Source organism: Lagenorhynchus albirostris, chromosome 11 (assembly GCF_949774975.1).
Source record: "Lagenorhynchus albirostris chromosome 11, mLagAlb1.1, whole genome shotgun sequence".
Lineage (NCBI taxonomy): Eukaryota > Metazoa > Chordata > Mammalia > Artiodactyla > Delphinidae > Lagenorhynchus > Lagenorhynchus albirostris.
The window spans coordinates 48560584-48632672 of record NC_083105.1 but is presented as its reverse complement, the minus strand read 5'-3'; the positions used below and the strand labels follow the sequence as shown (position 1 = coordinate 48632672).

Below are 72089 nucleotides of genomic sequence, written 5' to 3'. Positions count from 1 at the left end.
GAAAAAAATTTTTAAATAGAAAGCAGATTAAACTCCTACCAAAAAATCTCAGCAAATGACTACTCCAAGAGTAATTCACAGACAATCTGGATGGGACAGTAAAATTTTAAAACCACTTTTTGGAGAAAAACACCTGTAAGTGATTTTTTTTTAAGCCAAAGCTTTAAGGACCTCATCTTCTTTAATTGATCAGTTATTTCAAATGACCATTGTTAATGCTAATCTTGACCTTCCTTTGACTGTCACCATCATAGCAGCCTGAGAAATCAGAAAGAAAGACCTAGTCATTTTTTCAGTATGCATACTACTTGACATCATAATTAAATGGATTCTCATCACAAAATTAGCAATGCTCTAAACTATACCCGTATTATGCCCATCTTTTGGAGGATTCACGAATCCCCACTGAATCTCCATAGCAAATTGAGCAGAGAGTTAAAGCATTATCTGGATCGTTTAGTCAAAAAAACACATCCAGCCAACAGGAGCCACAATAACACCAAGTCTTCTCAAGATGACTGTGGGCTAGAGATGAGAGCCCATCATAGATACCATTACAAGTTAACATTAAACATCAGTCATTTCAACCACAAGCATTATTAAAAGGTCATACTTACAAAATATTCCTTTAGGTTTTGTATTTCTTTAAAAAATGGGGCCTGGCAGTAAGAGCCAGAAGAACCCAAAATCACGCATAGCTGAAAAGCTAAGAAATAACTGGTATATTTCATTGTTTCGGAGAGAGTTAGGTGAAGTAGTTGTAGCTCCTGTATTAAGTTGATCAGGTCCCAAGGACGTAGCTGATCTCTCTTTTCTAACAGCTGATCTGCAGATGATCAGAAGAATGTACTGTGTCTCCTTTTGCTACTGGTATTTATACCTAGTTGAAGTCTCATCAGGATTACGTATTTTCACAAGTTTTTTAAGATGAGATGGTGACAGATAGAGATGCTAGTTAGTTGGTATTAATAACTATGGTTTTGTGGCATTTTGGTGTTGTACTTAAGAGTTTCCTTTCAACTCCTTGGGTCTTTTGACGAGGAGACAGACCCATCATGCCCACCTGTGCCATTCTTGTGGGATATTTTGAAAGCACTTTCACTTCACACCATCCAGGGATTGGAAATTTTTGTGCACCTCCTCCTTTTGCTCTTGTAAAATGTTGATTCCTCATCCAGAGATTACATTGATCATTCGTTTGTGGTCGGAAGCAAGTAAAAAAGGAAATTCTAGGGGCTCTCAAACCTTTACAAAGGGGGTGCCTCTTAAAATTTTTCTTGCAAATGACCAGAAATCAAGGAAAAGAATGTGGTTAGAAAACCAGTGTGGTAGGAAGCCCTTCATCAAAGATGGTTAATATAATATCTACCACAAATTTATGTTGCTCTGACCAACAATGCCCAACAGAAATATAATGCAAGCCAATTTTCTAATAGCCCCATTACTAAAGGTAAAAAGAAACAGGGAAAAATAATTTTTAAATATATTGTACTTAAACCAATATATCCAAAATACCATTTCAATATGTATTAATACAGAAAAATATTAATAAAATATTATACATTCTTTTTGTTATACTAAATCCTAGAAATCTGGTGTGCATTTTATACCTATGGTGCATCTCAATTTGGACTCACCATATTCAAATGCTCAATAGCCATGTGTGGCAAGAGGCTACCATATTGAACAGCAAAGCTCTAGATGATAAATTGTTCCAAATAGTCACTAATGATAGATTTTTTTTAACTTTTTTTTTCCCTTTCAGATACAAATAGGATTGTTTTTTCTCCTCTCTTAGTAATTTACTTATGAAATATAGCACTTAGGGATGGCACAGAAGACCCTCCACTATTTGATTCCAGCCCACCTTGCCTTTCAACCTGTACTGTATACACAGCAGTATTGCAGTTATGAATGCAGACTTGAATCCTGTCTCCACTGCTATCTAGCTATATGATTTTGAGTAAGCTTCTTAACTCTTCTGTAGCTAGGTTTCCTTATCTTCAAAGTGAACCTAATATTAGTATCTTCTCCGGGCTTCAGTTGAAAATTGTCAGATGATAATTTATAAAGTGCTAAGAATTTTGCCTATCATGTAGTAAGCACTCAAAGTGATCTATTCCTATTCAGGCACGTTGGATGACTAGTCATTCCTTAAAAAAAACACACCCTGAGCCTTTGCTCATGCTGTTCCTTGATTTCCCACATCTGTGCCTCTCAGAGTGGCACCCAGCCATCCGAGTCCAACCTAAAAGTCATTATCTGCATGAGTTCTCTCAAAATGATCCTTCTGAAAAGTAATCTCACATCTTGTCTACAAAGGTCTAGGAAAGTGGTTCACACTTTTCTTAGAGTCTTGATCCCTCAATCTCATATTAGAGTTAGTTATGTATCTTCTCCTAATCTAGGGACTGAGTTCCCTAGAATCAGAAATTGTTTCTGTTCCGTAACAGAGTTTTCTTCCCTAAAAACATTGTAGCGTGGAGATTTGTCCATAGACAGCACTGAATAAAAGTGAACTTGAATGCTTAATTCAGGGCCTACTCTTCCCTCAAGCTAATTTTCTTCAAGTTCTAATCCCAATGCTATCAGAACTAACCTGTAGGAAACTCGTTTTTAATTAAAGAGGGTTCATGATTAATGTTGGAAACCTGATGCTATGTCTCTTTAGCCAACCCCTGCTTACTGGGGCAATTCCATGTATTATTTTATGTGAAAAAGGCCTGAAAACTGTTTGAGGGGTTATCTTCCCAAAGAATAAACAAAATCAAAAAGTGTTTGTGGGACCAAAGCCTCACATCAAGCAAGTGAGGAGTGTCAAATTACACTGCTGCCCACAAAGCTCTATTGTGTCGCTCCTCAAGGAAAAAGACGGCCCAGATAAAGTGCTTACAGGGTGACACTGTGACAAGAAACCCTTTCCAAAGCCTTGAGACAAGTGCAGGCACTCAATATTATCCAGGAAACCTATGACCAAGCTCCAAGCTACTGTAAGGAATGTTACCAACGTTCTGGAAAGAAGTAAAAATTTGTTCTGCTCATCCCTCGATCTATCCACTGGAATATGGTGTTGGGGGTGAGGAGTTAAGAATAGCGAGGTCCATAATTGGGAATTACACTTTGTCTGGGGGTTTGTAAATTGCAAATCCCTATTCAAAATCATACGTATATATATATATATATATATATATATATATATATATATATATATATATACATACATACACACACACACACACACACACACACACACACACACACACACATTAGGGATATGTTTACAACATGGCCAGATGTATAGAATTAGTAAATACATGGCTAAAATTCAAGCTCTAATAGCTCTTGATGGCATGACCAAGCACAGCACAGAATTAGGGAATTACAGAGACTATCTATGGCCTGTTCTCTCATTTTTTTTAGATTTGTAAATCAAGGCCCAGGAAAAAAACAAGTTGCTGTGCTTAAATTCATTCAACTGGACAATGTAGAGCTCAGTCTAGAGCCAAGACCTTTTCCTTAATCTACCTGTCCCCAATCAACAGGCATCAAAACTACTGTATGTACCAATAACTGTGTTAAATATGTGAATTCAAGTAATTACATCCTATCAGGCTTTGATTCTGGGACTTTTTTTTTTCTGTAGAATTTGTGAGATAATAGTCACTCTTTAATTCCTTAAAAAATAGTAAGACTGCAAATAAAAGTTTTGAAATTATTGGTTAGACATCCCAGCAGGCCCAACTTCGTGGACATAAGACCTGTACAGTCTATCAGGACCCCACACTTAGAGGAGCCCACATTTGGTTTCATGCTTTGTTGTTACCTTTTTGAAATTCCTAATAATTTTTAAACAAGCGGCTCCCATTTTCATTTTGCACCAGTTCCTGCAAATTCTGTAACTGGTCTTGCATCCCAGGCTGGAAGTGAATCACATCCTATGAGATTTTCATCTTTCAACATACGATTTTGGGGTTCAGAATGTTGTCACTACAATAGTATATTCTTTGATCCTTTCCTGTCTTGTCAAGTTTACAAAAAAAGATGTTTCTCTCTCTTTTCTGCCTGTAAAACACCTTCTGTTGCACATGCAAACTAGAGGTTTCACACTTTGTTGGTTCAGCCAACACTGAGACTGCAGAATCATTCACCACCAAGATATCCTTTAAAAGTTTTTCAAACCCACCAGGAGCCAAAGTGTGAGCAAATTACTAAAACGAAGGGACTGAAAACTTTCTTTTTTCCCTTCAGCCAGACTTCTTTCTGAAAACTGGTGATGGTTATGCATTAAGCGTCAGCAAGACTTTCGATCGTATCTCATGCTATCCTCAGCCCTCGCTGAGTAGGCAGTCGTAAGACAAAACTTACACCTTTGTTGCCCTTTTTCCTCTGTGGTCAGCAGTCCTATCCCTAGCGCTCACAACCAAATTATCACATCCAGACTTTGGGGTAGGTTTCTTCCACCGAGTATGAGTCAATATTGGATCTGTGCCCCACGCTGCCTTGACCCTGGGAACTCCTGACAGCACGCAAGCTGAGCCTACGGAATAAAATGATATACAGAGTGGAAATCCACGTGGAGTCAGATTTTCCCCGAAATTTGACTCAAAACTCCCATATGTTAGAGGAGAGTTTTCTGAATCCCCCTTTTTCTTTCATGCCATCTGGACAACTTTGAGACTCGAGTCAAAGAATATAGAAGACATTATACTTATGTAGTATATCAGCCTACAATATTTTCAAGTTTATGTCAAACGGGATTGTATACTGTTCATCTAGGGATTCATGTCATGCTTTGAAGGTCATATTTTTAATGCACAAGGAATTTTAAAGCATCTACGAAGTGCTAAGTACTGTGATTGACACAGGGTTATTAAAGAAGGATGGGACAGTTTTGTTGGGAAAATATTTGTTTATATCCTAATATCAATTAGTAAGTCTTTGTTGAGCACCTACTCCATGCCTATAGCCCTAGAGGTTACAAAGAAGTTAACAGTGAGGCAATCTGGCAGGAGCATATGTCTCCACATTGGTAGCTAGGATTGATTCCACTGTTCTGATTACTGGGTAGGTATCCATATTCTCCCTTTTTCTCCACGTATGTACATCCTTCCCAGGGTGTTCATATAAGTGAAGAGGACTGATTATTGCACAGAGAGTAAAACACATACCTGACATATATATTGCATTCCCTCCTCCTATACCCATGGCAGGTATCACTAGTTAGCCATGGTGTTCCTTCCTACTAAGTTTAGATGTAGACTCTGAATCCTTTTCAACACTGAAATCTACCAATTCATTATGTGTTTCATTATCCATTTGTCCCCTTGGGGCAAAGGTTTACTTGTTGCTGTGCCTCATAGCGAGATGAGTTCTTACAAATTACAAAGAAGTAAAAATTACGATCTCTTCCTCCAATAACATTAGTATTAGAGAAGAAAAATGACAATTCATGAAGTAATATAGGGGAAAGACCTCTGGCCTGAGAGGGAGGAGTCCCAAATTCTGGTCCTAGAATCTACCACTGGTATGTGGGATTTTGAGCAAAGCCTTTACCCATGCTTTACATCTCAACATCTTAAAAAGAAGAGTTGGATCCAATGAACTGTTTCCTGCCATTTCTAACATTCTATGTTTCTACGACTGTGGTTTATGAGGCATATATTACTGAGAACTAATGTTATATGAGATAGAGAGACCAACAGGTTTAGTAATTCAAAGAGAAATACAGTTGTCCCTTGGTATCACAGGGGACTGATTCCAGAACCTTAGTGGATACTAAAATCCACAGATGCTCAAGTCCATTTCATAAAGTTGCATAGTTCAGTGGGCCCTCCGTATGTGCGGGTTCCACATCTGTGCATTCAATCAACTTCCACGAATAATATAGAGGGTCAATTGTAATTGTCTGAAAGATAGAAAAGTTGAGGAATTTCATGAATGGATTGAATTTTAATTTCAGTTGAATTTGAGCTTTTAATTTTAATTGAGCCTTGAAAGATGTATGGAATCTGTAAGGTCAAATGTAAGGTTCACCATTTGTACTTAACTCCGGGGCCACATGCTTCTTTTTGCAATGATGTCAAAAAGCGAGTTGCCCTCTGGGTGGCCCCTGAAATGGCACTAAGCTTTGAAAACGTGTGCATCCAAAGGAGAATTAACCGTTCTATCTCCCATCGTAAAAGTTCCATACAAGAGACTGGCAGATTTAGATTTTCCCCAGGTTAACTGGAGGAAGAATTCTGAAACCATAAACATCCAATGAATAATAAGTTTTTTTTCTAAGCCAGGGTTTCACAAGTCATTATTACGGTGTCCTTAATCCCTGAACCAATTCATTAACTACTCGAACCAAATTCCCATCTGTTAGTTCTTCAAATGGAAATTGTTTTTAAAGGTTATAAAATTATGTAGGAGCTTTTAAATAAAAAATCAGACTATCCAGAAGGGCACAAGAAAAGAAAAATTAATCTATGACTTCACTATCTATGGGTAAATACTCTTAGCATTTTGACCCAAATTCTTTCATATTTTTTCTAATACTGTATCTAGCTCAAAATTATTCCTTAATAAACTTCTGTGTTTATTAAATATGAAGAAAAGTAGCCTACTGATTATGTCCAAAGACTCTGGAATCAGGCTTCTTGGATTCAGTTATGACTTTGCTCTACACTGTTGAGTTGAAGTGAGATACTTAACTTCTCTGTGCTTCAGTTTTCTCATACATAAAAAGGTGATATAAACAGTAGCTGTCTCAAATGACTACATGAGTATAAATTAGGTTAATATGTGCAATGATGCAATGCCTGACATATAATAAGAGCTCAAATGTGTGGTCAACATAACTAGTGCCTTCCAATATACAGATCTCAACTTCCTGGCACATGGAATAAAACACTTCACAGCCTCTTGCAGTTAAATGGGATCTTGGGACATTTTCTGGCCAGTCTAGTTGGAGTCTAAGTAATGTGTGTCACTTCTGGGCCAAGACTAAGTAAAGCCCCTGGGAAACCTTCCAGTTCTCTCCTCCCTTGCTGGAGCGACGGTCGAGGTCATAGGTTTTGAGAGCATGAAACATGCGAGATGGAATACATATGTTACCTCCACTTTCTTTCAGAACCTGTAAGGAGATAAAAAGGTTATAATGCCTCAAAGAGAAAGAGAATAAGACAACAGTAGGTGGTAAATGTCAATAAAGTTATGAAAGATGGAAAGAGAATGAGCAAGTGATAACTGACCTCAACTTTAGATTTCTCTGTGACAAGTACCACAACAAGCTGAAAGGAACTCAACAATCTGAAAATCAGTTCACATGGTAGATTTGAAGAAGATTCAAGAATTGGGCTATCAATCACCTTTGAAAGAAGAAGCTCAAGGTAAGATTGAAAATAGAACAACCTTGAAAATACATACACATAAGATGTAGTTAGATCCCTTCTAGCTAATTCAGCCAGGCCACTACCCATGCCACACTTTGTTTGAAGATTGAAAGTTTGTTTTTCAGCAAGGTTCTAGATATCTAACACAGCCAAGGAAGAAGTGAAGTATCTTGATAAGATTAGGATTTAATTAAAAGTCATCATACTGAACAGTGAGACCACTAGGCTTCCAAAATGCTTACTCTATTAGACTTACATCCCCCAGGCAGGTGACGAGAAGATTCTCCTCTTGAAAAACTGCCCAGCCCAAAGGAAAAGATATACTGACATTTGATGTATCCTTCAAAAAAGCACACTAGTTTCAAGTATTACCCTATGAGAACGCATGTAAGTCAAGAAGCTCCATCTGGGGCTTCCCTGGTGGCACAGTGGTTGAGAATCTGCCTGCTAATGCAGGGGACACAGGTTCGAGCCCCGGTCTGGGAGGATCCCACATGCCGCGGAGCAGCTAGGCCCGTGAGCCACAACTACTGAGCCTGCGCGTCTGGAGCCTGTGCTCCGCAACAAGAGAGGCCGCGATAGTGAGAGGCCCGCGCACTGCGATGAAGAGTGGCCCCCACTTGCCACAACTAGAGAAAGCCCTCGCAAGGAAACGAAGATGCAACACAGCAAAAATAAATAATTAAATTACTCAACTCCTACCCCCAACATCTTCTTTAAAAAAATTTTTAAAAAAGCTCCATCTATGCATATAAGACACCTTCCAATAATTAGGACTTCATTATTACATATGAAAACATGAATGACCACAAAATACTTTAGAAAACACTTTAGGATAAAAGATAAAATTCAAAGAAACAAATAGGGAAACATTTTTGGAGGAAACAAAGCAGAAGAAAAAAACTGCAAAAAAGTATTTTTTAAGTAAGAGAAGATTCATGAAACAATTAGAGAAAAAAGAATCTCTTAGAACTTAAAACTATAGCAACAGAAGTTTAAAAAGCAATAGAAGGGTTGAAATGTCAATTTGAGGAAATCTCCAAGAATAAACAAAATGACCAAGAGCTGGAAAATGTAAAGAAAATTACAAAAACTTCTAAAGAAATGATTCAGGAAGTCCAACACATATATAAGAAAAGCTCCAGAAAAAGAAAAGAAACAATTAAAGGAAGACAATTATCAAGGAACTTTAAGAAAATTTCTCATAGCTGCAAAACATCAGTTTCCAAAATGAAAAACCCAATGAATTCCTAGCAAAATGAGTTTAAAACGACAGACCACAAGGTACATCATTAAATTTCAGAGACTAGTAAACAGAGAAGATTCTCAAAGTTCAAGAGAGAAAAGCAGGTCACATACAAAGGGTAAGGAAACAGAATGTTGTCAAACTTCTCAATAGCAATTCTGGAAGCTAGAGACTGATGGAACAGTATGTTCAAATATTTGAATAAATCAGAATCAAATCATGTCCAGACTTGAATTTTATGCTCAGCCAAGCTATCAATCAACTGTTAGGATAAGGACACTTTTCATTCATGCAAGATCTCGTAACTTTATTTCCCATGTACGTTTTCTCATGAAGGATCTTGAGAAAGCTGAGAAAGTATTTAACCAAAATAAAAAACTAAATCAAGGAAGAAGACCTGGGATCCAGGAAACAGAGGCTCCAACACAGGAAAGAAACTATGGGATTTTCAAGCACGTTATGAAGATAGATGTGCAGCAGACCTACAGGGCAACCAGCACTTTTTGGAACTAAAGGACTGAGGAGTTCCTGAGGGATGCTTCCAAGAAAAAAAAATGTAACTAAATGTGTTTCACTATACTATAAAAAATTTTCATCCCTATCAGAGTTTGGAGTGAGGAGATGGTGAATTAGTGATGGGTATGTGGAAAACTAAGAAAACCAACCAAACAACACCAATTATTAACTCCAAGAAAAACAAATGTTTTGCAAGAACAAAATTTACCTAATCATAATAATATAAACTTTACTCTGAAAAATGTAATATAGCTATAATGGGAAGATAGGAGAGAGGGGAGACTGAGTGTATGTATATAGGGTAAAGTAAGTCAATCATAATTTTCTGTAGTAGGAAGTATATAGATGCTATCTAAAGTGGGGGAAATGCACTGTAAGAAATTTTTAGTGATACAGAGCTAAGTAGAAATTGAGCTAAGAATGGAAGCTAAATGAATTGAATTGAAAGTGATTATCTTGGAAGTGTGTTTCAGAAATAGAAATGCATGGATCAGAGAGCTGCTGACTTTTTGTCATAAGCTTTATAGTATTTACAAATTTATAGTTCCCAAGACACCTTGTAGCCCAAGGCCCCTGCCATAAATCACATTGGTAGTAGAGACTATCTGACACGGCCCAAGGCCCCAGTAAACAATGATACTCTTATCAGGAAGGACAGTCCAAAGGCTTTGGTGCTACCTCCCTGCTGCTGAGAGCAAAGACCACATCTCTCTGCAAACAATATTATTTGATTTTTTTTGTTTTATACAGTTTGTTCTGCTGTAACATGTGTTTTCTTTTTATATTATTTCCTCATACCCAAATGACAAATAGGGAAATGATGTTGATAAAATGTGGAATTCATTTTGGTTCATACTGGAGTTTTCCCAGCATGTTAATCAAGTACAATCAAGTACAAGTTTTCTCACCATTAGGAGAAAGCCTTAGCAATATTTGAAGACCTTAAGGAAAAAGTCAAAAGTTAGAGAAGTGTTTTACTTTAATGCAAATAGTGCTAAACTTTACACTACTTGGGAAGAGGCAAGTGCAGGTGAAGAAGCTGAAAAGATTTTCCCTCCTGTTAAAAAACAATGGGTTAATAAAAATGGTTGCACCCCAGATAGCATTTCAAATTGGGATGAAAATGTTCTCTATCGAAGGCAAATGTCCCACGTCTCAAAGGAGGAAGCTGCAGCCCAAGTTGTAAGGTTACAAAGGATTGATTCACTGTGATGATAGATGGAAACTTCCCCAGAGATTTAACAATGCTTGTATTTTAATTAGAATTTTTATTTGCTTTGTTGATACTCTGATTATAAAGTTCAGTAAGTATTGAATGGACTGTCCCAAACCTTATTGTCCCCAAAGGCCCTGTTATTTTTCGTTTGAGATTTTTTAGAACGTGAGGTTTTTCAAGAAAATATAAAGTGTTAAAGCAGCAATACATTTACATGTCTTATTTTGATAAAAGTAAAATCATCTTAAAAACTATTCTTTAAATGATAGATGTAGTCATTATTGCTACTTTGTTGTGGTTATTAAGGGTGAGCCTCACGTATATGTTATAATTTCCCAATTTAGCTGAGGTCATTATAAGCAGAACAGTATGTAAATTGAAGGCTTCTAGCCTCAATGTGAAGACTGCAAAGTCCAAGAAAATCTCAACAAATCTGTATTTAGCCTCAGGGAAATGGACCTTAGAGATAAAACTTTGTACAGCCAAATATTTCTGTGAGTAAAAATAATGGTACCTAATAGTAAGTAAGAGCTACCCACAGTAAGCGCTTTATGTACATCAACTCCTTTAATTATGACAACCATTTAAGAAAGATAAATTTATTTTCATTCTATAGAAGAGAAAAGTGAAGCTTTTCTAGTCCAAAGTCACAGAGTTAATAAGTGACAAAGCCAGTTGTGGCTGAATCCACTGCTGGGGCTCTTAACCATCCTGCTCCGATGAAGCTAGAAATTGATCATGGAATGTCTACTAATCTCTAATTTGGTCCTGAAAGCTTGAGGCATTCAATATTATATCCTTTTGGGCTTCCCTGCTGGTGCAGTGGTTGAGAGTCCACCTGCCGATGCAGGGGACACGGGTTCGTGCCCCGGTCCAGGAAGATCCCACATGCCGCGGAGCGGCTGGGCCCGTGAGCCATGGCCACTGAGCCTGTGCATTCGGAGCCTGTGCTCTGCAACGGGAGAGGCCACAACAGTGAGAAGCCCGCATACCGCCAAAAAAAAAATTTATATCATTTAGGGTTGTTTGTTCATATGTATTAAAAAACAACTCTGACTAATATGTTAAAAGATAACACTTATTGAAGGTATAAGGAGGAGTTCATGGATGGATGACAAAGCTGAAGAACCATGTTCAAAACAGGTAAGCTGTACCTGGCAATCCCAGGTCTCAGCCCCAGAAACTACTCAATACTTTTGCATGGCACCGTGAAGGAATGAATCTGGAAACTCTAATGCTTCTGTTCCCATCTTGGCCTTCCTGCTCCGGAATCAAACCCAGAGGGAGTGAGTCAAATTGATTGATCTTGTGTCAGCTGACTGTCCTTTGGTAGTCAATCCTTAGTCATGAGGAAACAAAAGAAATATGGTAGAAGGATCTTCCAGGTACTCCTTTGCATTTCATGGTGGGAGTGCAAGAAACCCAGATTTACCAGCCTGACTACACATATTGAGGATGATGAGATTCTCCAAAAGAAAGCAAAATCGCCATTAGGAAGAGAGAAGATATTTGATTGTCAAAAGGGGAAAAATGACCTCTACGGGGATTTTCAGAGGACCTCATGGAATGGCAAAACCTTCAGTGGAATTTATGAACTATCTTTCTTTTTGACATTCTAGGACAATCCTTGAAACTTTTGGCACTTGAATAAGCAACAGCAAAGAAGCTCATCATTGCAGTGGCTGCTCAGATACTGAATCAGCTTATGTACATTCCACCTGGGAAGGCTTCTGGAGCTAAGACTGACTTGACAAACACCACACCTGTTTCTTCTTCCTGGTGCAGAGCTCACCTACATTTCCAAGCTTTCCTTTCAGTTGTGTGTGGACATATGACTGAATTCTAGCCCACAGAATATGAGTAAAAGTGATGTTTTCCACCCTCCATGTTCAGTCCTCCATTATCCTTCTCTGTTTACCAGCCCGATACAAATGCACACAGTGATCTCACAGTCCAAATACTGAAGACGGCAGAGGCACAGAGTGAAAGGATCCCAGTCCTGCAAGAAGAAAGATACCTGCTGCTCTGATACATACATTTTGGTATTTACATGAGTAAGAAATAAACTTCTCTTAGGTTTTAGCCATCATACATTTGGTAGGCATTCGCATTACATCAACTAATATAGCTTCTGAAGCCCTGTATCTTGACTACAGCTTTTACCTAAATAAAGGAATGTGTATTTCATCCTTTAAAATAAACATTTTAGTGTGTTTTAAAGGCTTTAAAGCAAACACTTACTGCCTGTTCAGACTTGTTTGGCTCTTAAAAACCATTCTCTTCATATTTATAGTAATGCTGAAAGATATTTGCTAATATACTTTCCTCTTAGGAATATCTCCTAGGACTTTTTCAATTTGAGAAGCCTATCAAGCCATTCTGTTCATTTGTTACTCAACACACTTTCTAATTTTGTTTTTTCACATTCTGATAGTTTTTCTTTTTTTCCTGTTTTTGTTTGATTGCTTGCTTGTTTTAACAGAATTTTCCTAGTTCCACAAAGGACTTGAGGTGACTGACATTTAAAGGTTCTGCCAATTCTTATCATTTTGAAAGGCAATGGGTACCACACTGCCAAGTCAGAAAGCTAAAGTTCTCATCTTTTTTCTTCAAGTAGTCTTGCTTCTTTCCAATTATAGCAGATTTATTACTCCAGACAACGCTGAGCATATGTCAATGTCTTTAATTAAGATTCAACATCCTCAAACTTGATGATGTATGATATACCCTTTTTGAAAATTAGAAACATCATTTGCTACTTAGAATCATTGATCATGACTTATATTCTGGTCACACTTCTGATTTCATTGGGAAATTTATTAAACCCACACCAAAAAAAAGCACGCCCTGCATCCTCTCAGATCATCTTCTTTCAAAGAAGAAAAAATAAGTCAATCTCAAGAGGGGAAATCTAAATGACATATTACAAAGCGTTCAGCCTATGCTTCCATTAGGAAAGAGAAAAGACTCAAGACGGAAATATTTCTTGTCACTCCAGATGTAATTTGAAGAAGTACTTTTCTAGTCTGCTTTCTCAGCAGGACTAGCTCCACTCTCTTCTATTGGCCTGTGGTCGGGGGTTTCCCCCAAGCTGCCTTCCATCTCCTGGCAATAAGCAGTGACTTGGCTAGTTAAGTTTCCTTTTCAGTCACCTGATAGGATTTCCCAGGACAGAGGTGTCAAGCCAATTTAACTTGACTTCCCTTCTCCTTCCTGTGGGTCACGCTGGGAAAGAAGGAAATTGCTCTTATCTCCCCACCTGGCTTGATGCCATACTTCCTTCTCTGGCACAGCATCTTCGTGCCCTCAGATATTTCAGCCTCTGCAAGAGGACAAAGGCTTTTGGTGACAGTGTTGTTCGGCAGTGTTCTCTGTAGCAGAGTCATGAGGCTGACTTCCTCTTATTTGAAGAACTATCAGAAAACCACCTACAGAGCTCCCAGGGCTGCAACAGTTGGTTTTGCATCTTCCCCCTGCTGAGGTAACCACGCCCACTATTACAGCTGCAACAGCTGAAGCCGAGGAGTAGAAACTGGGCAAAAGTGTCTAAATCCATATGAAGTGGAATGCTCTAAATAACCTCACTGGAAGTTTTGCTCACAAAAGAAAAAATCCAAGTTATCCTCACATGCCTGCCTCACCCATTAGATTTTAAGGTCCTAGAGGGAGTACACTGTATCTGAGTCTCCTTTATCTCTCTCAAAGTGCCAACTTTGCATGGGTGTCCAGTAATGTCCTATCACTCTTGACCACCAGCCTGGAGGACGAAGCCGTCAAGGCCACTTGACCAGGGCTGCAAGCTCAAAGAGACCTCAATTTTTTAGCTACAGTTTAGTGCCAAATCCATACAGGGAATAGGGTGATACCTCATTATACCTGCTGATTTTAGCTTGACTCTCTACCTGCCCTCTATTTTCCTAAGAGCTGTGTTACCGCCAATCACAGAAGCTGCTGCCAATGGTCTTTCACTATTACGTATTGTTAACAAACCACTCTCATGAACGATGACTGACTAATGTGGGATTTAAAAAAGTGTTCGTGTCATAACGACTCCTCTTTATATGGTGACCCTCTCTTCCTTGAGAATACAGTCATCTCAAATGTCCTTAGTTTTCTATGTTATTCATATATACTATATATACAAACAATTTAATTGTATACAGTACTTGCTTGATGGCATAGGATTAATAAAAATTATTTTTTTTAATTATTTCTTCAACATACTATCACGGTTAATAGCACAGACCAAGAAGCCAGACTGAGTTTGATTTCTGTCTCCGGCTGTGTGAACCTAGGAGAGTTTCGTAAACTCTGACTTTAGCTGCTAATCATGGCAACTACTTCACAGGGGTTTCGTGAGAATCAAACAAATGAACCTTGTGGAAACAACGCTTGGCCTATTGTAAGCCCTAAACATGTTCACTATTTTTATTTCATTTTCATCTTTTTTTATTTGTAAACTGATTTACAAAACTTATATTTATGCATTTCCTCATTTTTAATTTATTTGTCCACGTCAATGGAAACTTTTATGTAGAGAAACTGCCTTATGTTGGGTTACAACAGAAGCAGAGTCTAAGCCAAGGATCATTTGGGTGATGATGCCCGGAAGCACAGGCAGGAAGCAATGAGATGACTCAAGGGAGAGAGAAGGTCCATAGAGGGAGGTTAACAGACAGGAACCACCGTATGCAACTGGGACTCCACCCACAAAAGACCTCTGCGCGAGGGTATAGATCATACCTAAAAGACATCCTACACAAGGGGCGAGGAAGCTGGGCTATTTATCCTCTGACTCTCTTCATCATTGTCTGAGGGCTGCTCCCAGGGACACTAACCTCCTAGCACTTCCGGCCTTCCCCACACGCAGACAGAGAGAAACCCTCAGGCCAAGGAACAGAAAGTTGTTACCCTTTAACGTTTAACGCAGTGGGTAAGGACAGGAAAGGAGGCTGCTGAAAAGATGAGGGCAAGACACCGGCAGCATTTACTGTGGTCAATTCTGTTACCACTCTGTTAATTATTCCCTAATAATTTTTCCCATTTTTATTATACTCTTTATTTTTCAGTCATAATAACAGTACACTGACAAGTTGCATTTGTCAGGACTCTCTGGGCAGCAAGTGATGGAAATCCCAGCTACACTATTTTAATCAAAGAGGAGTGTTTATTGGAAGCAATCTGAGAAATCGCGGGTAACAGAGGGAGAACCTCAGGGACATCTGGAACCAGGGACCCCCGTTGACAAGGACTCGTCTCCCTGGCTCTCATCTCTGCTTCTCTTGGTGAGACAATTTCAATCTCACCTACCACAGAGCAGCATCCTCCACTTGGAAGGAAACTTAGCTGTCAAAACATTCCTCCAAAGCTTCATATTTCAGAGATTTTTGCCCCCAGAGATAGACTAACATTTTTTTCAATTCCAGTTTGAAACATTGTACTAATTCATTAAATACTTGTTGATGTGCTCGACATCCTTTTAAGCACTGGGGATACAGCAATAATTTTAAAAAGAGACAAAACCCCTGTCCCCATGGATCTTACATTCTGGAGGAAGAAACTGACAATACGGAAACAAACAGTTATGTAATATAATGTCAGGAAGGGACTATTGTATGAAAAAGTAAGTAGGAGAAGGGGCTGATACCTTTTTTTTTATTGTGGTAAAATAAACATAACATAAAACCTACTACCTTAACCAGTTTTAAGTGTACAGTTCAGTAGTATGAAGTACATCCATATGGTTGTGCAAACATCACCACCATCCACCTACAGAACCCTTTTCATCTTACAAAACTGAAATTCTGTACCCATTAAACAATGTCTCTCCATGACCCCCTCCCTCTAGCCCCTGGCAACCTCCATTCTACTTTCCTTTTTTTTTTGAAACTTCCCCTTTCCATATCCCAGCTTCAGTTAACCAACACTCTACTGTTACTATGAGTTTGACCTTTTTTTTTTAAATTTCACACGTAAGTGAGATCATGCAATATTTGTCTTACATCTGGCTTATTTCACTTGTGACATAATGTCCTCCAAGGTCATCTATGTTGTCACAGATGGCAGGATTTCCTTTTTTTAAAAGCTGAATAATATTTCATTATATGTAGATAATTACATATCTATCTACATATATCACGTTCTTCATCCATTCATCCACTGACGAACATTTAGATTGTTTCCATGTCTTGGCTATTGTGACTAATGCTGCAGTGAACAAGGGACAGTGCTACTTTAAACAGATGGGTCAAAGAAAGCTTTTCTGAAGAAAGAACATTTGAGCAGAGACCTGACTGAAGGGAAGGAGGGGGTCAGGGTCATGGCTGGGAGGAGAGTGACCAGGCAGAGAAAATAACAAAATAGAAACATCAAACATGGGAGCATCGTGAGCTGGGGCTGGGTTAGAGCAAGAAAGCTGGTGTGGCTGGACCTGAGGAGCAGGTACTGGGGTTAGAGAAATAGCCAGGGACCAGCTCATTCAGCCATAGGAAAACAAAAAGTGGATTTTATTCTAGTAAACAAATGGGTAGTCTCCATTGGGTTTTGAGCAAGACAGTGAAACGATCTGACATATGTTTGGGGTTTTTTTTAACATCTTTATTGGAGTATAATTGCTTTACAATGGTGTGTTAGTTTCTGCTGTATAACAAAGTGAATCAGCTCTACATATACATATATCCCCATATCTCCTCCCTCTTGCGTCTCCCTCCCACCCTCCCTATCCCACCCCTCTAGGTGGTCACAAAGCACTGAGCTGATCTCCTTGTGCTATGCGGCTGCTTCCCACTAGCTATCTGTTTTACATTTGGTAGTGTATATATGTCCATGTCACTCTCACTTCGTCCCAGCTTACCCTTCCCCCTCCCTGTGTCCTCAAGTCCATTCTCTATGTCTACGTCTTTATTCCTGTCCTGCCCCTAGGTTTGTCAGAAGCTTTTTTTTTTTTTAGATTCCATATATATGTGTTAGCATATGGTATTTGTTTTCCTCTTGCTGACTTACTTCACTCTGTATGACAGACTCTAGGTCCATCCACCTCACTACAAATAACTCAATTTCGTTTCTTTTTATGGCTGAGTAATATTCCATTGTATATATGTGCCACATCTTCTTTATCCATTCATCTGTCGATGGATGCTTAGGTTACTTCCATGGATCATTTAACTTTTGCCACAACTCACTCCTATCCATTGATTTGGAAACCATATTCAAACTAATCCTCTTTACTGAGAATTGGCCCACTGATGCAGCAGCAAGGTGCCATTAACTATCATTTCCACCAACAGCTGAGGTTGTGGTTTCGCATTCAGCACTTTTTTCCTTGTGTGGAGTATAGAGTAAAAGATGTCACTAGTGTAGTAATGTGAGTAATCAACCAAACCTGTGGTCACCACTACCATGAAAATTTTCTTTCTCAGTAGGAAAGTGTCATTGGTCATCCCCAAGATATTACACCTGAACAGAAAAAAAAGTGAATAATATTGGCTTCTTACATTTTTGTCTAGGAAATAAAACTTAGTTCTTCACTTGTGGTTAAAGGTAAATAACTGTGGTGACCCCATTTTTTCATTAAGAGATGAGTTACGCAGGAAGCAGCAACATGAGATGTATCATCAGTGAATTTGACACTTACGTGATTCACTTTGTTTTACTAATACAAATAGCAAATATAAAAATTATTTCTATATACTTATTAACCTTTCTCCCTTGAATCACCTCACAACAACACATACCATATTAATGTTTTGCTTTCTTAAATGTTTCTCTTTTTTCTTTGAAAAGAAGTCCAACAGATTTTTTCCTGCTCCATCAATGGTACATCGATTCTTCTAGTTTCCTACTCAGTTGGTGTCTCAAAGAACAATGAGAACTAACATCGTTGTTTCTAGAACCAGGGTTTGTTCTAGGGCTATGATAGGAGAACCTAACAATAATAAGTTGGGTGGCCTTCAAATAAGGAGCCTCATGATACGTGGTTTTTAGACAGAAATGACAACTCCAGTTTGGAAAACCCGCACACTGGGCACCTCTGGACCTTTCCAAAGCTTCCTTGAATCCACCACTCTCCATCTCTGCTACCTCCTCCCTGGTCTAAGTTGCCACCGTCTGTCACACGTGCCACTGCAAGTGCCCTTTAACTGCTTCCCAAGCTCCCACTCCTACAATGAGGGATGAGAATCCATGAGTAAGTTTGCTTTCCCTGTGGTTGGTCAAAACCCATGTCATAGAGTTTGTTAAATATTTTTATTACCATCCCTGCCCACAACTTTTTTTGGCCACGTACTAGCCAGAGTGATCTTTACCATATAAATCATGGCTTGCCACTCCCCTGATTATAATGATTTTATCTGGCTGACAACATCTGAAACCACTGATCTATCTTAACATCAAGAAAAGAGAAACAATCAGGCATTATGTACTGTCTGAAGTGATGCAATAGGCAATGCATAGCACCACTGTGAAGTATTCTTGCCAAAAAATCAAAACTGAATCTGACCATGCCTCTGCATCTAATAACCAATTTACAGGAAATTCTATGGATGAGAGGGGCATGTTAAGTCTCACTGTGGGGATACCAACAGCAAAATGCAAAGTTGGAAAATCTTATAGGACAAGTAATCTGGTTTCTCCAACCAATAAATATTAAGACTGAGAGAGAGAGGGAAAGAGAAGCATGTGGGTACTGTTATAGATCTAAGAAATATATCTACCCATTTGTTTTGTATTCTGATTCAACCAAACCAACTATAAAAAAAGATATTTGTGAGATGTTTAATTTTATATTAATAAATTATGTCAACTCACGTGTCATGACAATATTTCAATGGTGATGGGTTTTTTTAGTCTTTATTTCTTAGGCATTCTGAAGTATTTATGGATAAAACTTGGAATTTTCTTTAAAATAATCTGGGCTGGAGGAATAGGAGGTACAGGTGAATCAAGATTGCCAGATGTTAAGAATTTTTTACGCTGAATGCTGAGTATATTAGGGTCTGTCTGTTTTATTTATTTTTTTAAATAATAGCCTCTCTACCTTTTTGTAAGTTTCAAGATTTTATAGTAAAAAGATGAAGATATTAATAGAAAGATGTCCTTTTACTCTCAGAATAAAATTCAAACTCCTTGCCCTGTCCTCCTAGTCCTACATCATCTAGTTCCTGCATGCTTCTCCTACCCTATCTTGTCCCATTCTCACTGCTTATTGTGCTAGGGCTACACTGACTCCTTTTCTGTTTCTTGAATACTCCAAGGTCTTTACCACTTGAGAGTCTTTGCACTTGCTGTTTCCTCTGCCTCAGATGCTCTTTCTCCAGCAACTCACATAGCTGTCTCAACTTTGATCTTTCAAGTCTCAGCTTAAATATCAATGTCATTTCATCTCAGAAATCTGCCCTGAGCACCCTAGCTAAAATAACCCTCTACCTACTCACCCACCCACCCCAGCTAATTGTTTTTTTATCCTATTACCCCAGTAATTTCCTTCATAGCACTTGCCACATTCTGAAATTATCAGTTTTGCTGTCATTGTTGTTGTATGGCTCTTTGCTTTCTGCTTCCCCGTTAGATTGTAAGAACCTTAAAGGCAGGGGTGTAGCCTCTTTTCATGGCTGTTCCCCGGCATGAGAACAGCACCTAGCATGCAATAAGCACTCAATAAATATATGTTGAATAAACAAATAGTGTATTAAAAATGAACAAACAACCAGGACAAAGAACTGATATCAGAGAGCTTGAATTAGCTAATCAATCGAGTCCTGTTTGAAACTAAACACCTAGACAGTCAGAAGTGGAGTATGACTCAGATTTCCTGGATTGAAATGAGGCAGGAACACTGCCTCAGAGTATTCAAAACTGTTCCTCTCATTTGGCTCAGAGATGACTGTTGTCTAATGAAATCCAGAATTTCCAGAGTAGGGGGGTCATCACGAGGCTAGTAGATGGTATCTAAATACATAAATAGTTGCCCGGTCGCTTCAGCAGTTCACAAGGTGCTTCAGGAGGCAGAGCATGACGGAACTTGCATCACTTGTCTCTCCCCAACCTCACCTCTCTTAAATGTGCGTGAAATTTCAGGTCTCCAAGAGATCAAGACTCATGGACACCTGAACTCCTCAAAGCAAACTGGTACATCAGGAGAGGACGGAGCAAGAGAAAGCATCATTACATGAACACAGCAATAACTCCTGTTCTTTTTATCCCTACAAATACTACTGGGTGATATTTAGGGTTAAGGTGACCCACATCAAAAGCTTCTTATTGATTTATTCCAAAAAAACTGGTCTCAGTTCTAAATTTGAGAATGTCTTCTTACCTGGGGCCCGGGTTCCTCACTTGAGAATGATGACAGGGTCACAGTCCTGATAAGACAATAGTTTTCTGGCTCCCTGCTCTAAGAATGCCTTTCCCAAGATCACAGGCTGGCTGGACAGCTCCGGCACACTTATGTCAGGCAGGACAACCTTGGCAAGGTTCACAGATGGTGCAAGCACAGTAAATCGGAGTCAAAACTATCACCCAAGTCACCAAAGGTTTACACATCGCAGGTCAGTCCCATCAGATAATATGGAAGTGAGTGGACATAAACTCTAGTTGAGTGGATATAAACTCAATGAGGCCCTTAAAGTAGATTAGATTATTGCTTCAATTCTTCACTTTATCTTTATATTAGAACTACTCATCCATGCCTCTTTGCCATATCACAACCACTAGATTAGACAGAGTTTATTTTCCCACCCCAGTGACATTGGCATTGGCCATCTAACTGAATTTGGCCAACGGAATCTTAAGAGACGTTACGAAAACAGAAGCTTCCAATATGCTTGCATGATTTGGCTTGGCCTCTTGCACTTCTGCCATCTGCATGAGAAGGACGTGCCCTAGGCTGCAGAATGAAAGATGTGTAGAGTATACCTGAATCTAGACCAACAGCTTGAAGGCTGCACCAGAACAGCCCCAGCTGACCCAGATACCCAGGAACAAGGCACTGTCTTAAGACACTGAGATTTGGGGGTTATCTGTTATACGGCATTATCACAGAACATATTCATCCTCACACAGAACTTCAAAAATCAAAGCTCAGTGAAATGATTCCTTCTGTCCTCTTCATTAATGAACTGGTCTTTGCTGTTTTCTCAATTGAGGAAGGTTTCAGTCACATCAGCAGCCCATGGTCTGATGACCCAGTGAAAATTCCCCAATTATACAAAGTAATGCAGGCTATAAAACTCTGTCAAAAGAGAACTATGTCCTTTTCCTTTGGGAGTTACTACTGTTTTCACATGAGGAAAAGATCTGGAAAATTAACCTACACTATCCCTAATTCACCTGATCAAGAATATTTTTGATGGCCTCACAGCAAATTCTCACTGATATTCCAATAACTTCAAAGCAATGTTGCATTCAAGCTGTTTTTAACCTTCTAGTAAGTTGATGCTTTGTATCCATGTCAAATTTGACTCAAAATGTAAAACCCTCATGCCATCTCTGTTCTGTAGTGGCCTCCTCCAGCCCACTGCTCCTGCAGCCCTTGCAAATGGAGACAAGCCACTGACCCTACTCCAAGTTCACAGTTTACTTCTCAGCAGCAGCTTCCAAGCTATTACTTCCTATTGTTGATTATGTTACTGGCCCTAATTCTTCACCCTACCTTTCATCGACACCCTTTGTCATGGGACTTTACAATTCCTCCCACTAAAGGGGCAGAAATATGTCCTTGCCACTTGTCTCTGAATTTGACTTGTGTTGGCCAATCCAATAAGGAGGACATGCCAATTTGGCAGTTCTGAGCTTAGATCTTAAGAGACCTTACATTTTTACACCCACCACCTTAGATCCTCAAAGGAGGAGAGCACAACTGGAAGCAGAGCCAAGCCAAGATAAGCAATGCCATCCAGATAAGTCAAACCTTGGCAAATGGACCCCAATGGCATGCAGAGTCGAGAGCCAAAACACTGCTTGTGTCTGACGCTGAGATTTGGTGGATGTCTGTTACACAGAATTTTGTGATCATAAAAACTGGTAGACATCCCTACTTGCATTTTTCAAAAAGAAAATTCTCATGTCATTTACCTACACCACTTTTTATACCTACTTATTGATAAGATCTATTTAAGCATTAAAGATATTAAACCTTTGCCATAATTTTTAAAAGAATCTTTTTCCAACATGGTTTTTATCTTTTAAACGTGCTAAAAGTTGTTTTTCACATATGATTTTTTAAAATTTGATATAAAAAGACACATTGGTCTATTCTTAATGGTGTTGCCTATTATTTTGGTATTTGCAAAATTGGTCATCAACCTAAGATCAATTAAATACCTCTATTTTGACTGGAACATATTTATTTACATATTCAATTCCTTCGTATAAATTTGGAACGTTTTCTACGGTTATGCCTTTGTGCGTTGCTGTTATTACAATTAAGGGGAGAGAAATTCTTCTTTGGGAATACCTATATTTCTTAGGTTTTGTATTTGAGGACACAGTGGTGGAATTCATGGGTCACATTCTACTCAGCTAAGATATTGATAGAGTACAAGGTTAAGTGCTGGAAATTTTGACTTAGAAGCCCTGAGAACAAATAAAAATACCTAGTTACTTGTGAAATTATGCAGATTTCCCTTTTCATCCTTTATATTTCTGTTTTGGCCTTTCTAGTAACACAACTTCTTGAAGAACCGAGGCCTTATCTAGAAGGTTAACAGTCTGGTCTACTCTTTCTCAGCATCTCGGCAGCATCCTGGCTCCTGCCACCATTTAAGAAAAAAAAATCCCTGAAAAGCTGCTCCAGTAGAGGCCACCAATGTCATGGGAGAAGGAGAAACATGGGTCATCAAGAGCATCTCAGAGGGAAGAAAATACCTTTGTCAAGCATGTGCTCAAATCACCAAATCTAGAAAAATCAAGACCAGCCCCACAATCCCAGTGACTCCGTGGGAGGCAAATTGCATTCTTTCAGCCATTATTTGGACTTTAACATCCTCTGAGTTTCAGGAAGTCAGAAGATGCCTACTCCAGAAGGAGACCAAGGGGTAACAGAGGAGCCCCCATCCCAGGAAATCCTCCCATATTTTGGGTTCATTAATTAAGCACCCAAATGTTGAGAACCTACCATGTCCCAGGCACCGTGCCCAGGCTGATGATACAACCATGAGCAAAGTTCCTGCTGTCAAGGACCTTACAGTCTGGGGAGAGAGAGTTGAGATAGTCATCCAATGTACTACTGAATGTAATTCAGTCGATATTTAACTAGTATTTACAGAATACCTCCTAGTGCTAGGTCTGACTCAGCGTGTTGGGGATGTAGTATGAACGAGTCAGGCAAAAGTTCCTGCATTTTGGAGATTAATTCTAATGTGGGTAGGGAAATGTTAGATGATTAGTTAGATGGGTGATTGATTGATTGAGAATAAAATTCTAGGAAGGAAAGAGAACAGCTGTTTGAGAGCATATAACAAACAAATCTGATTAAACTGGGAGTTGTTGCAAAGGCTGTATGGTGCCTACGAGCGCGGACCCTGGAGCTGGAATGCCAAGATGCTAATACGAAATGCTGGTCGGCCGCCGTGTGAACTGGTGTACTTCACCTAAACCACTTATAATAATGGTATTATTATGTGGATTATATAGGTTAATATTTGTAAGGTGTTCAAAATAGTGTCCAGCCCATAATATGCACCATGGAAGGCCTTTTTTTTTTAATGTTCAAAGTGGGGGAAAAAACATGTTCCCCAGGGAGGGAACAGAATGTGCAGGCTCGCAGGGCCGATGCTTGCACACACCCATAGCATCCTGCCACCTGTTTTCAAGCCACCATCCATTCTGAGTGGTTGGGTATCCATTCTGATCAGATGAAGCCCATGTTCCACGTTTCAACTCTGACCCTTGCAAAGGTTTCCAACAAGAGGAAATGAAAAGACTAGGGGTCTAGATTTCAAAGAGGAAGGACAATTAGGGTAAGGGTGTTGCAAGATGAGGTTGAATGAGGACACATAGTACCCTGGAAGCCAGGGCCGGACTGAAGGTGAGGAGAGTTAGGTGACTAGAGCGTAAAGTGTAAGGAGGCTCTCACTGTCAGTGTCAGGTAAGTTCCATTTGCACAATGCTGACAGCGAGCGCCTGCTTAACGTGTGCACACCAGGTGCCCCACTGGCCTCACCCTAGTGCCAGCCCTGCCGGAGATCAGTTCATGGAGCTTGCTCTCTATGATAGGGACAATGAAAAGCCATGTTTTGAAGGGTGACGGAGGTGGATGTCATGATAGTATTTGTGCTTTGCGAAGTTCTCCCTGGCTATCCAGACAAGGAAGATGCTAGCCGAGAAGATCCAGTGTGGACAGCTGATGGTGCTTATATAGGAAGCAAGTGCCTGGTTGGGAAGCCTGATCATTCACTGCTCCAGAGGATTCTGGGAAAACTTGCCCAAGTATGCTTCAGTGGCCCACAGCCAGCTCTCACAGCCCACTCAGACTTTAAAAGCTCTCTCCTTGGACTTATGTAGCCCAGGATCCATGAGTACACAGCACCCCAGTACCTAAGCCTGGGCAGCTAGAGAACCTCTGAAACCTGGTCCCAGCACCCGGACATTGATGGGACACCATAACTATCAGAAAAAGAGGGCGATGATGTGGAAATAGGAAGAACAAAGGAACCTCTAGGAACAACTTAGAATCCCAACAATTGTACCATGTCTGTGTGGGTGGAAATCTAAACTCTAGAGTTAGGAGGATTCTGGTTACAAATAACAAAAAATTCTATTCAATTTGGTCTAAAACAATGATTAATTATTCCACCTGACTAAAACATAGGGAAGATTTGGGGCACAGTTTAATTTAAAATACAGCTCCACTTCTTGGTGATTCTCTAAACTTTGGCATCCTTGTACTGGCTTCATTCTTAGGCTAAATTTCTTACTGGTAATGAGAGGCCCACAATAGTAACTGGTGTTACAATCTTTCTCATTCATATCAGGAAGAGATAGTACTCCTTCTTTCAATTATTGATCCAAATTTATAAACCTCAAAATGACTGGGCTCCCTCTGAATAAATCTCCACGGTCAGGTTAATTCCATTGGCCCTGTGTTGACTGAACCATTCATTGTGGCAAAGACATTGAACAATTCTATCCTCATCTTTCCCCACTCCTTATCCTTTTTACCTTGCTTTATTTTTACTCTATAGGTCGATCATTTAGCTTATTTAGCTTATTATATACTTGTGTTTGTTTATATGTTGCCTATTTGCCATTAGAATAATGCAAGTCCCATGGGGGTAGACACTTTGCTTTGTTCCCTGTGCCCAGAACTGTGCCTGATATAAATAACTATTTGTTGGATGAATGGATGGATGGATGGATGGATGGGTGATCTGTAGTAGTGTGAGTGGTAAATGGCTATTGAGGAAGCAGAGGCATAGACTGCTCTTGCAGGAATGTTAGCTCTAAATGGAAGAAGAACAATAAGGCTGGGGCTAGAGACTGAAGGTGAACTTGAGGCAAGGTTTCTTTCTGTAAGAAGAGAGTTTTCTACACATTTATATGCTGAGGAAAAAGACCCAGAGAGGGGAGAGTTTGAAGTATGTACTGCACACTCCTAATGTAATGTAACCGGAGGAACAAATTGGCTTCCATCTCTTATTTCAAGAAGCAAGGCAAGGCAATTTTAATCCTTATCGTATTTTCCTTGAGTGACATCTAGAGTTAGGTCAGAAATACTAAATCTTTTCTAGCTCTGCTTCATCTAAAGATTATCATTTGTGGGCTTCCCTGGTGGCACAGTGGTTGAGAGTCCGCCTGCCGATGCAGGGGACACGGGTTCGTGCCCCGGTCCGGGAAGATCCCACATGCCGCAGAGCGGCTGGGCCCGTGAGCCACGGCCACTGAGCCTGCACTCCTCAACGGGAGAGGCCACGGCAGCAAGAGGCCCACGTACCGCAAAAAAAAAAAAAAAAAAAAAGATTATCACTTGTGTGGACCAGTGTTTCCAAAACTATTTTCTGTGAAAGAAAGACACAGATGTTGCTAAGTGAAAAAGCTAACATGTTCTTGGTCAAACAACTTCTGAAAACAGGTTAAACAAAGTTAAAGATTTATTTTAAAGCAGAACTTCTCCAAGCCTTTAATATTCCAATGTGTAATATAATTCCCGAGGTAGAAAATATAGTTTACATCACTTTCCCAAACTTGTTAAATAAGAAAACACTTTTGTAAGTTAAAAAAAACTACTACTATATTGAGGAAATGCTAATATTCCATGGAACAGAGTGAGAAATTCTGGTTTTAGTCACATATTTGTTTTTTCCTTAGGAGCAAGGTACACCCTAGTTTGTGTTTAATGCTTTCTGTCAGGTCCAAAGGATCTGTATTATTATGGTGGCCACATATTCTTGATTTGATGTCAACTTCAATTACTTGGTCCATTGTCCCTCTAAGTACTTTAGAAATGTTTTTGAATTTGTTACCCAATTTTTGATTCAGAAAACACATTCACTACATGTATTAAAAAAAATAGTTTGGTCAGTCAAGAGAACATGGTTTTCAACAGTTAAGAAATTGTTTCTGCTGTTTATTAAAAGTCATCATATAACTGAGATGAGAGAAAGTAAGGCACAAAAGGCAGCTCAGAGAAGTGTAAAACTTTGTAGGTGATGGTTTTCGTCTGTTTCCCAATAACTACATGATATTACTGAAAATATTTAACATCCCCAAGCCCCAGTTTCTATAGCCACAGAAAACACAAAATCAGTAAGACCTTTGCTCACCTAAAACTAATACAGCATTGTAAATCAACTATAATTAAAAAATAAAAATTAAAACAAAATTAATAACAAAAATAATACTACCTTTGCTACTTCTCAGTCACCGTGAGGATCCTTCAGATCTGTGCAAAAATGCTGCCTCATCAGTGAGCCTTTTCCTGACCATAACCTCTAAAGAGTGAACCATCCCCTGCCCTGACCCCTGGCCCTAAACCCCGTCCCAGCTTGATTGCTCTTTTTAATGCTTGTCATCATCTGACATTATTTTTTTCTGGTAAGAATATTTAACATGAGATCTACCCACAACAAATGTTTAGTGTACAATATAGTATTGTTAACCTTAGGCACACTGTTGTACAGATCTCTAGAATTAATTCACCTTGTGTAACTGAAACTTTACACCCATGGAATAGCAACTCCTTACTCCCCCTCCCCACTCAACCCCCGGAAACCACCACTCTACTTTCCACTTCTAAGAGCTGGGCTATTATTAGACATTTCAGATAAGTGGAATCACGCAGTATTTGTTCTTCTGTGACTGGCTTGTTTCATTCAGCGTGGTGTCCTCCGGATCATCCATGAGGTTGCATATGACAGTATTTCCTTCTTTCTCATGGATGAATAATGTTCCATTGTATATGTATACCACATTTCCTTTATACATTCGTCTATCAATGGACACATATTGTTTCCATATCTTGGCTATGATTAATAATGCTGCAGTGAACATAAGAGTGCCACCCGTTTGAGATCCTGATTTAAGTTCTTTGGAATACATACCCAGAAATGGGATGACTGCATCATATGGTAGTTCTATTTTTAATTTTTTGAGGAATTTCCATACTGTTTTCCAAAGTGACTACACCATTTTGCACTCCCACCAAAAGGGTACAAACCTTCCAATTTCTCCACATCCTCACCAGCACTTGTTATCTCTTGTTTCGTTTTGTTTTGTTTTGTTGATAATAGCCATCCTAACAGGTACAAGGTGATAGCTCACTGTGATTTTGATTTGCATTTCCTGATGATCGGCAATGTCGAGCACCTTTTCAAGTATCTATTGCCCATTTGTATGTCTTCTTTGGAGAAACATCTATTCAAGTTCTTTGCCCATTTTTTAATGAAATTATTTGGGTTTTTTTGCTATTGAGTTGTGTGAGTTCTTTATATATTTTGGAAATTAACCTCTTATCAGATATATGCCTTGCACATGTTTTCTCCCATTCGATAGGTTGCCTTTATAGTTACTTCTTTATGTGTTTATTGTTCATATCCCCCCAACTAGAATGATATTTTCATCTATGTAACCTTTAAAACAGACCCTGACACATAACAAGTAAAACAAATCAATCTTTGTTGGCTAAATAAAATTTTTAAGTGATCAAATTTATGGAAACACTTGGAAAGTGATATTAGATTCAATCAGCAGAATTGGAAATACAGTTGACCTTTGACCAACACAGGTTCGAATTGCATGAGTCTGCTTACATGTGGTTTTTTTTCAGTAGTAAATACTGAAGTACTACAGGATCCCACACTTGGTTGAATCTGCAGATGTGAAACTGCATATACCAAGGAACTGTGGTTACGGAGATACAGCAAATTTGGAGGGCCAACTACAATATAATAGGGGGATTTTCCATTCTGCGGGAGGGTCAGCACCCTTAACCCCACCCCCACCCCTATGTTGTTCAAGGGTCAACTGCAATATCAATGAAATCAGGTACATATGAAAGTTCAGTATATATTTATAGCCAATCATTGATAACACTGGGAAACTAACTGATAGGAAATAGTCATTGTGGGCTACTGTGGTCACAGAAGAATCCCTAGACCCGAGGGGATCATGAAAAAAATATAGAATTGGGTGGGAAATGGAAGAATAAAGAGGGCATTGCAGCTGGACAAAGCAACATATACAAGATCATGAAAGCAGAATAAGCTTGCCTTACAGGGGGGGCTTTTTAAAAAATGGACTTGTCTTCAAGGGAAGAATACATTTCAAGGACTAGTGAGAGATGGATTTGTAAACTCATTCAGTCACTTAGTCAACAGATGCCTATTGAGTACCTACTACATGCTGGATTTGAGTGAGGACTGGTGATAGTTGGGGGCCTGATGATGGACTCTTTGAACATCAGACTAACAATTTGGAAGATGCTTGTGCTATCCCATGGGGTTATTGTTATTTTCAAGGTTAACAAAATAGTGTACTCAGGGTGCTCTGTAAGCCATTACATTCTATGATGATATACGTCTCTATTGTTACCCAGCTGGAGATTGAACTAGTGAAAACCTCATGTTAGACCATACATTTAACCAGGTGGCCATAGACAGTATATTTCTGAAGATCATATGGTATTTCAGAATTTAGAAAGCATGGTTGTGGGGAAAGTAGAAAAGCCATAAAACAGATTAAGCACCATCAATCAACAGACCTGTTTCACGCTTTAAGAACAGAAACTGCTAGAATTAAGTGATAAACTCAGTCTTTCCCAGAATGGATCCAGACCTTTAAAAAAAACTGTTCTGAAACTAATAAAACATTCTTCTGTTACCTCATTTAAAATTGTTGGGTGGAAAATTACAAGTGACTAAAGGAAACTGATCGCTGTCTATAAGATCCAACATCTACTAGAAAAATAGAGAAAAAGCAAACCTACATCGTGTGCCTCAATGCACTCTTCTGCCGCAAATTAACCAGTTTAACAGCAAGAATCGTTTTTCTCAAAACATCTCATTACTTTTATCCTCAAAGAACTGATCATGCCTCTTTCATTCTGACAAACTTGTCAAAACCTTTGCTACATGTAATGGAAAATGCCTCATTAATTCAGCCCTGTGATTTTTGAGCCCCTACTATGTGCTGGGCTCTCATTAAAGGTTGGCAGAACCAAGAACAATGAGGCATAACCCCTCCTCTTAATGAGTTTTGATTCGGTGAGAGAGTTAGACAAGGGAGTCAAAGGTTGCAGTATGCTGTGATAAGGGACATACTGTATTTGGCAGGTATTGTGGCAGCAAGAAGAATCCAGGGGAGGAATCTAACAAGGCTAGGGATGGGAGTAAGAATATGAGATAGATGGGTAAGCTCACAAACTATTTGGAGAAGACCTCTGTTCTCATGAGGATGGTCAGGCATGTCATCTGGAAGGAAGGGACACTTGAGCTAAGACCTGAATGAGAGGAGTCGGCTGTGCAAAGAACTGGAGAAGAACATTCCAGGGAGAGGAAGTAGCAAGTGCAAAGGCCCCAGACAGTGAACTTGGATGTTTCAGAAACAGAAGGATCAGCAAAGAGATGAGGTCAATAAGCTCACGTAGGACTTTCTACACCAGATAATAAGGTTTATTCTCAGTGCAAGGGAAGCCACTAAAAAGTATCAAACAGGAAGGGATATGCTTTGACTTACAGTTTTTAAGTTCTCTCTGGAAGCTATGTTGGGGCTAGATTCAGGGGCAGGAAGTGGGTGGAGACATTGAGACCAGTAAGATGTGAGGCTTTTGCAGAGACGCCAGTGTATACCAATAGGGGAAGGAGAAGCAGAAGGATTGCGGATGTATTTGCGAGACAGAACTGAAAGGACATGCTGGTGAATTTGGTTTGGGTATGGGAGAAGAGAATAAATCAAAGATAAACCTAGATTGTTGGCTTTAGCAGTTCAGTATGTGCTAATTTATCTTATCATAATAATAATTCATGCTTTATAGTTTTTATTATGCCCCAGTCACAGCTCTAACCACTTTACATATATTACCTCATTTAATTCTTACAAACAACACTACAAAATAGATACTATTACCATCACCCCTATTATACAGATAAGGGGAGGGAGGAAGAGAGATTAAGCTTTTAAATTTCAGCCTATGTTTGAACCCAGGCTCTACTCATTCCAGAATTTGTGTGCTTAACCATGACATTATTCTATCTTGTAGTTCCAAGTTGCTGAAGACTAGAGGTTGGATGGATTTTAGAAGGTGAAACAAAATTTCTGTTTCTGACATATTATGTTGTAGATGTCTTACATGGAAATGTCAGGTACAGAGTTGGATGGGTGAGTACGGAAGCCAGGGGACAGGTCAAGCTGGAGACATTAATGGAGTCATCAGCACACAGATAGTACTTAAAGCCATGGGGTTGAATTGGATATATCTAATAGCAATCTCCAATACAGTTTAGAAGAACCCCCAAACCAAGTCCTGGGGTCCTCTAATTTGTAGTTTTCAGATAGAAACTCACTTGAAAGACTGAGAAGCAGCATTCAAACAAGGTAGAAAGAAACTCAGAGGAACACAGATTCCCAGAAACTGAGAGATTAAAGTATTGGCTTGTTCTCAGCCAAGCTCTGTCCTCATGGTGGCAACATGGATGCAGTGGTTCAGCCTATAGCCTTTCAAGCTTAATACTCAAAGGAAAGAGAAACTCTTCCCAGGAAGCAAGTCCTGGGGTTCTGTCTGACTGGACCTTCTTAAATCATGGGCCCATTTCTCAATTCTACACCAATCACTGCAACTAGGGAGCTTGAAGGTAGGGTCCCATTCATGATATACGGATGAAAAGCTGGGATTCCATCATCCACTGTAGCTTGTAATTTGTGTGAAACTATCACCAGAATTTTGAAAATTACCATGGATGTAAAATATTAGAGGGACCTGATTTCTATGAAGAGAATTCTTTCTCACCTGTTCCAAAGAATCTCAAAAGATTTTTTTACCATATGAAGGCTGCCTACACTCATGGTTGCCCATATCTAGCCCTCAAATATGCCTTCTCAGTCTATGCCGCTCTAAGCCTGATCTCAAGTGGGCAGGACTCAACCATAAATAATATGGGTAAATGGAAAATAGAAAATCACCAGAGCCTCATTTCATGTCAACTGCTTTGCAAACAGTTCTATTTAAAGAAAATGTAACCACATGGTTGGGAAGCCATTTCACCCACTCTCTTGCAAGAGTTTCTATCATAGAAGAGTTTCTGTCATAGAAAGTGAGGTTAGGAATGAGCCATGGTTAGGATTTTCAACATCCTTGGCAACAAGGGTTTTCAGTTTTCTTCCCTTTCTCTCTGAATGCACCGTTCACTCTCTCACTTACTTATTCGTTCAACAACAGTTTATCGAGCACCTACTTGGATAAGGCACCATTTAAGTACCGGAGACACAACAGTAAATGAATCATGCAAAAATCCCTCCTGTCATGAAACTTAAATTCTAGTAGAGGGAGACAGGTGACACTAAGTAAAAATAATATGTAAGTAAGTTATATAAGAGTGTACCATGCTAAGTGTCCATCATCGGATGAATGGATAAAGAAGATGTGGCACATATATACAATGGAATATTACTCAGCCATAAAAAGAAACGAAATTGAGCTATTTGTAATGAGGTGGATGGACCTAGAGTCTGTCATACAGAGTGAAGTAAGTCAGAAAGAGAAAGACAAATACCGTTTGCTAACACATATATATGGAAGTTAAGAAAAAAAAATGTCATGAAGAACCTAGGGGTAAGACAGGAATAAAGACACAGACCTACTAGAAAATGGACTTGAGGATATGGGGAGGGGGAATGGTAAGCTGGGACAAAGTGAGAGAGTGGCATGGACATATATACACTATCAAATGCAAAATAGATAGCTAGTGGGAAGCAGCCGCATAGCACAGGGAGACCAGCTCCGTGCTTTGTGACCACCTAGAGGGGTGGGATAGGGAGGGTGGGAGGGAGGGAGACGCAAGAGGGAAGAGATATGGGAACATATGTATATGTATAACTGATTCACTTTGTTGTGAAGCAGAAACTAGCACGCCATTGTGAAGCAATTATACTCCAATAAATATTTTTAAAAAAAAAAAAAAAAAGAGTGTACCATGGAGAGGGGAAAAACGGATGTGGAGGGCTATGGTAGGAGGTGTGAAATTTAAAGAGGCTGGCCACCTCTCTTAGACACTTTTTTTCTGTACCAACTACCTTTACTTAGGAAGAATTTTTTCCTAATTATTAAAAACATAAAACCAGTGATGCATGAAGACATTTCATGGAGGGGGAGGCATGGGGCCCTGGAGGACCCCAGTTTACCAGCCCTGGTTTTCAAAGGCTTCTGGGAGTGCAGGGATCAGAGTTCGTTCTTGGGAAAGTGGAGCCAGCATGACTCATCCCAAATCGGCTGGCACGATGGGCTGTCTTGTTTTGGGGGGTGGGGAGCAGATGGAATTGGGCGAAGCTTTGGACAGGAGCTGAAAAAGCAAGCTGGGGGAGTTCCTTACCCCTGGAGGACTCTGAGTCCCCACCTCTACCCTCCCACAGCAAATGCAGACACCTACATTTAGGCTGGGCTTTTCCCTCTCCCTTGCACACCCAGAGCAGCAGAGGGATGGGGTGATGCACTCCCCAGTCTCAGCTGGGGCACACAGGCAGAAGCCATCCACATTGCAGTCTCTGGCTGACAATGCGGACTTTGTCAGGGTAGAGGGGAAGCACAATGTATTATCCAGGGCATGCGTCTACTAAATTATTTGAAATGTTAAAACCAATCAAAATGTATTATTTTTAGTTAGGTTTGGGTAAGACTTCAAACTTATTATTGAATAAATGGCCTGACATTTTGGGGGTATGTATCTCAGAAAAAGAAAATGTTGGAGTGTATATAGGAAAAGATGATCTATTGAACAAGTTGTCAGAGGCATGCAAACTAAAACCACGTGATGCCATTTGCAACCATCAGCTAGCAAAAATGGAAAAATATTGATGATATCCGGTGCTAGCAAAAATGTGGGAGAAATTAACAATGGAAAAGTTGTGGGGAAAATTTGCCAATATTTAGCATATATTCTGGGGAAAATTTGCCGGTATTTAGCATATATTCTAACCCCGCAATCTTGCTTTTAGAAAGTATTCCTATAAAAATAAAAGCACAGACCAGGATATACATACAAGGATGCTTGTCACAGCCTGTTTTATATGGACAAAAAAATGAAACAACAAACTGGAATGGTTGAATAAATTATGCTGTACTCATTTCATGGAAGATTTTGTAGCTAATTAAAATGAACTTATATATAATATATACATACGTGGAAAGACATCCCTGATGTGTTAAGTGGAAAGACCTAGTTAAAATGTAGAATAAATGGTGTGATACCATTTTTATTTCTAAAAAAGGGGAAGATGTGTGTGTGTGTGTGTGTGTGTGTGTGTGTGTGTGTACGTAATATGTATTATTGTTGTTGCTGATGAAAATAGAAAAATTGTGGGAAGAGCTCTAGCAACCCATCACCATTGGCTCACTTGGCAAGGTGGTGATACAGAGGTAGAACCATATAATTGTTTTTTCTTTATATGCCTTGATAGTGTTTCAGTAATGAGCCAAGATCCCAGCCGCCAGCAGCAGCAGTGTTCACAGGGCTGAATGTTCCCCAGTACGTCTGCCACCAGTGTCTATGTCCCCACAGTGAACAGCAGCCACTCCTCTGCCTCTCCAGGAGAATCTCCAAGACCAGCAGGCAGGTCTAGCCCAGGCTCCTATCAAATTGCTGCTTTTGCCCTGTGTCCTTGTGTGCATGAGGCTTTGTGTGTGCCCTTTGAGAGCAAAGTTTCTATTTCCCCCAGTCTTATGGGGCTCCTGCAATTAAGGCCCACTGGCCTTCAAAGCCAAATGCTCTGGGGGCTTATCTTCCTGGTGCCGGACCCCCAGGCTGGGGAGCCTGACATGGGGCTCAGAACTCTCATTCTTGTGGGAGAACCTCTGCAATATAATTATTCTCCAGTTTGTGGGTTGCCCACCTTGGGGGTGGGTATGGGATTTGATTATATCACGAGTCTGCCCCTCATACCCATCTCATTGTGGTTCCTTCTTTATGTCTTTAGTTGCAGGAGATCTTTTCTACTAGGTTCCAATCTTTTTCATCCATGGTGGTTCTGCAGATAAGTGTGATTTTGGTGTGCTCGTGAGAGGGGATGAGCTCAGGGTCTTTCTACTCTGCCATCATGGCCGCTCTCTACTCTTCACCTTGAATTTAATTTTTCCTGCAAATTGATTTTATTGACTGTTTCCAGAAGTGGGATACTCCCATGTCATAGTTGTGTGGCTTTTTTTTTTTTTTTTTTTTTTTGCGGTACGCGGGCCTCTCACTGCTGCGGCCTCTCCCGTTGCGGAGCACACGCTCCGGACATGCAGGCTCAGCGGCCATGGCTCATGGGCCCAGCCGCTCCGCGGCATGTGGGACTCTCCCGGACCGGGGCACGAACCCATGTCCCCTGCATCGGCAGGCAGACTCTCAACCACTGCGCCACCAGGGAAGCCCGTGTGACTTTTTTAAATGGATGACCCAAGGCTTTCCTCTGCAATAAAAATGAGGCTGTTACCATTGTTTTGAAAACATGCTCCAGGAATTTCTTCTCTGTGGAATTCCTCTTAACAGGAACTCAGACCAAGGTTTTTGTTTCATGGGATAAAATTTCCATGATGTACTTAACGCTGCTCTTCCTAAACCCAGGCCTCCTGCAGCAGCAATTCCTTCCAGCCCCTATTTTTATAATTTTTAAAAACCCTAATAAAGTATAAAAGAGAGAAGCAAGGGGATGACGCCGAGAAAACATGGCCCCAAGAACTCAACAAGGATTCATTATGAATAATTGCGGATTCAACTGGAAGATAGTAAGTTTTAACTATTGTAAGCACACAAAACCATGCCATTTGAGAACAGGTGGGAAAACGAAGCTGTTTACTGGAGAAGAGATTAGGTGGGAGGAGATGATGAAGCTGAGATGGAAACAAAAGGAAATGATGGATGTCTGCAAATATTTAATGTGTGGCTGCATCACCTGATATCCATTCTCCCCCCATTCACAGTATGGAACCCTCAGTTTTTAGCTGGATGCATGGCTACCCCAAATAAAGGCTGCATTTTCCACCTTCTTTGCAGTTGGGTGTGACTCTAAGTTCTGGCCCTGGTCTGTGCACACACAGGGTGTATGTAACTTCCAGCTTGAACCTTTAAGTCTCCCCTCCCCCAACATACCTCCTAAGTAACCCACCTGTCCTATGGAAGATGGGTCACAATTGCTCTAAACCCCAAGTTTTGGAACTAGGAAAAATATATGACAAATTTCAGGAGGGTAGATTTCAGATCAATATAAATAATTGTCTGATAGGCAAGATTATTTGGAGAGAGAGGGGGCTTTTCCGGGAGGTAGTCTTCCTTAATTGTAAGTGGTCAAGCATACGCTAGATGGGAACAGTGTTATAAAGAAGGTTCCAGTATAACACGCAAAGTTGACAATGCGCTCTCACTGGTCCTTTGAAATTGTGAGATTGTATGCTCCTATGAAGTCCAAATTTCAAGGCATTTCTGTTGGCCCAAAGGAGATACTAGAATCTCACTGAAGTTTATTTTTCTGAGTCCTGGTTTACTACAAATCCGTAGAAAATGTAAAACCCTACAGTCATCCTAGGCTATTTCCTCAGCACCAATCCCTCCTCAACCAGTTGTTCACTGAGTTTTATCAGTTTTACCTCCTCAATATCTCCCAAATCCATTTCCCTTCTCCAGCCTCATGGCCACTGTTCTTTTGTCCATCATTCCATTCCAAAAATACTTCCTGCATGCTTGCTATAGGACAGCACCATGCTAAGCACTGAGGACATGATGCTGAATAAGACTTAGTCTGTGTCTTCGAGGAAGAGATAAGGAAGCAAATAGAAAGTTACAATACGATGTGGTAAACGTTATGCTATGCAAGAGACATAGAACACAGCCTGGGAGTTGGGGCTGGGAGGAGAGATCAAGGAAGGCTTCCTGGAAGAGACAACACCTGAGCAGAGTCTTCAAGGCTAAATTACCTCAAACTTCACCTCCTTAGTGCAGTGTGTCCGACCTCCACCCCACTGCACCTTCTACATAGCTCCATTACTGCTTATATTCTACCGTGTGATTGTTTACCTTCCTATCTCCCTTCCTAGATCCTAAATTGCTAAAAGAAACTATGAGTTTTATTGATAATTATGACCTCAGCCATGACCACACGACTAGCAGATAGGAAGCATTCAGTAAATGTTTACAGAATTGATTGGTTTTCATTTTAGTTTTTAGTGAACAACTCTTAGTCCTAGTGAAGGAATCGATCCTCCTGACTTCTTAGGGTGTGTGGTAATCCACAGCACAGTTCCGCATCTGCTTTTGAGAGTTTCTGCTGTTCCTTCCCGTCAGCCTGACTGAGCTTTCGCTTTTTGTTCCATCCACCGTGTGTAACCTCTCGAGAAGCCTCCTTAACCATGACTCCCATAGCTTCCCTCCCTGGGAAGCCGCGTGGACCATGGCTACCTGGACAGGGTGGGCTGACAGGACAGGAGCAGGGCTGTACTGCCATCCCAGCATCCCCTGTGGGGAGCCATAGTCATCGGCCCCATGGAATGACTGACTGGGTGAGCGTGCTTTCATACCTCCATCTCTGGAAACAATGACAGGGGCTCTGAAACCTGTTTGAAACCTAAACATCGTGGCTTGACTTCTTCTAAACTGGTCTCTGTGGGTAGGTTAAAACGATCAAGTTCGAATTTCCAACTATTTCTCTAAGTTGGACCAGAGTGAGGCAGTGGAAATTCATTACTATGCAGTGTTTCCCAATGTCTGAAGCACACTCCACCTGGGTTTTGCAAGATGATTCTACATGGTACACTTGTGAACATGTTTTAGTTGAGAACGTATTTGTTTAAGTTGAATGACCTATTTGAATAGTCATATATGTATTTACAGTTACCTCTTATTTGGGGCAAGTAAAAAAGTATGCTGATTTAAATTCTTTGTTAATGTAAATAATAACATAGATGTTCTTAGAGGACTTGGGTTGGAAAACATTGTTATATCACAGTCTTCAAGTTTCATGCCAACCAGTAAAGATTATGGCAGCAGAAATGCCAGAGCTGAAAGAAACCTTGGAGGCTATCCAGTCCAATTTACTACTTTATTCACTTAACAAATATTTTTTGGGCACTTACCATGTATGAGGAGCAGAACTGCAGTGAATCCGAGAGGGACAGCCTAGAGGGAGAAACAGATATTAAATCTACAGAAGAATTATAATTATGACAGGTTCTGTGAAGAAGTAAAGAGTGTATGAGACCATTAACAACAGGATGATGTTTCAATAAAATCATAAAGGTTCAGGAGAAATGAAGAAGGCAGAGCAGGGCTTGGGGTAGTAGGGGCAGGTGGTGGGAGAGAAGAGAGTGTGTGAGGTCCTTTGAGGGCACGTGTCTGGAGTAAAGAAAGACCTCAGTCCCCCAATCTGCAGATATCTGTACAGATCACCCGTGGTAGCTAGTTTCAATCAGGATCCATCCAGAAACGGAGGCCCAGGAAGTGAACTAGCCTGACGTTGGTCACACACCCTAAGAGCAGCAGGGCCAAAGCCTCGGTCCATGCCCTCAAGAGCTCACACGTTCACCATGTGCTGATGTAGTGCCCCGCGTTCAGACCCTGATCTGGGTGCTGGGGACCCTCCAGAGAACAGAACAGACAAAAGTCCTGCCTCGCAGAGCCTCTATTCTGACATGGCGGAGACAGTCAATAAACAAACAAGTCAGTACAAGCACGCCAGTGCGAGAGAAGTGTTTCAGAGAAAAGTGATGAGGGCGGAGGTTGATGTTTTGTATGGATGACCTGGAGGGAGTTGGGACTAAGCGGGTCTCTGGACCACACTGAGGGCTGTGTCCACCACTCCAGTCTACTCACAGGTACTCAGGCTCGTTCTGCTCTCCCTGTGTTAAGAGCAGATTCGATGCCCTTAACTCTAATTATATGCTGTCAGACAAAACATTTTAATAGGAAACATAGTCTCCTAGGTATGACCCAGGAGGGATCTGCTAGAAGGAATCTCCTCCTATGAATGCTGAAGGGCTTGGGGATTATAGAGCACCTCGTGGGTGTTTGGGGGTATGCCGCCATTTCCCAAAATGCAGCCATCTCTGGCTCTGGTAAGGTCCAGAGTGGGACCTGTAATCAGAGGGAAGCTTTCACCCTGAGCCCACGGTGATCCCACCAAACACGGTTTCCTCCCTGTGCACAAGGACAACAGCTTCTCCCTCCTTAACTGCCTTTTCAGAATACCAGTCTTTACTCAAACACACTAAGACCACGCTTTTTCCTTTGGTATCTGAAAAACGTTTGTGAAGAGGCACCAGCACGTGGATGTTGGTTTTCTGCTCAGTGATGATGTTTAAATTCCTATTGTGCTTCAGCAGCCTTTTGACTCTTCTGGGCAAACGGAAGAATTTGGGAAACAATCCAACAAATAAAAACATTGAATCCAATCACCCCAGAGTACTGTGGAACACAGATAAAGTTTTATCCTTAAGGACCTAAAGTTGGCAAATGAACATTTCACAGCCCCTCTAATACCTGGCGTCCCTCAGTAATGGAACACGTAAGAATGCTTTGTAACCAAGATGGAGACTCCCAGCTCTGTGGAAGTACAGCACAAACTCAGCTGTGAGGGCGCCTGATCCTGGAAACCACCGAGGGCCCTGAAAGTGGGGCAATGAGAGGCCGTGGGTGCACCACTTCCTCTCAGGTCCAGGGGAGAGCCAGGGGGTAGATTCCTGATCCCCAAGATGCCAGCTCTTCCAAATGTTTCTCAACAAAGAAGGCTGCCCCATTACTGATGGCCTAGGAGCCTGCACTGGGAAGCCCTAAATCAACAGCACGAAAAGAAGACAGAGTCCCCCAGTCTCCCCACCGCCAATCCCCTCCACTCACCACACGTTTCCCTGCCTGTGGATTTGTGTAATAATGAGGTCCCCAGTAGGATAAGACATGGAGCTGCGGAGCGTTGCTGGGGAAGGCAGAATGGAGAAGGGGCAGAGAACAAAGAGGTAATTTTGGACTATGAGATAAACCAGGAGACGATAGTCCCAGGTGAACAGACTAATGACCATGTGATTGAAAAGAACTGGATGGTGGGAAAGCAAAGTAGAGAGGAGCTTCCAAGGATGAAATCCACAAAGGCCTTCGGGAAGCCCCGCCTACTCATATCACAAAACACCAAGTCCTGGTGTTGTCTGTGTGCAGCAGAGGCACAATGGGTGCTTTGTGGAAGCAAACTGGCCATCACACAAATTGCTGTCTGAAACTGCCCGTGCCTACAATGCCGAGGCAGGATCCGTTTAATGCAAAACAATGGTCAGGCAATATGACTCATTCAGCTGAAGGGCTAGCTGTGTGGGTAAGGGTTTTAGATAGTAAGGGAAGTTTCCTGTGGTGAACGCTGAGCGGCCATTCAGACTTCTATTTGGCCTCTACCAACTTTCTTAATTGTATGGTGCCCGGAAGGAACATAATCAGCTTCGGCATCACTTCAACCTGGTTCATTGTAGTCTGTGTAGCTTGGGTTATCTGTCAAAGGTGTTTCTAGTAAACCATTCCAAGCAGTTAGTTTACATGTGTGTCCTGTTTGATCTGATCTGGTAGTTACCCATTGCACTCAATGAAATTCTAGCATACTGTCCTAAAAAGGACATCCAGGAGAAAGAAACACAGCTTATTTCATTAAAATCAAAATCTCTTAGGGGCTAAGTTCACACTGGGCATAATTAATAATCACCAAGCCCTTAAGTAGACAGTAATCATATACACGGCATCTATGTAAGTCTCAATAACATTATATTGTATCCCAGAAATCTGTCGTTTTCTATGCACAAATATTACATGATTTAATTCTGGTTATATGCCTTTAGATTAAACTCATGCAATGCACTTGGGAATGACAAAACATGTTCAGGCTGAAAACATTCTTTGAAAATACAGAAAATGTGCATATTAGTGACAACTTACTTACCTCCAAAATTTTATTACATTAAAGTCCTCTAGTCTATTCTGAATCATCTAATTTGCTGTTAGTACTATGTACAAAATTTTAAAAAGGAAATACACTGCTTTAAATTGATTTCTGGTTGTTCTCATTATATTTCAAAATAACAGTCAAATCAATCCACTTGGCTTCTTGCATTACTTAATGCTTTCCAGAAATTGTTTAATCCAGGAAAGAAGAATAGCCAGTTCACTGACGGCTTTGTAGATTCCTTTCTTTCCAATCTGCGGATAAAGTGGAAATATTAGAAGCAGAAATATTTCACATTTTAAAAAACAAAGCATTCAAAGACAAGAATTTGGAATACTTACCTCATAAAATTTTCTTTTCATCCTGGTAATGGATTTCATTTCTCTAGCTGATGAAGCACAGGAAATCTAAGAAATCAGAAGTAAATACAGAAAATATTGTTGAAAAAGGGCTAATAATACTCACTCTTCCATTCACTCAACCAACATTTTTTGAGCAGGTATAATGTGCTGGGCATGACATACACTGGCAAATATATAGTACCTTGTCTCTGTCCTCACAGAGCTTATAGTTTCATGGGGGAGAGAGACGATAAATAAGAAAACAAATGAAAAATTTAAATTTCCAAATTACAATTAAAGCTGTGTTTGTAATGCATAAAATCTCCGATAGGAATTTACAGCTGCTTTCAATTGGGTGGTCAGAGATGGTTCTTTCAAGGAATGACATTTAAATTAAGATCTGGAAAAGGAGAAGGAGCCAGCTATATGAGGAAGTGAAGAAAGAAAATAGGGGTTTGGGGAGGATGCAAAGGAGAGAATAACTCAGGTAACCTGAGTGAAAAGTGTGCAAATGTCCTGAGGCAGGAAAGACCTAGTGCTTTCCAGAAACTGAAAGAAAGAAAGCATGGCTGCAGCAAGAGAGATATGGGAAGCATAGGAGATGTGAGAATGACAAGAAAAAAAATTATTTTTTGAAAAATCACCCTGGCTGTTATATACGTTGCACAGTACAATATTCAGGTGTTGATTGCCAGGAGAAAGCAACAGGAAATTAATATTAGTTTCTAAATTAGGAGGAGGAGCAAACTAATGTCTTGAGAAGATGGCTTGTACCTCGGCAGGGGGGGAACTGCCAGTCGCCTTTGAGGAGGTGAATTTTCAAACCCCATCTGAGCACAAGAATTGCTTAGGAGTCAGGTAGGAGGAAATTCTTCATCATCCTTTTTACTCCACAAATTTCCATAAGGTTAAATAGAGAAAAGGGAAGGGAAGAAAAAGGTGAAAGTGTCTAATTTATCTACTTAGCTTTTACTCATAAAACCTTAGCGCTGGAATTGACCAAGGACATTATATGGTTCAATTGTTCTCAATTTACATAAAAGGAAACCAAGGCCCAAGGTGTCCCAGGATGTCCTGACCTCGTGATGAAATAGTGTCGGTGCATCAATAAAGATAATACGTAATCAAAACTCGAGAAATGGAAGCAGCTAAATGACAACACCTATTAAAACAAATAAAACACGGCCAACATCAACCCACAGGTCCCTTTAGACCAGAACACAGAGGAGAAGAGGGGACAGGGGAGGGGCAACATTCAGGTCTTTCTCTTATCAAGAGAAAATAACTGAAACGATTTGACAGTTATCTCCTGAATGCTGTTGCAGGGGCCTGAAGGTGGTGATGTTGTCATGACTCTGCCCAAGTGGAGACTCTACCTTCAGGTCAGACCCCGCGTAGGAAGAGATTCTTCCTGTGAAACGGGCTTTCATGATGAGGCACAGAAGAGCTGCAGACACAGAATACTCGGGTGAAGGTTTAGTCTGCAGGACTCGCAAGTGCTGGACCTCCCTGTGATAAGAGCCGTGGATTTTTTTTTAACATCTTTATTGGAGTATAATTGCTTTACAATTGTGTGTTAGTTTCTGCTGTATAACGAAGTGAATTAGTTATATGTATACATGTATCCCCAGATCCCCTCCCTCTTGTGCCTCCCTCCCACCCTCCCTATCCCACCCCTCCAGGTGGTCACAAAGCACCGAGCTGATCTCCCTGTGCTATGCGGCTGCTTCCCACTAGCCATCCATTTCACATGTAGTAGTATATATATGTCCACGCCACTCTCTCATTTCGTCCCAGCTTCCCCTACCCCGTCCCCGGGTCCTCAAGTCCATTCTCTACATCTGCATCTTTATTCCTGTCCTTCCCCTAGGTTCTTCAGAACCATTTTTTTTTTAGATTCCATATATACGCGTTAGCATACGGTATTTGTTTTTCTCTTTCTGACTTTCTTAGCTCTGTACAACAGACTCTAGGTCCATCCGCCTCACTACAAATCACTCAGTTTCGTTCCTTTTTATGAAGAGTCGGGAATTAAGAGGACACTTCCTCCCACACCAGATCCTGTGAGGCAAAAACAATGCAGGCAGCCAGTGTCAGAGCATACTTTCAGAAGGAATTCATTCCTTCATTAAACAAGCATTCATGAAGTGTCTACTAAGTGTCCGATCATGTGCTAGGCACTCAAGACATAACAACGAGCAAAACAGAGTTAGTGAATAGAATAGTGGTGGACAGGAAAATCAACAAAATACAAGATCCATATTAGAAGATAAAAAATCCAGCAGTTCCAGGAGCTTTCCTTTTTATCCCAATTCCCCTTCATGTGACGACAGAACTACTAAGAAGATTGTTAGATAAAAATAATAGCAGTCAACATGTATTTTGTTAGTATTATGTATCAGGCACTGATCTGAAGGCTTTAGTGATATTAACTCATTCAGTCCTCACAACAACCCTATGAGGTAAGTACTATTTTTATCCTCATTTTATAGATTAGGAAAGCGAAGCATAGAAGTTAAAATTCTGCCTATTTTCACATAGTAAGTGGCAGAGCTGAGATCTGAAGTATTCTGACTCCAGAGTCCAGGGGAAATGTTGGAAATGCCTCTAAAAGACTAAGCTGATTGGCAGAGAGAGAGAGAGAGAGAGAGAGAGATTTCAACCTGAAAATGGACAATGTGATAATAAACAAAAGAAGAAATCCTCTGTGCGTTTGTGTGTGCGCGTGTGTTTCCCTTTGTTCATTTGTTTTTCAGATTGGAACTGCAAAAGCAAATTCTAGAAATACCAAGTCTAGTTCCAACCAAGTAGAGTAGCTATGGAAAAAATTTAGAGAATTCTGCCCATTATATTTTAAATGGAGAGTCTGATCAGATGCTAAATCCTTCTAGTCAGAAATTATCTAATATAAAAGTAATTGGCATGGACATATATACACTACCAAACGTAAGGTAGATAGCTAGTGGGAAGCAGCCGCATAGCACAGGGAGATCAGCTCGGTGCTTTGTGACCGCCTGGAGGGGTGGGATAGGGAGGGTGGGAGGGAGGGAGACACAAGAGGGAAGAGATATGGGAACATATGTATATGTATAGCTGATTCACTTTGTTATAAAGCAGAAACTAACACACCATTGTAAAGCAATTATACTCCAACAAAGATGTAAAAAAAAAAAAATCTGTATGGAGGAAAAAGGTTTATTTTAATAAACTGTCAAATACTAAAAAAGGAATTGGCCCAAATCTTGCAACTGGGAAAACAAAGATGACTTCACAAAGAGAATCAATATCTGCTGATTCCAATACACTCGATCAAAGTTCTTAGATGCGAAGATCAATCACAAAGCACCAAATCAGCAAGTCACAGGGCACAGCATCAGATACACTTGTGTTGGGGTTTAAAGATTTCACACGGAAAATGGGATACCAAAGAAGTCACCCAAATTCTGGACGTTACAGAAGCTGAATATCATTAAGGCATTCCTGCTGACTAGGCCCTCTGCCCAGAGAACTTGGGTCTGCAGCGTCTCCCATAGCATGGTGGGAAGTACAAGAAAGGCTTCTGACTTCATCTAAGGTACAAGCTACCCCAAGAAGAGCAAGGAGAGTAGAAAAGGAGAAAAACAAGGTCGGGCAAAAAAACAAACAAACAAACAAACAAAAATCAAAACAACAAAAAAAATCACTTAACAGTGCCAATGTTGCCACCAGAGTTCCATGGGTTTATGGGATGCTTTCTAGCACCTTGACTCCTAGTAAAGAGCTGATGCAAGAGGTTTTCATTTTCCTCACTTTTGTAAATATGTCTACAGACCTAGTAGGACAGCCTGATTTTACTGCTGTAATCTAGATTGCTTTGCTTGGAAGGGGGAATTTACGAAAGAATGATTTCCTTTACCTTATATTTCAGCGTATATAGTTCCATTTGCTGAAAGCAGAATGCACAACCAAAGGGCAGCAGTTTTTTTCTAAGAATGGCTGAATGATTTGACAAACTCAAAAAAAGCAGACACGATCTAGACTAGAGGCAATTTATTAGTAGGGCTGGAATAACCAGAGACAGGTTCAAAAAAAAAAAAAAAGTGTGAGATAGTCATGGAATAACAAACACAAAGCAACAGGCTAATCATTCATCATTAAGTCAATACATTTTTATTGCATGCTTACTATATGCTAGGCATGAAATACTGTCTCTGCCCACATAGCAGAGATTTATTTAATTTATAAAAGTAACTTTCATGGTGAAAATTGCCTTGGGGCACAAGAGATGGCTCATAATCTACTGACAGTGAAGCAAAATTACAATACTAAGTGATAAATACTGTGATTTAAAACAAACAAACAAACTGCTCTGGCGACAGAGCAGAGGCAACCCAACTGTGGGATGCCAGAAGCCTTCCAGAAGGAGAAAACAAGTGAGCTGCATCTTGAAGGGTGACTAAGATGGAGTGGGAGAAGCAGAAAGAAGGGACAAGTAGGCAGAGGAGGCACGATGTTCCAAGGCTGGAGAGAGCAGGGATGATTTACACACCCTTTGGGTCTCAGCTGAAATCCTCAGGTTCAATTATCTATGATATGGTCCCCAACCTCATATGTCAATTATACCCCAACCCCAACCTTATATGTCAGTTATACCTCAATTTAAAAAAAGAATGAATCCATGCAATTTTTCACATGAAATGGTAGAGCTATGCCCCATAATTTTGACAGAAAAGTTATATATCATTAACCAAGGAAGGAATTTGTCAGAAAAGAGATTCTATAATATTATAATTAGAAAATATACTTACCAAGATTAAAACCAATGATTCATAAATGATCTCTTTATCTTTCAGTTAAAGTAATACTGTAAATAAAACTCTAACATTAGGCACTAAAAATATACTTGATTGTTTAAGAGAACCACTCCGTTGAAAATTGTTGAGAAAATGTAATTGGAAGAAAATTAGTGTTCTGTGTATGGAAAGCAATAAGAAAAGACAGTAACAATTTTACAGAACTACTACTTGTTAGGTGCTTTGATATATTACCTTACTTAATTCTTCTAACAACAACAAGATGAGATTATTGGTATTGTTGAAAACAGGTTTAGGACTTTGCACTTAATGAAAGAATAAAACAGAGTTTGTCTCACTTCCTACTCTGTTTATCAGTTCAATCAATTGCAATTTTTAAAATATTTGAAATTATAAGGCTAAGTAATTGGCAGTGCTTCACAGCTTGATAAGCTTGTTGCAACTGAGGATACAAATTACTTATCAAACATCCTACAGGAATTGGAGACACAAATATTCTATTTGCCAAGACTTACCAGACTTTAAAATTAATTACATACAATTAATGTAAAGAAATGGAGCTCTTTAATTACCAATTACTATTCAGGCTCTTAAAATGTTAATTAAAGTAAATGATGAAATCTTGAAAGCTAATGTAATTTTTTTCAGTTTCAACTTTGATCACTAGCAATTAGGCCAATTATTTTATGAATTCAACTAAGCAACTATTAAGTTCCCTTTCAAGTCTGAGAGTCTTGAGTTCTATAAGAATCTTTAAAATGTCTTCTAACATATACCAACTTTCCAAATACCATTAGGGCAAATACCGTGGTTAACAAAGATTAAAAATAAATATATTTATGTTATCCATAACTTTTTTCTTTAAACAGTTATACATCTGAATTACCCAAATCAGACTAATATTTTTTTTAATTTTTCTTTTATATTGGAGTATAGTTGATTAACAATGTTGTGTTAGTTTCAGGTGTACAACAAAGTGATTCACTTATACATGTATCTATTCTTTTTCAAATTCTTTTCCCAGTTAGGTTGTTACAGAATACTGAGCAGAGTTCCCTGTGCTATACAGGTTATCCATTTTCTTCTTCTTTTTTTTTTTTTTCAGCATTTAAGCACAGATCTGTGTGACTTTATATGTTTATTTTTTTGGCTGCACCCTGCCTGTGGCATGTGGGATCTTAGTTCCCCGATCAGGGATCGAACCTGTGCACCCTGCATTAGGAGTGTGGAAATATGTAATATTTTATTAGGTGCTGCAAAATTCTTAGAATGTTCTCAGAAACAATAAGATGACATTCAAATACAGTGGTACTGGGATTCCAGACCTTGGGGTCTATCACGAAAATCACTGTAGTTTTGTGTCTTAAGAGTAGCTCGAAAAGATGCCAGTCTTAGTGGACTTTTAAAGAAATCCCAAAGGCAGGTAGCTTATAGAATCAGAAAGACTTCTCAAAAATAAAAAATAATTTAAATCCATGAGTTAATAATGAAACTAAGAGAAAATAACAACTCATTGATCACCCTGGAAGAATGTTAGAAAATCAATTCCTTATATTCAAAAGTGGGAAATAAAGAAAAAGAATTACATGTTTATTCTGCCTGTCTTATATGATAAGTTCCTCAGGACAGCCAAATAGTAAGGGGTAAGTTCTCTTTACAGAATTATCCCCACTTATAAATAAAGTAGGCGTAATAGAATCTTAAAAGCATCATTTTTCAGTTTTATGAATTAATAGATCAAAACAATAATTATCAATGACTGCTAACATAGAAATAGAGGCCATATAGTGCATTCTAGAAGCTAAAAGAAAGATTGATCATGTTATGTAAGAAAAGGGAAAATATTAAAAAGACCAAATTCAGACTTCTAGAGATAAAAACTACAATGGCTAAGTTGAAAAATATACTGAATGGGACTAAAGCAGATTAGATACTACAGAATAAAAGGTTTATAAACTTGATGATGTAGCAATAGAAGCTATCCACAATGAAACACAGAAAAACACGGAAAACAACACAGAATCAGAGAGCTGTGGGACAACTGCCAATGGCCTAATGTATATGAAAATTAGAATTTCAAGAATAGAAGAGATAGAAGGAGGTACAGAAAAAATTTTTTTTCTGAAAGAATAATGGCCCAAAACTTCCAAATTTGATGAAAACTATAAACTCACAGACAGAAGAATTTCAATTGACTCCAAGCACAAAAAGCATGAAGAAAACAAACCAATGCACATTATCATTAAATTGCTTTAAACAAGTAATAAAGAGAAAATCTTTAAAAAGAAAGAAAGCCAGAAAAAAAAAAGATATGACATAAGAACAAAGATAAGAATGGGAGAAGATTTCTTGTCAGAAACAAGCCTGGAGACAATGGAGCAACACCATTAAAGTATTGGGAAAAAAACCTATCAACCCCAAATTCTATATTCAGAAAAAATATATTTAAAAAAGAAAGAGGAAATAAAGGCTTTTTTCTGCCATAAAAAAACTGAATGTATTCATCACCAGTAGAACTGTATTACAAGATCTGTTAAAGGACAAATGCTGGAGAGGATGTGGAGAAAAGGGAACCCTCCTACACTGCTGGTGGGAATGTAAATTGGTGCAGCCACTACAGAGAACAGTATGGAGGTTCCTCAAAAAACTAAAAATAGAGTTACCATACGATCCAGCAATCCCACTCCTGGGCATGTATCTGGAGAAAACTCTAATTTGAAAAGCTACATGCACCCCTATGTTCATAGCAGCACTATTCACAATAACCAAGACATAGAAACAATCCATTTTTTTTTAATGGGCAAAATATTTGAACAGACGCTTCACCAAAGACAATATATAGATGGTAAATAGGTAAATCAAGAGATGGTCAACCTCATTAATGATTGGGGAAGTGCAAATTGAAAACACAATGTAATACCACTACACTCCAGCTAGACTGGCTAACATTTTTAAACACTGACCATATGAAGTGATAGCAAGGATACTGAGCAATTTTAACTCCCACACACTACCGGTAGAAATGTAAAATGATTCAACCACTTTGGAAAACAGTTTTGCTGTTTCTTACATAGTTAAACCTACACCTAACCTATGATCCAGCCATTCCACTCCTAGGTGTTCACCCAAGAGAAATGAAAATATCTCTCCAAACAAAGACTTATATATAAATATTAATAGCAGCTTTATTTGTGATAGTGAAAAACTGGGAAAAAAAAACTAAATAGACATCAATAGATGAATAGATAAATTGTGGTATATCATTACAATGGAATACTACTGGGCAGTGAAAAGGGAGAAGTAATTGATACACTCAATAATGAATCTCAAATAATGAATGAATCTCAAAATAATTATGCTGGGTGGAGGAAGTCAGACATTAAAGAGTATAACACATACATAGATCTGCCTCAATTTACAATTGGGTTAAGTCCCGATAAACTTATTGTTAGTTGAAAAAATTGTAAGTCAAAAATGCATTTAATACTCCTAACCTTCCAAACATCATAGCTTAGCTTAGCCTACCTTAAAAGTGCTCAGATGGGCTTCCCTGGTGGCGCAGTGGTTGAGAGTCCGCCTGCCGATGCAGGGGACACGGGTTGGTGCCCCGGTCCGGGAGGATCCCACATGCCGCGGAGCGGCTGGGCCCGTAAGCCATGGCCACTGAGCCTGCACGTCCAGAGCCTGTGCTCCGCAATGGGAGAGGCCACAGCAGTGAGAGGCCTGCATACGGCAAAAAAAAAAAAAAAAGTATCACCAAAAATAAAACATCCACATAGAATCAGAGTATTTTAAAAATACTATATACAATTTATAAAGAGGCTGTAGTAATCCTTACTCCTTAATATTTTCTTCAATTATTAAGATACAAAATAAATAATTGTTGGATTCTCTAAGTTATAGAAAGCAATTTGTATCATAGATTTTGCTGTTTTTTGCTATTTACAAGTTTTTTTGGGGGGGCGGTTTTCAGAAGAGCAAACACCAATGCTTATGGCGGGCATAAATTCAAATCCCAAGTAAGTGAACACATTAAACAAATTACTATATGCCAAAATTCTGTATGTAAGTTAACTGTCTAGAGCTCTGGAAGCAACATCATAAATGCAACACAGGTTTTTTAATCAACCCCTCAGAATCCTATTTATCCTAAAGCCTCACATAACCAAAGCATTATTCTAGAATTCTGGGTCTTGGAAACAGGGCCTGGGCCATTTCCTCCTGTTTCCAGATCATGGAAGAAGCCTTGGACCAGTTTTGAAACGTGTCGAGGTTCTGCAGAAATAGAACCTGCAGAACTCGGGGCCCCTCTCAAAGTCCCTCCTTCTTGAAAACTTACCTGCTCCATCCAGACTCTAGTATTTCTGCTCTGAAACCCCAGGGCTTTGTTAGCACTAATATTATGGTGCTTTTCCTTTCTTCCTCTTATAATTGTTTGTGAAGTTACCTTGCCATCCCCTTCCTTCTGCCTAAAACCCTCCTACCAACACACACACACACACACACACACACAGTGCAGAACTCCTAGAGGGTAAAGTCTGTGTTACTCATTTTTCCCACAATACCCCAAATAGCAAGGGCAACAGGGGAAATACAAAAAGTGTTAATTATTTTCTATGTATTGGCTGTTTCTATATTGACTATATTTAGTGTCCCTTTTTTTTTTTTTTTTTTTGCGGTACACGGGCCTCTCACTGTTGTGGCTTCTCCCGTTGCAGAGCACAGGCTCCGGACGCGCAGGCTCAGCGGCTATGGCTCACGGGCCCAGCCACTCCGCGGCATGTGGGATCTTCCCAGACCGGGGCACGAACCCATGTCCCCTGAATCGGCAGGTGGACTTTCAACCACTGCGCCACCAGGGAAACCCTAGTGTCCCTTTTTGACTAAGAAAATATCACATCTCAGAACAGTCCAACCAGAGCAGCAGAGAGAGGGAAGATGAGCAACATTCTCATGAATATTTTCTTCATCATTAATCGTTTTAAAATATTTTCCTCATTAGTGTTTTCTTATTAAAATGTTCTTTTTCAAAAACTCTTCATGGACACATCTTTCAAATTATTTCATAAGTTATTTTTTCCTGACATATTGTTTATGGAAACATGCTTCATGAATATAAATATATTCAATGACTATATTCATTTTTTTAAAGAACAGTTAATTAGATATAAAGTTGTTAACTAGGCAACTAAAAGGGTAAAGAGAGACATCATAGAGGCAGTAAATGCAGGAAGCAATTACCATCTCCAGGATGGAGGGAACAAAGGAAAGAGGTTGAAAAAAAAAATGGAAATGACAGCCACTGCTGAGAGCGACCTGTTTGCCTTTTGCGGTGCAGTCATTCTTGACTCAGAATCAGCACATCTAGGGGGGTGTCTGCATCCAGTAAAAAATGAGATGACCCAGATTGGGTTATAGATGCTATTTCTGGCTTTATTTTTATTTTTCAACTCCAAATTCTATAGACCAAGACATGGATTTAGTCTCGGAATCCATTCCTAGAAAGTCCACCCAAGTTTCAGATGGTTAGAGAAACAGTATGAGAGAGGAGAGCTTTAAAGCAACCAGTAGAACCATTGGGAAGGGGGAGAAAAGTTTTCTGTAACTTGCAAAGCTTTGATTCATTGCCATATTCAAGAATTAATTATAGCCTGAGGTCCCTGGAATGAAGAGAGAAAAGAGAAACAATATGACAGTTACACATCTGGTGGAAGGCACAGCTGCTTCTGCTTAGGAAAGCTGCCTGGATCCCTGTCTCCCCAAATTAAAGCAAATGGTCAAAAAAGAAGAAAAGAAAATATCACATGTAAATTAATGTCACCTACTTCACATTTTATAACTTCTCCCTCCTAAACTCCGCCCCAACCACTAATTTAGAATTCCACACAGAGCAAATGCTCGGTTAATTTATATTAAACAGATACAAGCTTCTGTGGCCAAAAATATAAACTTATAATTGGCAGAAAGATTAAACTCAAGGCCTATTATTAAAATTAAACCTATTTCCCTAAAGCAATGTCTGTGGAGACTTTCTAAAGCTCAGGCTAATCCTAGAGTTCTTTTTTTACAGTTTCACAGAGGTGGTTCGTTTACTCCAGCACATAAATGCCTTAGCTTGTGAGACAAAGTAACTGAAGCTAACAAGGGTTGTCTTGGAGTGGGAGAATGTAGGAAGGAAAGCCCAGTTAGGTGGCGCTCCGGGTGGTTGTGCTCATATTTGGCCGCAAGGGGGAGCCAGCCGCTTTGGAAAGCCTCCACGACCAGCCTGAGAGGTACCGCCTGCTCCCATCGTGCTGTGGTCCAAGGCATTGAAAAAAGCATCTCTTGACAGATTAAGGTCCCTTCAGGAAATAACTTCTCCCAAAACAAATCAAGGAAAACCAGAGTTCCTAGATAGCTCTATGTTTTCTAAGTTTTTCATCTAGAACATTGCTTGGTTTAGGTTATAACTATTATGTGTTTTCTAGCTATTTGAACTGAAGAACCAAATCAATGGTCAAAACAGACATGGCTTTTGTTGGTTCCAGGTGTCCAGATATATTGTACTGTATCAGGCAAGGATTTCTAGTGCCTTGTCATCATTACCAAAGTTCATTTAGAATAATATTACATTAAATTGTATGGCTAGTGCAAGAGACAGCACCTGCACAGAGGAACGAAGGACACTAGCAAAAAGAAAAACAGAAGGTGCTTTAAAAAGTGGGGGGGTGGGGTCTCTGAAGACAATCCTCGTCTCCAGATACTGAAACAAAACCAGCTCACTGTTCCTTAGGAAGACTCCATTTTGGCCTACAGTGACTGCCATAGGTCTCATTATTTACCCCAATATCAAGTCCTTCAATGGATTATTCTCCTCTTCAAGTCTTTTCATGGTGAAAACTCTTACTGGGGATGATAATGACCTAATCAGCTGGTGGTAAAATGAAATATAAAATTACATAATCGTTCAACTTAAATAAAGAGACTATACTGATTCGGGTACCGGGAGCCTGCTGAGCTCCCAGGACAGTCCCCTGCCCTACAAAGCCCCCTCCAGGCTGCACTAGTCCTGGGGGCATAGGAGGGAGGCCAGGGAGATCCGGAGAGGCGGGCGGGAGGGGCCCTCCCAGACCAGAGGAGCAGGAGAGGAGAGGAAGGTGTTTGCCCACCCACTCGAGCCCAGGAAGCCTGATGGGCTCCCAGGTGAGGTCCCCTGCCCTCTGAGACCAGAGCTGGGGGGCACGCCTGGGCCCCTTCTGTTCCTTGAGCCTAAGCCCCACCCTGCACATCCCCCAGGTCCTTTTCCAGCCCTGTGGGTCCTGAGCATTGGCCCCGCCCACCACCCAAACCTCACCCTTGCTTAGGCCCCGCCCTCCACAGCCAAGGCCTTCCCCCCCCCCTTTTTTTCTTTTCCCTCCTACTCTTTTTTACTATTGTGGTACTGATGTACCTTCCAGTTGTTGATTCATCTATATTTTTATTTTTATACTCTTTCTAACATATAACATTAGTTTTCTAGTCTAATTTTATTTTTTACTTTGTTATTGTTCTTTTTCTTTTTTTTCACACCCCACGCAGCTTGTGGGATCTTGGTTCATGAGCCAGGGTCGGGCCCAAGCTTCTGTGGTGGGAGCTCCAAGTCCGAACCACTGGACTAAGAGAGAACCTCAGGCCACAGTAGAAATGCTACTGTGGAGTAGCAATACTCATATCAGATAAAATAGACTTTAAAATAAAGACTGTTACAAGAGATAAGGAGGGACACTACATAATGATCAAAGGATCGACCCAAGAAGAAGATATAACAATTATAAATGCTTATGCACCCAACACAGGAGCACCTCAATACATAAGGCAATTGTTAACAACCATGAAAGGAGAAATCAACAGTAACACATTAATAATAGGGGACTTTAACACCCCACTTACACCAATGGAAAGATCATTCAAACAGAAGATAAATAAGGAAACACAAACTTTAAATGACACAACAGACCAGATAGATCTAATTGATATTTATAGAACATTCCAACCAAAAGTGCAGATAGCCATGGCAATCAGAGAAGAAAAAGAAATAAAAGGAATACAAATTGGAAAAGAAGAAGTAAAACTGTCACTGTTTGCTGATGACATGATACTATACATAGAAAATCCTAAAGATGCCACCAGAAAACTACTAGAACTAGTCAATGAATTTGGTAAGGTTGCAGGATACAAAATTAATGCACAGAAATCTCTGGCATTCCTACACACTAACAATGAAAAATCAGAAAGAGAAATTAAGGAAACACTCCCATTTACCACTGCATCAAAAAGAATAAAATACCTAGGAGTAAACCTGGCTAAGGAGGCAAAAGACTTGTACTCAGAAAACTATAAAACACTGCTGAAAGAAATCAAAGATGACATAAACAGATGGAGAAATATACCATGTTCTTGGATTGGAAGAATCAATATTGTGAAAATGACTATACTACCCAAAGCAATCTACAGATTCAATGCAATCTCTATCAAACTACCAATGGCATTCTTCACAGAATTAGAAGAAAAAATTTTACAATTTGTATGGAAACACAAAAGACCCCAAATAGCCAAAGCAATCTTGAGAAAGAAAAATGGAGTTGGAGGAATCAGGCTCCCCGACTTCAAACTATACCACAAAGCTGCAGTAATCAAGACAGTATGGTACTGGCACAAAAACAGAAATACAGATCAATGGTACAGGATAGAATGTCCAGGGACAAACCTATGCATATATGGTCACCTTATCTTTGATAAAGGAGGCAAGAGTATACAATGGAGAAAAGACAGCCTCTTCAAAAAGTGGTGCTGGGAAAACTGGACAGCTACACGTAAAAGAATGAAATTAGAACACTACCTAACACCATACACAAAAATAAACTCCAAATGGATTTAAAACTTAAATGTAAGACCAGACACTATAAAACTCTAAACATAGGAAAACATAAGAAGAACACTCTTTGACATAAACCACAGTAAGATCTTTTTTGACCCACCTCCTACAGTAACAGAAATAAAAACAAAAATAAACAAATGGGATTGAATTAAACTTAAAAGCTTTTGCACAGCAAAGGAAACCCTAAACAAGACAAAAAGACAGTCCTCAGAATAGGAGAAAAGATTTGCCAATGAAACAACAGACAAAGGATTAATCTCCAAAATATACAAACAGCTCATGGAGCTCAATATCAAAAAAACAAACAATCCAGTTTAAAAATGGGTGGAAGATCTAAACAGACATTTCACCAAGGAAGACATACAGATGGCCAAGAGGCACATGAAAAGATGCTCAGCATCACTAATTATTAGAGAAATGCAAATCAAAACTGCAATGAGGTATCACCTCACGCCGGTCAGAATGGCCATTATCAAAAAATTTAGAAACAATAAGTGCTGGAAAGGGTGTGGTGAAAAGGGAACCCTCCTGCACTGTTGGTGGGAATGTAAATTGATACAGCCACTACGGAGAACAGTATGGAGGTTCCTTAAAAAACTGAAAATAGAACTACAAAATGACCCAGCAATCTCACTACTGGACATATACTCTGAGAAAACCATAATTCAAAAAGAGTCATGGGGGGCTTTCCTGGTGGCGCAGTGGTTGAGAGTCCGCCTGCCGATGCAGGGGACATGGGTTCGTGCCCCGGTCCGGGAAGATCCCACATGCCACGGAGCAGCTGGGCCCAGAGCCATGGCCACTGAGCCTGCGCATCTGGAGCCTGTGCTCTGCAACGGGAGAGGCCACAACAGTGAGAGGCCTGCGTAGCAAAAAAAAAAACAACAACAAACAAACAAAAAACAAAAAAAAAGAGTCATGTACCACAATGTTCATTGCAGAATTATTTACAATAGCCAGGACATGGAACCAATCTAAATGTCCACTGACAGATGAATGGTTAAAGAAGATGTGGCAAATATATACAATGGAATATTACTCAGCCATAAAAAGAAACAAAATTGAGTTATTTGTAGTGAGGTGGATGGACCTAGAGTCTGTCATACAGAGTGAAGTAAGTCAGAAAGAGAAAAACAAATACCGTATGCTAACGCATATATATGGAATCTAAAAAGAAAAAAAATGGTACTGATGAACATAGTTGCAGGGCAGGAATAAAGAGGTAGACATAGAGAATGGACTTGAGGACATGGGGTGGGAGGGCGAAGCTGGGGCGAAGTGAGAGTAGCATCAACATATATACACTACCAAATGCCAAATGTAAAATAGCTGGCTGGTGGGAAGCAGCCGCATAGCACAGGGAGATCAGCTCGGTGTTTTGTGATGACCTAGAGGGGTGGGATAGGGAGGATGGGAGGGAGACGCAAGAAGAAGGGGATATGGGGACGTGTGTATGCATATGGCTGATTCGCTTTGTTGTGCAATAGAAACTAACACAGTACTGTGAAGCAATTATACTCCGATAGAGCTCTATTAAAAAAAAGAGAGACTATACTATTCACTGTCTTAATAAGATGACCTTATAAGTTAAGTATAGAATACACCAAAGATAATGGTGACCTTTCCATTATTTCAGGCAAGGGAACTGGCCCAGAGCATTCTCTCCGTGTTCTGCCAAGAGGTACCAGTTTGTAATTTTTATGCTTGTTGTTTTTTAATGGAATAGGAGAGTTCATGGAAAACTATGCGACCCAAGTCCCAAACAAGGACGTAACTTAAACACAGACTAAGCAAAGAGAACATAAATTTGTTGAATTTTTTTACCTAACTGAGCAGCTCACCCTCACAGAAATACCTCTGCACTATAGACTGGAATTTGGGTTACTGAGTACTTTCATGGACCACAAGAAAATGACGCCCTAACTCTTAAACACTAAAACTCCACTCGCAACTGCCCAGAGTTCAAGTTCCTGTAGCCCTGATGCCCAAGGGTAGAAAGCTCGTTTCCTTCTGGCAACCCCAGGACTGTGATAGTCATCAGCAGCCCACAGCCCAGTTTGTACCACCTTCAAGTACAACCACAGGAGGCTTGAGAAAGCATACTTGGAGCCCAAACAATGTCACAGAAAAGATTCAACACTTCCCACAAGCCAGCCAACTAATACTGCACAGACCCTGGCCTGGTTGTTTTGCTTTGTTTTGTTTTTCTGTACCAATCTTTAATATTGTGGATGCTTTTACAGAAAAGTGTGTTCACTTTTACCTTCTTAATTAATTCCCCATTGCTTAGGGTGACAGCAACCACACTGCGCCATCAAATAATTTACGTACCAAAGAAGACACATTTCTTTTTTTCATTTTGTTTTGATTGAGACTTTGCCTTATACAGGGTACAACTCTAAAAACTTATATGAAAATAAGATTAAAAAATCAATCTAAAAGCTCTTATCAATATGGGAAAGAGAGGAGGTGACAGGAAGAGAGAAGAAAAGAAAGACAGAGGAAGGAAGGAAGGAAGGGAGGAGAAAGAAAGGAAGGAAGGAAGGAAGGAAGGAAGGAAGGAAGGAAGGAAGGAAGGAAGGAAGGAAGGGAAAGAGAGAAAAAAGAGAGAAAGAGAAAGAAAACATCCTAGAATAGCATTTGGCACATAGTTGGTGCTTAAGAAATATTTGTTAAATGAATGAATGAATTAGTTAGGAGTCACATAAAGAGAGAATGATTTGAAAAAACAGATATTCATTTGAGAAGCACCTCCTGTCACTTTAGCTCTCTTCAACATGTTTTCTGTGCCATTCCTTAAGAAATAATACATAGTGGCATTACAAGTTATACAGAGTTATTTGATACTGTTTCCCTGGTGATGGACTCTCCATTTGGACTACAAGCCAGCAATTAGAAAACCCCTTTACCCACTCTTTGAGTAAAGACAACTTCCTACATGCTGTTTTCTGGATAGATGTCTAGGATCAAATTCACCTTATTTGCTATGCATACTTGCAAGGTGGCTCAATTTCTGCCTAAGGCTGTGAAAGTCTTCCACAAAGTGTATTTCCTTGCAAACTTGTAATTGGAGTTTACCAAAAACATCTTCCATGAAAAAGGACAGTAGTTGTCCTTGGAGTCTGCAGTTTTTCTATAAATAAGATAGAATAAATTGCATAAGGTAAACTATGAGTAGCTTTCGTAAAATGACACTGAAGCATCCCCCGATTATTACTTCATGACCATCCGGAAAAAATAAAATGCAAGGAAATAAAAGCATCCAACAAGTAGAAACGTGAGAAAGAAAAAGACCCTCTGGCTTACCATAAATAGCTTTTTTGTTTTCTTTTTTAATAACTGTACTTTTTTTACGCGATCTTCCTACAATAAAACAAAGAGAAATAAGATTTATCCAGAATTTCAAACGTCCCTTTGGTCATCATTCTAAGCAGAGCCTAATACTTACTGGAATTGTTGCTTTGAGCCTTGCTGCCTTGACATAGAGCATATCAACAGCTTGGGACAGTGTTCTCCTTGGGTAGCAACTTGCGGCGAAGGAAGATTGCTTGTGCTTGGCAATGGCAAGAGACAGAGTGACAAACAGCAACCCAGACCTCAAAATGCAATGCATCCACATTTCCCTCCACCCCACTCTGGGCTCATGTCACTCACGGAAGCCAGACAGTTACTCGTGTTGGTTAGATGAGAGGATAACCTAGTTACTTTAGCCCTCAAGGTTGCCTCTCCAATGAGATGCTGTGAAAGATAACTTACAGTTTAGAGAGAGGAAGATCACTTCAGTTGTTCTATTTTCTTAGAGCTTGCTTCATAATCAAAAAACGCTGACCACATCATCTGTGATCTTAAGTAAGAGCACAAATTTACCAGTAAGGTTGGGGCCCTGTTTCCCAAAAGAATTCAGAACCTCCGCTGCACTTCACAACAGATTTCAGTATTTTAAAAGTCATGTCATGCTAGTAAAAGAACTTGTTCTCCAGGATGCCATGTGATTTTCTTTTTATTAAATATGAAAAAAATCTCCTTTTCCAACAAGTAGCCCAGGAAAATTTGACCAAAAGGTAGAATGAGCAGCCCTGGGAAACCTGCTCATGACCTCAACGGGGTTTGACATTTATCCTTTGCCAGATCCTTCACCTGCCCCCCTCTTCCCTCAGAAGCCATCGTTCTGCAGCCTGGCATCAAGACCCAAGTCCTCAAGAATTTTTCCAGCTCGGAAATTACAACCCCCCCAACATATTCAAGACTTTTTTGAACCTGGACCCGGGATTAAGACCTACAATTTAATAGGTTCTCTATCATCTCTGTCCTAGCTGCCCACCCACACTTTTCCTTTAACTCTAGACTTCCAGGAGAGTGCCAACTCCTTACCTTTTCATCTTTGAATTCTCAATGCCTACCACGATGCCTCATGTAAAGAAGAAGCATATTCAGCACTAGATGAATTGTACTTCCCTTCCCACATCATGAGATGCTACTATAACTGCTTTGTTTTTTCATTTATTCCATGAACAAATTTTTATCAAGGATCTGTCTACAAAGAACAGTGCTTGGTACCAGGGGACTACGTACGAAAGCAGGACTCCCATCCTCAACTCTGTCCCAATTCTTCCCATGGTGATAAATATGGTTCCTTTCGTGTAGCATCCCCAGGATAAGACGTGGACACAGCTCAGGATCATATACTGAGAAGCAGAGCTAAGTCACCAAAGCCCTGAATGAATGGAGCCAACATCATCCCAGGCAAGTTAACATGAGGACTCTGGTTGTGAGTGAGTGATTCATCAAAACTAGGCAGCGTCAATAAAGCATCAGAACCCAAGACTGATTTCTAAATCAAGGCAACCAGGGCTGGCAAAGGAGCAAAGAGAAAGTATAAAGTAAAAGGTCCAAACACATGGAAGTATTTTTGGCTGTTTCAGGTAATAAGCGGATCTCTTTGACAAGCCCAAGCGTCATTTCCACAGGAGCACCTCCGCTGATAAAGGACACTCCCTCTGAAATAAGATAGGAACCCTTCCTAAAGAGCTACGACAGAAGACAGCTGATCAAGACTGCAAAGTGAGGATCACTGAAGTTTTATAGAAATTCGGGAAAAGGAAGAATTATTTTTAGCTGGGATTAGCTTAAAGGGTGTTGGAACTGGGACATGAAATATCCTAAGGTTTTTTGTTTTGTTTTGTTTTGAGCAGAGTAATACTTACTGTTCAGAGTTCTTTTAGACAAAAGAATGTGAACATCAGGAATCAAAAGTCCAAATGCCTTCAGTGGGCGTGGGATTAACATAAGCACCCTGAGTGGGTAGACATAGGACAATCGAGACTAAACTGCTTATATGGCCACCAAACCTAAAATCTGCCCAATTATACAGCCTATTAACACACTGTGTGGGTACAATAAAAGCACCACACAGAATACTTCCAGGAGCCATATACTGCCTTGAGCAACTAAAATTTGGGGGCCCCTGATATGTACCAACAAAATGTAAGTGCAACTCAAATTGCTAATATTGATAAAGAAAGTCAGTGTGGGTGTTGACTGTTTTTTCACCTCTGATAGTTGCATTTCCATAAATGTCTTATATCCCACAAATCCTCATAATCCAAGGAAGATCATACCTATCCCAAGGACGTTTCTGCTTTAGTTTACACCCAACTCAAGAAAACCGTGGTCTTTTCTTAAATGACTGAAAAGTATGTCGCCCCGTTGATCACAGTCATCCTACGCCATAGTCAGCAGACCTGCCTCGTTAGGGTCCTTTAAACAGTCAAGTCTCACCTCACAGGATGAAGAGGGATTATCCTTTTGAATAGGATACTCAAAGCGCAGGCCCTGAAGACAATTCCAAAAGGGGGTTCCAAAAGTGTCCTGAATAACAGAACTATTGGAATAAGTACATAATGTCCTTCGGGCACCAATTTAAAAGAGAAGTTCCTGCTCATTTGGATCGATTTTTATTATACCACTTTCACAAGTTTCTTATCCAGAACTGTATAAAAATTGCTGTTAATTACAAGGAGATTTGGTTTTGAAACTCAAATCCACTTCTCATTAGTTGTATGGCCTTGGGAAAGTTACTAATCCTCTCTAAGCCTCAGTTTTTGTCATCATTAAACAGGACAATAATTATACCTACTGCAGAGGGTTGTCATGAACAAAAAATACAGCAATATAAATAGAACACTTAGCACGATGGCAGCCATAGTAGCACTCTGCAAGTGGTAGCTATTTCATTCTTATTTTTTAAACAATAAATGTGTCTTAGTCTGTTTAGGTGCTATAACAAAATACCAGACTGGTAGCTTTCAAATAACAGAAATTGATTTCTCACAGTTCTTCAGGCTGGGAAGTCCAAGATCAACATGTCAGCATGGTCACATTCTAGGAAGGGTTCTCTTCTGGGTTGCAGACCACCAGCCTCTCACAGCATCCTGACATGGTGGGGCCTCTTCTATAAAGGCACGAATCCCATTCATAAGGGCTCTGCCCTTCATGACCTAATCACCTCTCCAAAACACCATCACCTTGGGGTCTAGGTTTCAACATATGAACTGGGGGCAAGAGAGAAAAACACAAACATTCAGACCATAGCAAAATGCATGTGTAATACCTGTATAATATTCAAGTTCATTACAATCCTTGAGAAGCTTTGGGAAATGGTTGAAGAAAGCAAGAAAAGGGAAGAACGGACAATGATCTGACATGTCACAGTGTGTGGGCTTGAGGAGCTCCATTTACCCCACACACATCCAGAAGGCAGACTAGAACCAATTAAGTGGGCATTTTAGGGCTGCGACTCCTACGTAATATACAGGAGAACATTCAAATGCTTTATCTGCCCCAAAGCACAACTGACTGCCCCAGTTCCCAAATGCCAGCATGACAGCCATTGCCCTTGAAATTTAAGTCCCCTCCCACCCAGAAGAATGCTAGCAGCCCTCTCTGATGGTCAAGCACGTCCAATAAGCAAAATGAGCACACCAGCTCACGCAGAGAATCACAGCTCACTTTGAGTCCTCGATGATACAACTTTGCAGATGCCCCTCTGTTGGAGGAAAAAACAATTGGGGATTTTTAATTTGCTAAACCATTTTGTTGACTCTAAGATGCATTCCTTCCACACGTTAGTATCTCTGAAATCCCAGTCTGTTTCTTTTTTTAAAAAAACAAAATTCACATTTTATTTAGGTTGAAATAAGCTATGCCAAATTGATTTTCTTCACCAAAAATAATGGCAATATTTTCTGTATTATTCCTAGATAAACCACAAAACATTTATTTTTGTAGTTTCTAGGTTTTGCTTGTAAATCAAGATGACGCAGTAGATACAGTCATGGAAAAAGACAGAAGAAAACAGACAAACCGGTTGTCAGTATCCATGGCCTCTGATCCTGTCTTGACCATGAAACAGAAGTGTTCAACATATACCTGCCAAAAACCTTATGAAGATGAGGCTCAATAAAGGAATGTAAACAGCAACAACCAGATGTGGAACAACAATGGCAGGCTCTTCCTTTCAAACTTTAACTATAACTTGTTCCTTTAACTCCATTTGATAAAGACAAAATCTACACTGAAATCCTTGTTTGGCGAGCTCACATGTTTCTCCTACAGTCTGATAATTTTCTTAACTGTCCCTTACAGATTTTTAACAGCATACTTAAAACTCCTACTATTCAAAGGTCAGTCATGAGCTTCATTGTAATGTTTTGTAAAATGTATCCCTTGTTCCCATATCTCCTCAAAATTTATTTCTTCAAAGAACTGATAATTCAGTACCTGACAACTGGATCCACAGTGATAAATGTTATGTGTAAAATGACTTAACTAATACAAGTCCAAAGTGCCATTAGCAGAGATCACACAGAGTGTAACGTGGTACTTTCAACGCTATCTTCTGGAAGAAGAGTTAGGTCTCCAAAGCATGGAACTTCAAACGGGCCATTTAAACAGGCAGATTATCAACGACTAATGTACTCGATGGGAGGCCTACAGGTCAAGATATTCAGTGATTAAGTGGCCTACGTACATCTTATAACTTTTCTGTAAGATAGCGTCAAATTTCTTACAGATTTTTTCAAATATCAAATATAAGAGAAAGCCTATTTTAAAAGTCTTTTAGGTATTTTCAGTCGTTTCTGAATTATCTGTAGGAAGCTCTGACTTACTTGTATAGAGTTTAATATATGTATCCACCATTAAATCCAAATTGTGTTTTATATCAAAATTTGTGTTAAGCGAAGCCAAGTTCCTTGACCTTTGGTCTGTCAAAGTGTTCCTCAGGTATGCTTTGAGACTCTTTCACCCATTTTCATAGCGTTCACTCTCAACCTTCATCACAGGAAGAATACATAGGACCTTCAGCAATGCATTAACTTTAGGAAAAATCTTGTTGTCTGGCAGATGAAGGGCTTCATAATTAGTGGATGGAAGTTCTGTATCTTTCCCTCTGTGTTTGCACTTGATTCTGCAACAATGCAGCTCAGCAGAGAGCGTGTCAGGATTAGGTAAATCACTTCTGTACATGTCAGCACTATGCTCCTCTGATGTATTGAATTTGAACTGTCCCCTGACAGAGAGTACCAGAGATAAGCATTTAAGAGCTTTAAGGTGCTGTTCTGAGAATATATCTTTCAGTTCCTGAATAATGTGCTCCACTGTTGGAACACTTAGAGTTTCTTTATAGTAACTCTCAGAGGTTAGCTGAGATTCCAGGTTACTGTGCTGAGCTCTGCGAAATTTCCCTGGGAGTTTTACCAGAATATAAAGTTTGGTTGCCAAATTTGTGAGTTCCTCAATCCAAAATTCATGATAAACCGGTATTTTCCATCACTTCATTTAGTGAATGCAGCACTGCAGTCAAATTACTGGCTGCAAAGAAGACATCAGAAGTTTGCCCTGAAGATTTTCCCCAAAGGCTCTTGTAAAAGATAGAACATTTTTAAGAACAACAATGGTAACAATGAAATCAAAATCTGTTACCGCAGCTCTCACAGACCTCTAGCATCCGTTTCTGCTGTGTTTTCAAACAGAACAATGTGTTCACTGCCGTTGTCCCAAAGCACTTTCTCAGAACCTCTTCGCCAGAAATGATCTGGCGCTCCAGCAGTGCTTGAAAGTTATCAGGAGTCAAGAGACCTTCTGGGATTTCATCAGCTTCATGTTCATCCAGAGGTGTGTTCTGTTTTCCCATAAGAATCAAAATTTCAAATAAAGATTTTAAGTATTCTTTGTTTTCCTTCTCTTCAAGGGTTAAAGGTAAAATGTCTTCCTCCTGCTCTTCACCCCCCTCGGCACTGGGGTTCTGAGCATTGCTGTTGTTTATTTCCTCATGTTTTCGTTCCTGTTCAGAAGTTTCATCAATTTTTTCTGTTTCAATGTCCTGATTTCATCTTCACGCAATTCTTTTATTCGTTTTCTGTGTCTACTGTGTAGATTATTCAAATGGCTGGTAAGATCAAATATTGTTGGTATTGCATTACCTCGAAGAACTGTCCTATAAGGACTAGCTCTACAGATCATAGAAGTCTCAAAGTGTTTGGCACACAATCGATAATGTTTATTTAGTTGATCGGGGGGTTTTATCTTCTAAGTCTGCTCTCCTACAATTCTCCACCCACTTCTGGCATCTGGCTGGAGCCCGCAGGAACCTGAAAAAAGCCAGGTCCGACTGCGTGCGCTTCCACGTGCAATTGGGGTCCTCACAGAAGTTCGGCATCGCCGTCAGCCAGCCGGCCGGCCCAGCCCTCCCCTCCCCGCCTCCTCAGGGCAGCCCACCAGCCCGTCGGGGGCCGGGGAGGGGACCCAGCCTGTTTTATAATCCACGGAGTCTTACAATTATATCACCGAGTCAGAAGTCCGTTCTGGGCAGTCCCTAATGACGTCATCACTTCCGCTGAACTGCGTGCATGGTTGTTACTGTGGGTGTTGCGTTTACATGCTGTTCAAATGCCTTTGGAAAGACACCCTATGATTTGGCATTGAAACTAAAGTTAATGTGTTCACAGAAAGGCACAGAACAGCAGTGGACTGCAAATCTGCTTTTAGAGAAGCAAATATTTGTCTTTGGAGGAATGACCGAAAATACATGTTTTCTTGCAAAGCAACAGCCAAGTGCTCAATGTTAAGAAAGCGTTGCATCATAGTTTATTCAGCAACATTTTTTTTCCTTTCTTAGTGGTAAATGAAATAATGCTGCAACTTCCAATATATTGTATCTTAAATTTGTTGAAATACGATGTTTAATGACCTCAGTGATTGGTATAATTCCTCAGGATCATAAATCCTAAAATCAACACAGATGTAAATAAGAAGCAGATGGATCTATTTAAACCACTCATCCAAAAAAAAACCCCAAAACCCACTGAAATCCAATGTTTTTCCCAGGATAGATCCAGAAGATATAGATAAGAAATAGTCATAGATAGATAAATATGTTCAGTACAATGATAGCTTGGTTTTTGACCCCTGAGAAATGGTAGGTCCCATTCTATTGAACACTTCCACCCAGGAAACCTGTTTATCTCATGTTTACATCCTCAGAGGGATGGATGAGAACAGGTTAGAGAGGGAAAGAAGAGTGCTGTCAATGGTCTGCACGGGAAAAGAGGGAGCTATTGAGGTTGGATGCACGAGCAGCACGAAGAGGAAACATGCGTGGAAATTCACTGACAGTCTCAGCCTATGTTCCTGGCCCTGTGCTGGGTGGCTGGTACTCTGTGTTTTCACCCTTCATCATTAATTGACTCAGTCACCAAGGACTTAAACTGAGTGCTTGTCATCTCCCTGGCTTACTGGAGCTTGTTGGGAGGAGAATGTTTTTATATCCTAAAGTTCGAGGTATAACTAAATGCTTCCCATTATACTTGAGAATGTAGTTAGGATTAGAGCATCTGGTATTATTCCATTTTACAGACAAAGAATCTGAGGTCCGGGGAAGTTGAATCACATGCCCAGTGACACTCAGCTCAAAAAGGCAGAGGATTCCATCCATGTTTTTAAGACTCCAGGCCCATGTGTTTCCCACTCCCTGTGCAGCCTCCCTCCACACTGGAGAGCAGGATACAAGGAGTGTCTGAGGCTGTGGTGGAGATCACAGAAAACAGAGACTTAAGGAAAAAGGAGCAAAAAGAAAAAAACCTAAGGAATAGTACAATGAAATTTTTGTGATATTTTATAGCCCTTGCATATTCACTACAGGAATATCTAATTTTATGTAATACTTCATAAAGATTTTCCTTTACTTGGTCTTCCCAACATTTCTATAAAAGGTAAAGAAGGTCTTGTTTTTCTCAGTTCACAGGTAAGAGAGCTGAGACTGAAAGACGTTAAATGGCTGTCTGAAGGCACAAAGACAGGAAGTAGCACACCTGGGTTTGACCCATGTCTTCGAACAGCAAATCCAGTGGTATTTCCACTGTACCATTTTGACTCTGGGTTAATAAATAAACATTATGTATGTATGAGTCCAAGATCTTCTGATGGGCAGTGTGAGAATAAACCAACACACAAATACAAAAAAAGTATTATCCATTCCAATAGCTATTATGCAGTACCGATCTTCTTCATAGCTTTGTAGATTTTGGGTTATCTTAGCATTTTCAGTTTTGACATGATGGTAGCGTACATACTGGCCATTTATTCTCCGGCAACGAAAGGCATGTCATCCCTAAAAACTGCAAAGAATATGGTACCCTAACTGTGATTTCAAAATAAAAAATAAGAAGTCAGAAGCAGATTTCCCATAGTAACCACCACAATGGATGACAGAAATAGACCTCTGCTGCTGTCCCCCTCACTCTTAGCCCCACAGAAGAAAAGGATACACAATGGATACATCAATCCAAGCATCCTCCAAAATTTTATCAAAGTACGTGACTTAAAAATAGCCTTTTACCTCATTTTCTAAGTGCATCAAAAAGAAGTTTGGCAGTAATAACTGCAAGAATCGAGACAGAGTTTAGAAATCACAATAGCAAGAGTCCTAGAAATAGATGTATCTTTTCTGTCAAAATGTATTAATCATTGGTCCATCTCTTCAGCCCTGTGGTTCTGGGGCAGTCAGCATAAGTGTCTGTTAGACTCTACTCAGACTAAGCAATGCACTTGAACCTGAACTTGCAGCCACTAGAAGCATGATTTCTCCCTTAAGGACTTCCTGTCACACTCAGAGTAAAAGCCAAATCCTTTCAATGGCCTAAGGGCCTGTCTGATTTTGCTATTCTCCTTGCCTTTTGGCTTTTCCTCCTGCTCTCCCCTTTGCTCACCTCCTCTAGCCACAATACCTCCTTGTTGCTCTTCAAACTCACTAAGATGCCTGTAGCTCAGAGCCTTTGCATTGGCTGTTCCCTCTACCTGAAATGTTTCCCCACTCCACCACACCCCACCCCAGATATCTGCATGGCCAGCTCTTTTAAGTCTTTCAAGTCTTTGCTTAAATACAACCTTCCCAGCTAGGCTTTCCTAGGATACCTGTTAATGGGCTGAAGGTTGTCCCTCCAAAATTCATATGTTGAAGTCCTAACCCCCAGCGCCCCAGAATGTGGCTGTGTTTGGAGGTGTAGGTCTTTAAAGAGGTAATCAAGTTAATTACCTATCTGGGCAGGCCCTGATTCAATGTGACGGATGCCCTCATAAGAAGAGATTAGGACACAGACATACACAGAGGAAAAACCTTGCGAGGACCCAGAGAGAAAGTGGCCATCTATAAGCCAAGGAGGGAGGCCTCAGAAGAAACCAATCCTGCTGGGGCTTCCCTGGTGGCGTAGTGGTTGAGAGTCCGCCTGCCGATGCAGGGGACACGGGTTCGTGCCCCGGTCCGGGAAGATCCCACATGCCGCAGAGCGGCTGGGCCCGTGAGCCATGACCGCTGAGCCTGGGCGTCTGGAGCCTGTGCTCCACAACAGGAGAGGCCACAGCAGTGAGAGGCCTGCGTACCGCAAAAAACAAACAAACAAAAAAAAAACAATCCTGCTGACATCTTGATGTCAGACTTCTAGCCTCCAGAACTATGTCACTCCGCCTGTGTGGTACTTTGTTATGGCAGCCCTTGCAGACTAATACAGTGCCCTAATGAGAATTAACTTCACTCCTTGCTCCTTTGTTTCCTTTTTCTGTTTTATATTTTTCCAAACTCCTTACCATTAGCTTACATATCTTTCACTTATGCATTTTGTTTACTGCTTATCTCCCTTTGCTAAAATCTAAGCTCTATCAGGGCAGGAATTTTTTTCTGCTTGGTCATTGCTGTTGCCTCGGTTCCAAACAGACTAGCCCATGGTATGTGCTCAGTAAATACTGTTGGATTACTGATTGCACCTCCATCATCACCATGGAATGCCCTGTGAGGTGAGAGAAGACCAAAAGGCAGTCAGGGCTCTAAGGAGGAAGGAGAGAGAAGTTTGGGTGCTGACATAAAGATAATAAACTCTGCTTTGGGAGCTCGACCCACTTCTGAGCCACGTTGGGCAGCCACAAGCAGCTCTTTATCTTCTCATTTTGCCTATGAAATCTACAAAGCTCACAATGGGCATCCCCTCCTCTGCCTTTGATATTGTTTCCTGTCTCTCCTCTGCATTTCAAACCAAAGCAGATGCGTAGGAGGATCCGATCAGCTGAGCACCTGGGCTTGATGGGAACCTCTCATGCAGCTCTGCGCTGGGGGGTGCTGGCTACTGCTTTTTGTTCTGTACCTTTCTCTCATAACTTCCTACACACCAGCTGTTCGCTTTACTGCTTTTAAATGTATCTGTGTTTTTGTATTACAGGCCTGGGTGTTCTCTGATGACAGGAACCAGCTAATGAGAGGTCTTTTATCCTTCCTACAGATTTGTTTTGGTGCTAATGTCTTCCGTGATTCTGTTCTGAATCAGTATATTTGTTAATTCCTTCAAAATTATACACACACACACACACACACACACACACACACACACTCACCATTCTACTGTTCATAGCAGATCTTATCAATAAGATAGGAGATATATATGCATATATGCAGACCTTATATATATTGAGCACCTCCTATGTTCCAGGCAGTACTCCAGATGGTAAGCAAAACAAACCAAAACCCTTAACCTCACGGAGCTTAGATTCTAGAAGGAATTGCCTTAGCCCAGGTGCCTCATACATCTGCCCACGCAACCTGAGTTCTAGCCACACTGGACCTCTGACCTTCCCCTGAGCCCTCTGTCCCCTTTCATGTCTCCAACCCCTTGCTTTTCCAGGTCCTCGGGCCCAGAATCCTATTTCATCCTCTATGCATTCATCCACCAAACATTTACCAAGCACCTGTAAAGTGCCAGGCATTTTTAGTTCCTGGAATACAAAGATGAACAATAGTTCTTGCCCTTGAAATGTTCTCAACATAGACACGTAAATAATTAAACTTTGGTGTGATAAATGCTAAGAGAGAGATGTAGATTATGCTTGGCCAGTCCTGAAGATGGAGCAATTAACTATGACTAGGTTGTAAAAGGGAAGAAAAAGAGAAAATTTCACAGAGGAGAAGACATTTTAAAAAATTGAAATATAGTTAATTCACAATGTGTTAGTTTCAAGTGTACAGCAAATTGATTCGGTTACATACATACATATATGTATATGTATATATCTATATCTATACATATCTATATCTAGCTATCTAGCTATCTATATATATTTTTTCAGATTCTTTTCCATTATAGGTTATTATAAGATGTTGAGAATAGTTCCCTGTGCTATACAGTAGGTCCTTGTTGTTTACCTGTTTTATGTATAGTATTGTGTATATGTTAACCCCAAACTCCTAATTTATCTCCCCCCTCCACCATTATCCCCTTTGGTAACCATAAGTTTGTTTTCTATGTCTGTGAGTCTGTTTCTGTTCCGTAAATGTGTTCATTTGTAACTTTTTTTTAGATTCCACATATAAGTGATATGTGGTATTTGTCTTTATCTGTCTGACTTACTTCACTTAGTATTATAATCTCTAGGTCCATCCATGTTGCTACAAATGACATTATTTCATTCTTTTATATGGTTGAGTAATATTCCACTGTATTTATATACCACATCTTCTTTATCTATTCATCTGTTGGTGGACATTTAGGTTGCTTCCATGTCTTGGCTATTGTAAATAGTGCTGTTATGAATATTGGTATGCATGTATCTTTTCAAATTAGAGCTTTCTCCAGATATATTCCCAGGAGTGGGATTGCAGGATCATACGGCAACTCTATTTTTAGTTTTTTAAGGAACCTCCATACTGTTCTCCATAGTGGGTGTATCAATTTACATTCCCACCAACAGTGCAAGAGGGTTCCCTTTTCTCCACACCCTCTCCAGCGTTTATTATTTGTAGACTTTTTGATGATGGCCATTCTGACTGGTGTGAGGTGATACCTCACTGCAGTTTTCATTTACATTTCTCTAATAATTAGAGATATTGAGCATCTTTTCATGTGCCTGTTGGCCATCTGTATGCCTTCTTTAGAGAAATGTCTATTTAGGTCTTCTGCCCATTTTTTGATTGGGTTATTTGCTTTTTTGATATTAAGCTGTATGAGCAGAAGATCTTGCATACCCTATGATTTAAATCGTTGCTTAATTAACTACATTGAATTGAAATGCTTAAGGGTGTCAGTGAGTCAAGCAGCCATGCTTCATAAAGATTCATAAAGTTCCTGCGCACTCATGGTGCCCAAAAAATAGCATCTGCAGCGATGGCAAGATGAAAATGTCACAGGTGAAACAACAACTCAAAAAAGCATTTCAGGGCTTCCCTGGTGGCACAGTGGTTGAGAGTCCACCTACTGATGCAGGGGACACGGGTTCGTGCCCCGGTCCGGGAAGATCCCACATGCCGCGGAGCGGCCAGGCCCGTGAGCCATGGCCGCTGAGCCTGCACGTCCGGAGCCTGTGCTCCGCAATGGGAGAGGCCACAACAGTGAGAGGCCCGCGTACCACAAAACAAACAAACAAACAAAAAGAAAACTATTTTGATTTTAGAAACCAAAATACCACTGATTTTGCTTCATTACAGGGTCAAACATTTGCACACGACTTAGATATGCCAAAAACTGGCTTTATTTATTGTCCATAAACAATATCTAAACTAGCAGACTCCATCCTACTACTAGGTGGGAGCTGGGAGGAGAATGGAAGAGAGAACAGAGATATATAGGTCAGAATCCCAGCAGAAAACATACGTTACACTCAAACTGGGTAATGGAAAAGAGTTGTTTTTTTAATGGAAGTATAGTTGATTTACAATATCGTGTTAGTTTCAGGTATACAGCAAAGTGATTCAGTTATATATATATATTTTCAGATTATTTTCCATTATAGGTTATTATAAGACATTGGATACAGTTCCCTGGGTTATACAGTAAATCCTTTTTGCTTATCTATTTTATGTATAGTAGTGTGTACCTGTTAATCCCATGCTCCTAATTTGTCCCTCCTCCCCCTCCCTTTCCCCTTTGGTAACCCAAAGTGTGTTTTCTATGTCTGTGATTCTGTTTTGTATATAGATTCATTTGTTTTATTTTTTACATCCCACACATAAGTGATATCATATAATGTTTGTCTTTCTCTGCCTGACTTACTTCACTTAATATGGTAATCTCTAGGTCCATCCATGTTGCTGTAAATGGCAATATTTCACTCTCTTTATGGCTGAGTAACATTCCATTGTATGTATATAACTGCATCTTCTTAAACCAGTCGTCTGTTGATGGGGACTTGGGCTGTTTCCATGTCTTGGCTATTGTAAGTAATGCTGCTATGAATATTGGGGTGCATGTATCTTTTCAAATTAGAGTTTTCATCACTTCTGGGTAAATGTCGAGGAGTGGGATTGCTGGATCATATGGTAGCTCTATTTTAAGTTTTGTAAGGAACCTCATACTGTTTTCTATAGTGGTTGCACCAACTTATGTTTAAAATTTTTTTTTAATTAAAGTACAGTTGATTTACAATATTGCATTTGAAAAAGTTTAATAAGGGATTGACTTTTTTTAAGGTGTGGAAAAAGTTTAAGGAACCCTATAAAGAAGTAATGGGATGCCCTGAAGCTAAGAATAGATGGAAGCCTGTTAGTGAACAGGGTGGAGAGCAATTTCCGGAACCAGGAAAGAGAA

General features: G+C 40.0%; 2 protein-coding genes across 2 annotated transcripts in view; both read right to left on the bottom strand.

Moving 5' to 3' along the window:
* Positions 1 to 731, bottom strand: part of IFNG (interferon gamma) — a 4266-nt gene extending 3535 nt beyond the window's left edge. The window contains exon 1 of the mRNA XM_060164798.1: positions 618 to 731. Within this exon, the coding sequence (XP_060020781.1) occupies positions 618 to 731 (114 nt within the window). The remainder of the gene's footprint in view (positions 1 to 617) is intronic.
* Positions 732 to 41106: 40375 nt separating this feature from the next.
* Positions 41107 to 58588, bottom strand: IL26 (interleukin 26). Its single transcript, XM_060165458.1, has 5 exons — positions 58418 to 58588; positions 58276 to 58332; positions 57968 to 58102; positions 41281 to 41346; positions 41107 to 41193 (listed from the first exon to the last, which is right to left on the bottom strand). The coding sequence occupies exons 1-5, from the start codon at positions 58586 to 58588 to the stop codon at positions 41107 to 41109; spliced, it is 516 nt and encodes a 171-aa protein (XP_060021441.1).
* Between the last annotated feature and the right edge of the window lie 13501 nt (positions 58589 to 72089).

What these genes read in the sequence shown, in the direction of transcription:
- IL26 (XM_060165458.1), bottom strand. Translation starts at nt 58,588, where the DNA reads ATGTGGATGCATTGCATTTTGAGGTCTGGGTTGCTGTTTGTCACTCTG. An exon ending in AAACAAAAAAGCTATTTATG is followed by an intron (nt 58,103 to 58,275) that starts GTAAGCCAGAGG and finishes TCTTATTTATAG; the next exon opens with AAAAACTGCAGACTCCAAGG. An exon ending in TGAAAAGAAAATTTTATGAG is followed by an intron (nt 41,194 to 41,280) that starts GTAAGTATTCCA and finishes CTTTATCCGCAG; the next exon opens with ATTGGAAAGAAAGGAATCTA.